Below are 71901 nucleotides of genomic sequence, written 5' to 3'. Positions count from 1 at the left end.
GAGGGAATGCCAATGGAGCTGGGATTGGTGCCGACAGACAGTTGAGGAATTTTTAGAGGAACAATCCTCCATTGTTTAAGGGCACACATGATCCTGAAGGTGCTCAGAAGTGGCTGAAGGAGATCAAAAGGATTTTCAGAGTTATTGATTGTGCTGAGAACCTGAAAGTGAGGTATGGTACTCACATGTTGTCTGAAGAAGCTGATGATTGGTGGGTTGCTACGAGGACTGAGTTGGATACTGATGGCATAGCAATCACGTGGGCTGTGTTCAAGAGGGAATTTCTGAGGAGATACTTTCCTGAAGATATTCGGGGAAAGAAAGAAATAGAATTTTTAGAGCTGAAGCAAGGTAACATGATGGTGCCAGAATATGCTTCCAAATTTGTTGAGTTAGCTAAGTACTACTTACACTACAACAATGACGAGACTGGTGAATTCTCAAAGTGTATCAAATTTGAAAATGGTCTTCGTGACGAGATCAAGCAAGGCATCAGGTATCAGAGGATTCACCGGTTTGCTGATTTAGTAGACTATAGCAGAATCTTTGAGGAGGATAACCTTAAACTGAAGTCATCTCACTCTCGCGAGCTAGTTGATAAGAAGGGTAAGAAGCCTATGGATAGAGGTAAGCCATATGGTAAAGGAAACCGAAAAGCTGGTGATTGGAAAAGGCCTAGTGGTGGAGATTCTGGTGCTCCCGTTAGGTGCTACAACTGTGGTGAGCCTGGGCATAGAAGGAATAAGTGCAACGGTGGGGAGAAGAAGTGCTTCAAGTGCGGTAAGGCATGTCATATTGCCTCTGACTGTATAATGAAGGCTGTGACTTGCTACAATTGTGGCGAGGAAGGCCATATCAGTCCATAGTGCACAAAGCCAAAGAAGAACCAGTCTGGAGGAAATTTTTTTGCTTTGTCAAGATCAGAGACTACTCCAGAGGATAGACTGATTAAAGGTACATGTTTCATACATGACACACCTTTAATTGCGATTATTGATACTAGAGTGACCCACTCATTTATCTCATTGGATTGTGCTAAGAGATTAAATTTAGAGATATCTAGTATAAATGGAAGTATGGTTATTAACACTCCTGCGTCGGGTTCGGTGACCACTTCATCTGCATGTTTGAACTATCCTATTGATATATTTGGTAGAAAAATTGGAATGGACTTAGTGTGCCTTCCGCTTGAACAACTTGATATTATTTTGGGGATGAACTGGTTGCAATTCAATCGAGTTCATATCAGTTGTTTTACGAAGACGGTTATCTTTCTTGAAGAGGCTAGTGTCGAGGACTTAGCGATGACTGCGAGACAGATGGGTGAGGCGGTTAAAGACGGGGCAGTCGTGTTTATGTTATTTGCATCAATGGAGATGAAAGGAAAAGTAGTAAGTAGTGAATTTCCAGTGGTGTGTGATTTTCCGGAGGTTTTTCCAGAGGATGTTAGAGAGTTGCCACCTGAGAGGGAACTGGAGTTTGCTATTGATTTGATTCCTGGAACGAGCCATGTGTCGATGGGGCCTTATCGAATGTCAGCATCTGAATTAGCCAAATTGAAGAGTCAATTAGAAGAATTGCTTGAGAAGGAATTTATTCGTCCGAGTGTGTCACCGTGGGATGCGCCGGTGTTGTTAGTGAAGAAGAAAGAAGGGTCTATGAGGTTGTGTGTGGACTACAGACAACTGAATAAAGTTACTATCAAGAATCGGTATCCATTTCTGAGGACGGATGATTTGATGGATCAACTGGTTGGAGCAAGTGTGTTTTGTAAGATTGATTTGAGGTCTAGATATCATCAGATTCGAGTGAAGACATACGATATTCAGAAGACTGCATTCAGAACATGGTATGGTCATTACGAATATACTGTGATGCAATTTGGAGTTACTAATGCACCTGGTATTTTTATGGAATATATGAATAGGATTTTTCATCCTTATCTTGATAAGTTCGTTGTAATGTTTATTGATGATATTCTGATATATTCCAAAATCGAAGAAGAACATGAGGAACATCTCAAAATTATGTTGGAGTTATTAAAAGAGAAGAAGCTTTATGCCAAATTATCGAAGTGTGAATTCTGGTTAAGCGAAGTAAGTTCTCTTGGCCATGTGATTTCCAAGAGTGGTATTGCCATAGATCCAGCGAATGTAGAAGCCGTGTCTCAGTGGGAAGCTCTGAAGTCTGCTTCCAAAATTCGTAGTTTTCTGGGTCTTGCAGGTTACTATCGGAAGTTTATATAAGGATTTTCGAAGTTAGCATTACCGTTGACTAAGTTGACTATAAAAGGGCAAGCGTTTATTTGGGATTCGAAGTGTGAAGAAGGATTTCAAGAGTTGAAGAAGAGGTTGATTAGTGCTCCTATTCTGATTTTGCTGAATCTGACGGAATCTTTTGTGGTGTATTGTGATGCTTCATTAATGGGATTAGATGGTGTATTGATGCAGAATCAAAAGGTAGTGGCTTATGCATCGAGACAACTCAAAGTGCATGAGAGGAATTACCCGACTCATGATTTAGAGTTAGCAGCGGTGGTTTTTGTATTGAAATTATGGAGGCATTATTTGTATGGTTCAAGGTTTAAAGTGCTTAATGATCATAAGAGTCAGAAATATCTCTTTGATCAGAAAGAACTTAATATGAGGCAGAGAAGATGGTTAGAGTTCCTTAAAGATTATGATTTTGGGCTGAATTACCATCCGGGTAAAGCGAATATCGTTGCTGATGCGTTGAGTAGGAAGTCCTTACATATGTCCATGTTAATGGTGCGAGAACTGGATTTGATTGAACAATTCCGAGACCTAATTTTGGTATGTGAATATACTTCTAATAGCATTAAATTGGGTATGCTAAAGCTGACAAGTGGAATTCTTGATGAAATTAGAGAAGGTCAGAAGACTGATGTTGAGTTGGTTGATAGATTGACTTCGATTAACCAAGGCAAAGGAGGTGATTTCAGAATTGACGAGAATGGTATAAAGAGGTTTGGTAATCATGTTTGTGTTCCTGATATTGCTGAACTTCGAAATAATATTCTTGAAGAAGGACACCAGAGTAGATTGAGTATTCATCCTGGTGCTACTGATCCGCTGTCGCGCGCGGATCAAAAACGAGTAGTTTTGAAAAAAACCGTAGAAAGCGACAAGTGACTCGCGTATCGTATCACAAGGATTTTCGTTGATTATTAACCAAAGGTAAATCGATTTAGGGGGGGTTTGGTTTGGTCGAAAAAAATGATTATCAAAAGTGATTCTGAAAATAAGCTGTTTTGAAATAAGTGATTATAACAGGTTAATCTACCGGTTCTACTTCCAACTTATCATTGATTATTACAATTTCAATTCCCTAAGCGGAACCAATTCCTATTCGATTGCAATATTGATGAAACAAGCGTCGACAATACTACACGAGTTATGTTCCTAATCACCGAATTAAGCAAACGGTTCACCGAATTAAGCAAACGGTTATCGATAGCGCGAATTAACGAATAAGCTAAGTTTAAACGCGATTAAAGTAAGGAACATGCATCAATCGAATTAAATCCAATATATTCTATAAGAACGAATTAAGCAAACGAAATCATATAACAAATTGGAAAGGAACTGAATTAAATTGAAAGTAATAATAACCTCAAAGTTTTGTGGAATTCGAATTCGGCAGATTAGCCCTTAGGATTAGTTCTCCATTACAGGATCGTCAAAAGCTTGGAAAATTTCGTGAATGGAAGATGGATGATACAGCCCGCGGCTGCCTAACCTAAGGGGAAGAAGAATGACCCGTTTTACAATCCAACTGGGTCAAACATACGACCCAGGCCCAAAACCAATTGACCCGAAACTTAACTAAAACTAGTGCTGCAACTTCAACGAATTTTCTGGCTCTTCTACAGTCCGATTCTGACTTCGACTCCAACATAAGAATTGTAGCTCTTTCTCTTAGCTTTCCGTCGATTATTAGAACGCCTCAATCGGACTCCTGGAACTCCAGATATGATCGTTTCCGTGCAGACTGTTATTGCTGAAAAATTAATACGAAAAACAAATAAGTGCAAAAATAAAATAAAATATAAAAACATATTAAAACATAAAAATAAATAAAACAAACCGAAGAAATGCTTGAGTACAAACATGGAAGAACGTGCATAAAAATGCACTGATCAAATTCCCCCACACTTGAACTTTTGCACTCCGAGCAAAATGAAAAGAAAGCAGAAAAACATCAACAGTTACTCATCCTAGGCTACAGATCTTCTTCGGGTGAGTTTGCATCGACAGCTACTAATCTTGCACACTAAGGACATCGTAAGAACACTAACCACAAATATGCAGACATAAGGCTCCTAAATACACAAACCAATTCAAATCATATTATTATACCATAGCCTAACTTACTCATCCTTTTTGCTCTTTTTCATTCAGGCGCAATCACATTAAGCCCGTTATCTCCGCACACTTATAGCAGGATGACCGGTTAGTGACTCTGATCCTTTTGCACGGGTTTCCGGTACTTACGTGGCATAACCCTTTGCTTACTCAGATGTAGTTGTGAGGGATCGGACCGTAATCCTCCCTACCAAGTTCAGCACCAGAAACCGCTGAACCAACTAACAAAGAGTTTTGAAAACTTTTTTTTTGAAGATTACACAACCGTTGGGTTAAGTGACCGGGTGAGGGTCACCAAACTTAGAAGGTGTATTACCTTTTCCTTATTTTTTTTTTCTTTTTTTTTTTTTTGGAACATTCACTTATATTCATCGGCTTCCCTGCGTAAAGTGTGTGAGAGATGGTGCCGACTACTGAAATAAACTAATCAAGAGCTGTCAAATAATGCAAAATTAAGGCTAAAACATAATAAAAAATTCAAATCAATTTCCATATACAGGAGATTTACGGTGTTAGAACCATACCGATCTTGTGATTTTTTTCAAGTCTCCGCAAACTCGACTCAAATCAGTCTATAACCTAAAACTTTCAAAACGATGCATATTTATTTATTTATTTATTTTAAACTGAAAACAAAACAAGAAAACAAAAGAAAATAAAACAAAGAACAAAAGCAACGAAAATAAATGATTCCCTCCCCCACACTTAAAACAAGTATTGTCCTCAATGAAAAGAACTCAAATATAAAGTAAGAGTGAGAGAAAGGAAAGAACACACCTGAATATTCAAGGAGGATATGTGATCGCATAAACAGCCTTTGCTAGTGAAGCCTCTTTTACAATCTCTCCTTCCAAAGTAGGGCGCTCATGGAATAGCCTAATACGGTGTACATTGACCTTGAAATTTATTTTAGTGCCTTTTCCTTTTATTCAGGATCAAAGAACAATCTCCGAAAAGTAAAAGTGTCGAATCCGCACGTGAAAGTGATGTCATTTATCACAACATCAAAGATCAATGGATGAAAGGGCTTCCTCACTAATTTTTCTTCATCTGAAAGTGAGATCTTATGCTCATTACATGATGGAATAATATCAAGAATGTCAATCAAAGTCCATCCAATTCCATTTCTATGTTTCTTCAATGGTTTCTCTTCATTCTCAAATTCAGTCTTTGATGAATAATTTAAATCTTCAGGAAGTAGTTCAGACTCTAAAGAGGGTGGTTGTTCAACGGATGATTTGTTCCGGGCAGCCGGGGTGTCAAGAGCTTCATCTACATGAACAACTTCATTTGCAACCTCATCTATAGTAAGAATATCAACTTGCAAGGCAACCTCAATTTCAGCACAAACAGAGCAAATTTTAGTGTCAGTACAAACATCACAAGAGTAAACATCATCAAAACCAGACAATGATGGAAAATCATCTGCAAACAAATCAGTAAAAGTATTATCAACAGTTTCAGAAGGCAACTTTATTTGAAAAATAGAATGCTCTTCCAAGGATTGTTGGTTTGATCCTTGAGCTTGCTGCATGACATTCACCAAAGTGGCAAGCTGTCCAATTTGTGTTTGTAAAGTCTGAAGAGTAGAATCTATTTGTTGTTGATACTGAAGATTATTTGCAGCCATTTGTTTGACAATATCCTCTAGTGAAGGTTCGGAAGGTGCAGAGCACATAACCTGAAATTCCTTCAGATGCTTATTCGGATCCTCACCTGCAAAACCATTAAACCTAAGCAACAAATGTGTTAAACCATATTCCAATTCAAAAGGTGCATCACCCGTAGGATAGTCAATACATAAACCATTATAGTTCACACTAGGGACAGCCAACTGCGTTAGTGTTCTTTGTTCAGCCATGGGTTCAACAAACACCGAAATACCGATTATGTCCCATACATGCAGAAACGGATAGAAAGAATAAAAACGATTAAAATAAATTCAGAAAAATATAAAAACACAAAAATTAATCTAATTAAGACAAATAAGAATTTTGAGAATTTTTTTGGATTTTTTTGACTCTATGAAAACAGTAAAAAATTAATTAAAAATAGAAAAAAGAGGAATTTGCGATTTTTAGGGTCGAAATCTTTTAGAATTCTATTCTAAATGAGTACTGTTCCTCGATTTTTTTCTGATTTTCTGGAAAAAAATCGGAGCAAATCGAAACAGTAGGTTTCAAAACTTACCCAATAGGCTGGAAAACCTATCACTGTACTGCAACCGGTATTGCAACCCTGAAAATCAACAAACAAAAAAAAACAAGCAAAAACACTAAACCTATGACTCTAATATCAGTTAATAACAACAAGAATCCCCGGCAACGGCGCCAATTTGATCCGCTGTCGCGCGCGGATCAAAAACGAGTAGTTTTGAAAAAAACCGTAGAAAGCGACAAGTGACTCGCGTATCGTATCACAAGGATTCTCGTTGATTATTAACCAAAGGTAAATCGATTTAGGGGGGGTTTGGTTTGGTCGAAAAAAATGATTATCAAAAGTGATTCTGAAAATAAGCTGTTTTGAAATAAGTGATTATAACAGGTTAATCTACCGGTTCTACTTCCAACTTATCATTGATTATTACAATTTCAATTCCCTAAGCGGAACCAATTCCTATTCGATTGCAATATTGATGAAACAAGCGTCGACAATACTACACGAGTTATGTTCCTAATCACCGAATTAAGCAAACGGTTCACCGAATTAAGCAAACGGTTATCGATAGCGCGAATTAACGAATAAGCTAAGTTTAAACGCGATTAAAGTAAGGAACATGCATCAATCGAATTAAATCCAATATATTCTATAAGAACGAATTAAGCAAACGAAATCATATAACAAATTGGAAAGGAACTGAATTAAATTGAAAGTAATAATAACCTCAAAGTTTTGTGGAATTCGAATTCGGCAGATTAGCCCTTAGGATTAGTTCTCCATTACAGGATCGTCAAAAGCTTGGAAAATTTCGTGAATGGAAGATGGATGATACAGCCCGCGGCTGCCTAACCTAAGGGGAAGAAGAATGACCCGTTTTACAATCCAACTGGGTCAAACATACGACCCAGGCCCAAAACCAATTGACCCGAAACTTAACTAAAACTAGTGCTGCAACTTCAACGAATTTTCTGGCTCTTCTACAGTCCGATTCTGACTTCGACTCCAACATAAGAATTGTAGCTCTTTCTCTTAGCTTTCCGTCGATTATTAGAACGCCTCAATCGGACTCCTGGAACTCCAGATATGATCGTTTCCGTGCAGACTGTTATTGCTGAAAAATTAATACGAAAAACAAATAAGTGCAAAAATAAAATAAAATATAAAAACATATTAAAACATAAAAATAAATAAAACAAACCGAAGAAATGCTTGAGTACAAACATGGAAGAACGTGCATAAAAATGCACTGATCAGCTACCAAGATGTATCATGATTTGAAGAAGTTATTTTGGTGGCTCGGAATGAAGAAAGAAATTGCTGAATTTGTTTATTCTTGTTTGACTTGCCAGAAGTCGAAGATTGAACATCAGAAGCCGTATGGATTTATGCAACCAATTTTTATTCCATAATGGAAGTGGGACAACATATCTATGGATTTTGTTTCTGGTTTTTCGAGGACAGTTAAGAACTGTGAAGCTATTTGGGCTATCGTGGACAAATTGACGAAGTCTACTCACTTCATACCAATGAGAATGGATTATCCTATGGAGAAGTTAGGTCAATTGTATATTGAGAAGATCATGAGTCTGCATGGTATTCCTTCAAGTATCGTGTCAGATAGGGACCCAAGATTTACATCGAGATTCTGGGAAGGTTTGCAGAAAGCGTTGGGTACTAAGTTAAGATTGAGTTATGCTTATCATCCGCATACTGATGGTCAAACAGAGAAGACGATTCAATCATTAGAAGATTTGTTACGTGCTTGTGTGCTAGAAAAAGGTGGTGCGTGGGATAGTTATTTACCGTTGATCGAATTTACCTACAACAATAGTTTTCATTCGAGTATTGGTATGACTCTGTTTGAAGCTTTGTATGGTAGGAGATGTAGGACGCCATTATGCTGGTATGAATCTGGTGAGAGTGTGGTAATTGGACCAAAGATTGTTCAAGAGACAATAGAAAAGATTAAAATGATTAAGGAGAAGATGAAAGTTTCTCAGAGTCGTCAGAAGAGCTATCATGATAAGAGGCAGAGAACACTTGAATTTCAAGAGGGAGATCATGTGTTTCTGAGGGTGACTCCTACGACGGGTGTTGGTCGAGCGTGGAAGTCAAGGAAGTTGACGCCGCGTTTTATTGGCCCGTTTTAGATTACAGAAAGAGTAGGAGAGGTGGCCTATCGTATTACTTTACCACCGACACTTGCGAACTTGCACGACGTATTCCATGTGTCTCAGTTGAGGAAATATATTGCGGATCCGTCTCATGTAATCCAAGTGGACAATGTGCAGGTGAAGGATAATTTGACAGTTGAAGCGTTTCCTATGAGGATCGAAGATCGGAAGTTGAAGCAATTGCGTGGTAAGGAAATAGCTTTGGTCTGAGTGGCTGGGGGAGGAGCAACAGTGGGAATGTTACTTGGGAGCTGGAAAGTCAAATGAAGGACTCCTATCCTGAACTCTTGGCTTGAAGTATGTTTTCGAGGACGAAAATTCTTTTAGTGGGGGAGAGTTGTAACACCCCATATTTTTCCATTATAATTTAATTGAAATATAAATTAATTATTTGGAATTAATTAATTATTCGGTGAATTATTAGAGAATTGGAAATAATAAAATTGGGCTTGTGTTGTGATTAGTAGAAAAGGGGGTGCTAAGTGTGTAGGCCTCACTAATCATATTTATATTTTTCATAAAATAGAGAAATTTGTGAAAAAAGAGAATTAGAAGCAAGAGAGCCAAAGTGGGAAAACAGAGAAGATACGTGAAAGAGGAGCATAAGAGGAAGAGAACCTTCAAGAGATTCAAGCTATAAGGTAAGGGGGAACTCTTCGGGTTAGTGATTATTATACAATCAAGGGTAGTAAAATTGATTAGGATTGCTATTTGATTCGATTGCATGTTTAGGCTTTGGGAGATTTAGGTTGTTATGTTGATTTGATGCAATTGATGAATTGATGAATGGTTTTGGTGTTAGATGACCTCTAAAATGTGTTATAATTGTAGTATGTTATGTTACTTGATGATATTTTTGTGTGGGAATTATTGTGGTGTGATTGGATTGAAATTGAGAGAGGAAGGATGTCAAAATCGCAGCAAAATTCTGCATAAAACGCAACATGCGTCGAACTGAAGGTTCCTTTCGTCGACTCATGCAGGAAAATTACTCAATATGAGTCGACCTATAGGGTTGACCTGAGCAAACCCGAGAGGGACAAGAATTCTATGCGTCGACCTGAAAGAGTTATGCGTCGGCTCACAGAATTCAATTTTTGACAAATTTTTCCGAAGGTCAAAACTTTCAAACCGTACATCCGATTTGTGTGCCGTTTTGGGCGTTGCGAAGCTGATTAAGAGCTTTAAATGATGAATTGGTGACATGGATAGTGGCCGATTTTATTTTTAAATCTCAATTTAATCTAAAACGATGAATTGTAGCATTGTGCATATATATATGTGTGAATGTAGTAATGTGTTGTACGGTGATGAAACCGTTTTGATTCCCATTGTGAATTGGATGATGTTTGACATGATTATGTGTGATATAATTGAATGATTGCTAAGACATGTGCATTCTTATTGGTGATGAAATGGTGAGTTGTAATGAGACGATGCGAAGCATCAAATCGGTGATGTTATAAGTATGTCATATGTGTGCATTCATTCATACGCATTTTGGTGATGAATCCCGGTGATGTTGAGGAGCAAATGGTGGGCATAATTCCCATTGTGTGGAATTTGTACCGGTTGGGCTGTATCTTGGTGATGAATAGATCAGTCGGATGAGTTTAGCTCATGTATGGTACCACATGCATAGAGTCAGTTCATTCATGTGCATAATGATATAGTATGACTGAATGAATTGCGTATTATGTTCAGTGATGTGTTTGTTGGCGTGATTATTTGATTAACTGTTGTGAATCCGAAATACATGTTATAATTGGGTGAATAATAATTATATGATGTTTTATTGCTTATGAATGCATAATACTTATTAACTTCGAATGAGACTCACCCTTACATGTTGACATTTTCAGATTGAGAAGTAGCGGCTTATTGCTCGGTGAGGATAACTTGTAGAGTTCATCCGGTAGTTAGTGTTGTGTCAGTTATGCTCTGATAGTGTAACACTGGGGAACGATATAGTTTAGAGTTTAACTATGTACTCTATTTCATGGTTTTTATTACCTTGATTTTGGTAATGCGTATTTTTCGCTGTGATAAACATGATGTTGTTATCTGACAAATCGTTTCTAATAATGCATGACAGTTGACACACTTTTGGTTTAAATTAATTGTGGCACCTTTGGTTGCATGTTTTTACTCTGATTATTTTAATAATTGTCGCGGGGTTTAGAAGGGTGTTACAGTTCCAATCTCGACACAAGTCACCCTTGCTATTAGCCAACTAATTTTTCAAACTTGCATGTGTCGTCTCAACTCTGTTTGTGGTTGTATTTCCAAGGTGTCGGACATTATTAGTCCATGCACACACAAACTTCTCCTTCACCTTATCAAGAATGGTGCTTTCAACATATTTCAATAAACTGAGATACCCCTTCACCAAGGTTAGCTTCATTCCTACAAATTCATGTGAGCATGCTGTCACGATCATCAAACTCTTGCTTATTATTAAAGTCACCGCCGACATCGACCGCCTTTACGACTACCCCGTAAACCTTTGGCGCAACATCGACTGAAGGAACTAATTCTCTTGAGATATTATCGGGGTGCACCATACCTATTTGTAAACAATAACAAAGATAACACAAAATCACAAGACTGTTGGAAAAAACAGCACAAACACGTTCCGTAGATGCACATGCGAAACATGTTCATCTTTAACATGTTCCGTAGATGTACCTACAGAAGCAACGTTACTTTTTTTTGACAGAAAATTGATGCATAATGTGAGGAATGCAATGGACAAAGATGATTACTTACCTTAAATTCAGTCTTCTCTTGCTCCCTTTGATTTGTTGCACCAAAAAGTTGGAGTTTTGGAGTGAAAAATAATATTGATGATGTAGGGTTTTTAGATTGCGGAAAGGTAAGTGTTGGAGAAAAATTGTAACAAATGGGGGAGAAATCATGCTGGTTCAAAATATACCAGATATTTTTATAGGTGCATCTACAAAACATTCTGGCACTAAGCCATATGTACTTACGAAATACTCCCTGAACTGAATTAATTTTCCATTTTCTCCCACATTCACTAGTTTAAAATAATTTCGCAAATGCACCTATGGAAAAATTTAATTTTTGAAAAAAAAATTACTTTCAAATGTATGGAAGTAATTTTTTTTTCCTCTTCTTTAAATAGCTTATTTACAAATTGTTGGGTAGGGTAAAGTATAAATATGTTGTTTATTGAAAGCGAGTCTAGCATTAGTAGCATACAATATATTTTCAATTTCAGTTTCGAATTTGAAATTTCCATTTCGTCAGTTGAATCATACAAGAACAACGAAAATGAGCGGCGCAAGACTGTGCACATTGCTCGGAGAATTGGGTTACGAAGGAGCAAATTCAGGATCAGATTCATTGGATCCCGATAGCTTCGAATGGCCATTCCAATACGAAGATACTCGCCCTATTCTTCACTGGATCTGCTCCACTCTTCGTCCTTCCAATATCCTCTCCCATTCCGAACTCTCTCAGTTTGTTACTCAATCCTTCTTCTTGTTGTTCATTCTTACTCTCTCTCTAACTTCATTGTAACTGTTGTTAGGGTTTGTTTGTTTCGTTATTTTTTTCAGGTATGAGCAATTCAAGCATCAAGGTAAATTATTGGAAGGAGATGATTTGGATTTCGCTTTTGATAGCATTTCAGCTTTCTCCGATACCACGGATAATCAGGAAGCTCTTTTTGGTCCTCATGAACCGCTCAGTTTGAAGGATATCAAGTTAGTTTGTTATTCCTTCAATTTCAATTTCATTATTGTTCAGTTTCATTATTGTTCAATTTCATTATTGTTCAATTTTCTCGTAAAAAATTAAAACTAACGCGAATTTTAAGAAATCGAAATCGAAAATGTTTTCACAAAGTAAATAGGCCGAATGTTAAATCAGAAAAATAGAGTGATTGCATAATGTGTTCTTTTAAAGTTATGTTTCATCTTAGTTACGGAATAGAATTTAATGAAATGTGTTGTGTTCAGGGAAGAAACCTTGGCTTATAAAGCTGAAGCTGCTGATTTGCAAAGACAGTTAAGTCAACTTCAATCTCAATTTGACATGCTTTCTAGCCAGGCGTCAACTTTGACGCAAGGGAGAAGAGCGCGTGTTGGCGCGACTTCTGTTGTTAGCGGACATCTCGCAACAATTGAGGAGAGCCTTTCCGGAAGAAATTTGCAGGTGCTTCACCGATCTCTTAATGATCACATGTTGATAATGAAGGAGTGTATTTTATCATGTGTTTCTTGTTGTGGTGATGGATTATTGCTTTTACTTGGTAAATAATTCGGATGCTGCATTTTTTACTTGCATTCGTGATGTTGTATGGTTGAGTTTTTCAATATAGAAATGTGATGTTGTATGGTTGAGTTTTTCAATATTGAAATGGTGCATTTTGTAGTAAAGTGATCAATCCAATAATATTTGTATTTCATGGTGGATCATTTTCAGACTTGAGTTACAAAATGATCTGGATATCGTTATTGCTAGAGATATAAAACCAATTTTTGAGTTTGAGCCCGCACTTAATACCATTATTTAATACCATCTTTCTATTTAATTTCCAAAATGGTCGCTTAGATGTCTTGTGGCAGTTTGTTTATATTAAATTCCTTTTGTTGATTAGATGAATGCAGTTCTTGGAAGGATTGCTTCCACAGCAGAGGAGTTGGCTCATTACCATTCAGGAGATGGTAATATTCCCTTTTCTTACTCTTCTATGTTGTATCTTTCTTATGCACTGTGACATCTGAAAGAAAAGATTTCTAACCATGAATCATGATGTATGCTTGCACACATCTGATTGTTACTTTTTAACATTTTAACTTGCAGTTGCTGCTGCTTGCTCAACTAGTTGTTTCGTTCCTCTATCTTATTCTTCTTTTTATTTATATTTATTTTTTAAAATTTGCTTTGCCATTGATTATTGACTGATTTCATCTTTCTTCTGAATTCTGATGAATTTTGCCACTTTGAAATGCAGAAGATGGTATATATTTGGCATACTCAGACTTCAGCCAATTTTTGTCCGGAGACTCAGCTTGTTTTGATGAGTTAAATCAATGGTTTTCCAAGCAACTCGACACAGTACGTCGATAAAACACACTTTCCTTTTCACTTTTTTTCTTAGGATTAATTGTTTGCATGCAACAACAAAGAAATTATTATTGACTGCCAAATTAACATAGAGTTATGTTCTAAGGACGAGTAGGTCAGCCGACTGACTAAAGTTGCTGCCTAGTGACATGATAGTCATGGAAACAGGCTCTCCACCCGTGGTGGAAAGGTTGCGCAGATATAACCTTCACCCCATAATGGTGGTAACCATGACACTTGCGCTCCTTTTCTTTTTATAGATTCTCTTCATCCAGTTTCTGTGAATTATTGTAAAGCAATTTCTGATTGTTGCTTGAGTAAAACATATGTTATTTGGCACCCCTCTTTGATCTTTTGGGTATCCACAAATAATTCTAATAAAATAAACAATAGATCGTAGACTGGGAAAGAGTCTGATATTGACCTGTTGTAGGACACAACTCTCATCTAAGTTCTCCCTCTTTGCCACATGGTAATTACTCAATCTTAGATAGAATGGAGACTACTGACTAAGTGCAGCAGAGCTAGGGCAATCTACTTGCAAAAGTACTTAAGTTTTAATTTGCAAAAGGTTACTTTCAGCTGACTGTATTAGTTGTTAAGATGCGGGCATCAACGCCTTATCCTATATTTACAAGACTTTGCATAGGGAGCAATCCATTAAGGATTCAGTTTCACCATCATCAAGAATTCTATTCGTTTCTCTCATTGATGTAGAAATGCCTACGGTGACGGGATACACGTCTTTCGAATAAACTGTGGTATCATCAAGGTGGGGCTGGGTTGGATATTTTGGTCACTGCGGTCCACGGTAGTTTTTAGGTAGGTCTGTGAGCTATGTTGATAAGATCTGAGATCCCAGTAAAAAATAGTTGCAACTTGTATGGAATGCCTGTCTAGTTTTCCAATCCAAAAATCTCCCTAAGTTGTGCTCTATCTGTTTCCTCCCTACGATTTGTATTGAAAATTTTGTCTATTTTCTTATTGAAATACCAACGGAGAGTTCCTACTTAAATATGGTTGTATTAGGTTCAGTCGACGTGGCACTGGCACTCATTGTGAGACAGAGGGAGTGTTGGTGATTTTAGTATCATCAATGCAATTTTGGTAGTAATGTGATTTACTGAAGGCCGATGCAATTATGCGTTAAGCTTGAAACGAGTTAGGGTAGTGCGGAGTGCACGCTCGTAGAGCCAAACGTACAATTGAATATGAATAATAGAAACGGGGTTCCAAGGGGCGGAGCCCCTGGCGGGGTCCAAGGGGCAGCGCCCCTGGCGGGGTGCGGGGCAGCGCCCCGTCGGGGTCCAAGGGGCGGAGCCCCTGGCGGGGTCCAAGGGGCAGCGCCCTTGGCTGGGGTCCCGCTGCCAGGTCAGCGGGCGGGGTGCGGGGCAGCGCCCCGAGCAAAAATTTCGTTTGAATAAGTTGCACCCTTTCCCAACGGACTTAACTGTTTTACCGAACAGATGCTTCGTTTCCAACCAACATAACTGTTTTTTACCGAACAGGTGTGTCTGTTCGTTGCTATTATTGGTCTCCTATATAAGGAGTCTTTCGGTCTCGATTTGACATACGAAATTACAGACTTCCTCTCTACATTCTGATCTGTTCTCTATTGTCAGAAACAGATTGTTCTTCGAGAATTATCCCCGCAAAGATTTCGTGAACCCAGACAAGAATAGGGTCGAAATACTTTGTTCGGAAAGTGAACGAACACGATTCTTGAAGATATCCAGGATTATCATACCGTATTTCTAACAGGGAGTACATCTTAGATTCAGTCGATGTGGCATGCTCCTAGTCCTGAACATTTCTGCTAAAAAAACAATATTAGGTTTCTTGTTGCAAATTGTTACATACACTCTACGTTAAAAATATCTGTAAGCTTTACTCAGTACTCTATATGCTCTTTTAATTTTCAGGTCTATTCATACCATATATATGGTCTTTGTGTAATATTTCAAAATATTAAGAGCATGATTGTGATTGTGTGATGAACTTTTCAGATTAGTCCTTTTCCTTTATTTAGCTAAATAATAAATTAAGTCTTGAAAACCATCTTTCCTGTCTGTCCTTGTTTTAGTCAGTGTTGTCGATGGCGGAGAGCCAAAATCCCACCATACCACAATAGTGGCTGATATTTACCATTGCGAGGAACCCAAAAACCGCCATGTATATCCGTCATAGCGGCCATGGCGGGGCAATTTGATAACAATAGTTTTAGTAATAGATTATTCCATGCAGCCAGCCCTGCTTTGAGGGATAAGGTTAATGTTCCTGTCATAACTATCTGGGCGTTACCCATTAGCCATTCTGTTTTCTAGATTTTTTAGAGTGGTATTTTTATCTTTTTATCAATTTTCTATCTGTTTAGGTCCTGATGCCCTTTCATTATTTTGTTTCTTAATTTCAATATCAGGGTCCATTTCGACTTGTTGCCGAGGAGGGGAAATCTAAATGCTCTTGGGTAAATCTTGATGACGTCTCAAGTAATTATGTTAGAGGTATACATATCACTCTTTACAATTTCCTTTTACTTTTTATCATCCTCAATATACTAGTATTATCTTTATCTATTTTGACTCGCAAATCTAATTTGGATCTTTGAGCTTCGTTACTGACAGTCAACATGAAAGTTTAGATTTATTCTTATCAACATAAATATTTGTTACTCCCTCCGTCCCACAATGAATGACCCAGCCCACCATTTCACACAGATTAAGGAAAGTGTAAAAAAGTAGGAGAGATAATATTGTTTTTACTATAGTACCCTTATCATCTATTAGGAATGGTGAACTTTATAATAATTAGAGGGTAAAATTTTAAAAAGTGTATTGGAAATTGAAATGGGTCATTCATTTTGGAACATCATTTTATTCCAAATGGGTCACTCATTGTGGGACGGAGGGAGTATTGTATAGCATTTGTGCTGATGCAAAAAATAGGTAACATGAGGTTGCATTTGTGTTTTAGTTTCTTATTTGTTGCTCTAATGAAATGGTTTGGGCTAAAGATATATTACACATCATAAAGCTGCATTTGAATTAAGTTTCCCCTAAAGTGTCTTTAGTCTGGACAAAACTGAGGTTCATAACAATTATTACATCTATTACTCTGTTTAAATAAAAGATATGCAATCATGTTGTGGCTTATGCAAATGAATTCTTATACACAAACACACATCTGTATGAACTAGCATAATGTTAACTTGACTTTTTGCGTGTGGTTAAACAGATTTAGAAAAATCTCATCATCAACGTGTATCTGAGTTGCAACGGCTTCGTTCAATGTATGTGCTTCTTTCCGGTATTATTGCTGATTGTCTGCTTCAGTAATTTGTGGATTGATCTATAAGAACAAACCTTCTATTAGTCTGCTTCAGTTCAGTAATTTGTGGATTGATCTATAAGAACAAACCTTCTATCCTTCCTCGGTCCTCCAAATATTAGGGTGTCGCCTCATTAGCTTCAGTCTCTAAAGATTTTTATCACCATCTTGGTCCTTAAAAAAATTCAACTGTTACCATTATAGTTCTCTAATTTTTCCCATCAAGCTAGTCACTCAAAAGATACAAAGTTGTCCCCCAATTTGTCCTTGTCTCACTACTTTAGTCCTTTAGATGGATGAATTTGGTGACAGTTGTGTATATTTGAAGGACTAATTTGGTGGAAAATATTTTTAGAGACTCAATTGGTTGTACCAAACACTGTAAGATTGGAAACTGATTATACTGGATAAACTAAAATTCTTGTATTCCAATAATGTGTGTATTATTATTACCTAGACCGAACCTTGATTCTAGCCAGATTCCAATCCAAACTTGGTTTATAATTTCCTTTGTTTTTGAAATAGTTGAAGGGATGTCTTGACATGGCATTCTGTGTATCATGTGATTAGTCCTATTTTTGCCAGCGTACCATCTTAGATTATCTCATGGCGTTCCTTTTAAAGACACACACATGTTGTACAAATTGATGTATTAGATTTAATTAGACTGGATGCTAGACTAGATCCTGTGGGTGCTAGAACCATGGTGACTGCCTAGCTTTGTAACTTAAAGGGACAAAGTTTGAATTCCCATTGAGCAATGTATGACCTAGTGATTTCCCCATCCCCCTAAATTAATAATGATATTCCCCTCCCATATTTTAGAAAAATTGTTGAGATTCCAATATTTTAGTTCATATGGTCTTTTAATCATGTTAGATTTGGAATAAGTGAAAGACAATGGGTGGAAGCACAAGTTGAGAATGCGAAGCAGCAGGCCATTTTAATGACGCTTAAATCACAAGTATCATCAGATGAAGCTCACATGCATTTTGATCACCATTTTCTTAGGTAATTTGCTTCTAATTTTAGCTTTGATGTTAGTTACAGGGCTAGGCTACTGTACATTGTTCTACCGTAATGCTTCAGCTAGCTTACTTGATCTATAATATATGATCTACTCCTTTAATAGATGTCAGTATGTTCTTTCTAGTCTATAATGCCTTTATGCTTACTGGGTTAGATTTGTAACTTCTGTCCTCCTTTATGATAATTATTCAAGACACTTGGCATAACCTTCTTCACTGTGTTTTAGAAACCATTATAGCTCCATTTGTGATGTGAACCCCTTATGTACAAGAACAAAAATGCATATGAATGACCAGTTTACAAAAGCAATATTCTGTCAAAGAATTCTTTTATTTTTTGAACTTTTATTTTTTGTTGTGAAATCATATCAACATGATAGGTTCAGGATATTTTGAATTAAAATGTGAACCTTCAAATTTTTTTGACCGTAAATGCTTTTTATTTTTTAAATTACAATGACAGTTAGTTATATGTAATCATGTGATTTGGTGCAATGTTCAGGAGAAAGCATTCTGAGTTGAAAGGAGAACTTTCAAATCTTTATAATCATGAAGAAAAACTTCTATCAGAGGTTTGTTACTACATGACTTCTGTTCAATGCTTGTGTACCTTCTCACTTCTAGCATTGTTTTTTCTAATAAAAATGATTGGATTTTTATATTCAAACATAATTGACAAATTAGCAATTTTGTATTTAGCAGTTTGAGTTGTATACTATGTGTAATCAAAGGCATTGCAGTCTCCTTTTTTCAAAATTTTAAAGCTTAAGTTTTGAATTTAATAGTATGTTATTTAGAAAGTCAGTGCTTTTTCTAGCCATATTGTTATGATTGACATAAATACTAGTCTAGTGTGAAGTTTATTCTGTTGATTCCCATTCTCCTATTCAGATCCAAAACAGCGGTTGTTAAGAACCCAATGAAGGGTAGTGAGAATATGATAGAAACAATTGAATGAAAGAAACTATCCTATAGAGTGGTGGGAATAGGAGAAAGAGTTCTCTATCAAGGGTTTTTCCCTTTTAAAACCAAACTGCACTATTTTCCCACACAAATCACAACAATCCCTCTACCCTGCATCTCCGTTTTTAGTGTTTATTATGTAACTGACCCCGCCAGTCTAACCAGCAAACTGCTCTGACTGTTTCTAATTAATTTTTGCTTCTCTTCTAGCTTGACAACTCCACCACTAGATGGGGGCATTACACTTACACCTTAGAACTACTCCTTAGTATGTTAGCTTGACAACAAATGGCCTACCTTCTGTTTCATCAAAATATGATGAAAGGGGCAACAAATACCCTGAATATGAGAAATGATAAAGTTATTCAAGAAATTAATGTTTCGCCTCATCAATGCACCAAAGGACCTAAAAGTTTGAGCCGTTAAGCAAGGAATAAAAAATGTGGCCTACCACATTGACTTAAATTAATTATGTAAGTCACGGCGTTTTTCATTGAAATCCAATTATGATCTTTACATATGGAGGTAATGGAATAATTGGAAATACATAATCAGATGGAGCAGAACTTGTTGTTCTTTGAAGATTAAGAAGATAGGACTGACAAATTATATCTTAGGGCCTATCGGTGTTAAAATATCCTACCATTTTATGATTATCATTATTAAAATATTCTCTTTCATCTGAATACATTTCTCCCTTATTCAGACTATTCCAGAATTGTGCTGGGAACTAGCTCAACTCCAAGATACTTATATTTTACAAGGTATTTTCATGGCTGTAATATTTGGAAAAATTAATTTTTTTTCTTTTTTGTATTTTAGACGTTCTTTCTACATGTTTAGAACTTCTCATATATTTTATCTTCTAGGTGATTATGATTTGAAGGTCATGCGCCAAGAGTACTACATTAACCGGCAGAAAGCGGTATGTTTAGCTACTTATCTTGATTGTGTTTGTTTGTAAATGTCCTTGAACCTTGGGGTAAGTTAATTAGATTCATGTATGCATGCTGCAACTTGAGATATTTCCTTGCCAAAACTTAAGAGTTACTTGATAGTTAGCTACATTATTTTGATGCACGAATTCTGTTGAATACACAGTTTTATAGGGAAAATGCATGAATTCTGATTGCACACAGTTCACATAGACCAGGCAGTACATTTCTTGCTCACATCCCCTATTTCTGCATTTCAGAAAATCTGCTTCTCTAAAAGTCTGTTAGTGACCAGGATTTATTGTTTGAATTTTGAATTAGTTTAGACTAGATTATTTTGAAATTAATCTAGATTAAATTAGCATTTTAATGAAATACAGCTATTATCTATGTTGTATTTTATCTTTTATCCTTTATAAATTTGTAGTTGAATTTCAAATTATAACTGGTTGGTCAGTGTCTTCCTAACCAACACTGTCTGCCTATATATTTGATCCATGTAGAAGTGTAACCTTGAAAAATAAGGAATGCAATTATTATTTCTTTAAAATTTCGGGGTTCTTAAATGGAACAAATCCAAAACTAGAGGTACAAAAAGTGCAATTAAGCCAATCACTTAGTTATGGATATTTAGGAGATTTATTTTTCCAATTACCGTGAGCTATTTTCTGTTGCCAAACTAACACCATCGTTTTAAATGATCTATAACCTTTAAATTTTGTGATTAACCTTCGGTAATGAACACTCCTTTCTTGTGGCAGTTCATAAACCATCTCATCAATCTGCTTGCCAGGCATCAATTATTAAAGATAGCCTGTCAATTGGAAAAGAAGCACATGCTTGGAGCATATTACTTGCTTAAGCTTATCGAGTCTGAGCTGCAAGCATACTTGTCTGCAACAGAGGGTCGAGTGGTATAGTTTCTTACTATTTTCCATTGCACTTTTTTCTTTAGTTCTATTGTTATTATTTTCTTTATTGCTTCAGTTCAGTGTCACATTCTAGTTCAATTTCTCCACTCACCCCTTCCGTAAAATAGTTGGAAGGTGGCTTATAATGCTATGATAAGTATAGTTTAGTAAATAACTTTACCTTTTGTCTTTTGTCACCAATGCCCTTGAATATACCTTATAAAGATATCTTCTATTTTGGCATTCCTTATATTTCTTTTTTGTCCCTAGTTTCAAAATCTTAAAGTTTACTTCTTTACTGCTTTTATCTTTTAAACTTTATTTGATGGTTTGCAGGATCGTTGTCTGGCCCTTATCCAAGCTGCAACTGATGGTCAAGAACAAGGGGGAGTACATGACAGTGATCATTTTTTGCATGCTATTAGAGACTTGCTGAAAATTTATTCAAGTAGGGATTCATTTATCAAAGTATTATGATTTGTTCAAGTTATAATGATCTCACAGATTTCTTATAAGCTGTCTTGTGCATTTTCTTTGTTACTTTACCTTTTTCCCAGATACTCAAGCTGCACTGTCGACATACGTATCAGCACCAGGCATTGTCCAACAGATATCAGCCCTTCATTCAGATTTAATGACACTTCAATCGGACCTTGAAAATTCTCTTCCAGAAGAACGAAATAGGTGTATTAATGAACTGTAAGTTTTTTGGTAAATATTTGTGAGTCGTTTGTTATGATATCGTTTTTGGGCTACTTATTCATAAGCTTAATGGCCTCATGTAATCAAAGTGCTCTTTTATATGCCAAAAGTTATTATTTCTATTGTAGTTAGATGGTTATGGTTGTTGACATGGGTGTAAATAGAAGTCACCTTACATTTATTTGCACTGCATGAGATATTTTATTTTTCTTGATCAACTGCATTATTATTAAATTCGAAGCCCATGTCCTAATCGTTTCGTATATACAATCATATTTGATGTTGTTGCATGTTTTAAATGACATAGCTTTCGCTCTTATTTTCCATAACGGTCAAGGTTTGAGTGACATTTTCATTGTGGATTTTTCAATACAGGTGCGACCTTATTCAAAGTATGCAACAACTGCTCTTTGCATCTTCAACAACTGCACAGCCAATATTGACCCCTCGGGTATGAATTCTCATTTCATCTATAGCTATTACAACTGTTTTTCCTTTTTTCTTCTATGGTTTTAGCTGTTACTGTTAGTTGATTGACCCCTTAGTACTAACTACTAAGACCTCTCTTCTACAAGGTTGGGAAGTAGAGAATCAAATTTGGTAAGTTGTTCGATTCACATGCAGCATAGTGGAATGCCTGTGTAGTTGTGACAAATTAGGAGATAAGAGTGGTGATTTCAGTTTGAGATTAGTGAGATATATATGAAAATAAGGGAGAGTGGGAGTTTGGTAAGACACTGTCCAAATGTTTTAAAGGTCTCTGGGCAGAGGGAGGTTGGCAGACCCTCAGATTTGTAGATGTTGCTATCTTTAATTTTCTATTCTTCAGTGTTATCAAGAGATATTTTAGATTTCCCCTAGTGAAGAGCTATACTCTGTTGTTCCCTATTGGTAGTAAATTAGTACCTATCAAAGCTTTTTTTTTACATGTTTATTCAAGGGTAAGAATGGTATTATTCAGTACAATACCTATGTAACTTGTAAGATTCTCTTCTCTGTAGACTTTAAATATTTAGGCTCCATTTGACGAGAACATCTCGGGCTGACTTGAATTTGTATCAATGCCATCCTATATTTGCGTATGAAGGGAAATATAGTTCAATTAAAGGGGGAAAATGAAATCCAGAGAAAGCTCTATTTTGAAGCATTAGAAGTCGTGTCATTAAATGGTTTAATAAAAAATTGTTTTTCAGTAGAGTTCAGTGACATTGATTGATTCACTGAGCTGGCCCTACCTAGTGGAATAAATGGTTACTGTTATTATTGTAGGGTTATATAAGTTTTTGGCACCTTTTTCCTGTGTTGTGATTTGCCATTTTGTGTTGTTCTATATGTCTTAATTAGCCATTGATGAAAGAGCTCGATGAGATGGAAAAGATTAACGCAAAGCTTTCTGTTGCCGTGGAAGAGGTGACACTAGAGCATGTCAAGAAAAATGAGGTAACGTGACTTTAATGTTTAGGTCTATCTGATTTGTTCTGCACAATTGCACATCACAAAGCCTTTTTGAAGACATCAAGGTTTTTCATTATAAATGGTGTATGGCGGAAAGAATAACAATATGGCAGATGGCCTTGTGGATTATAGTGAAAGCATGCCAGCTATAATGCGAAACAGATTATAAAATATAATAAGAAAATAATGACATAATTTTGCCATGCGTCGCTATTTCACATGTCTCTGTCGTGTCTGCTTTCTATTAACACTGCTTCCCTTATTTGTGGGTTTGATAATCTGAGCCTTTCATCGGGCGTTGGTTTTCAAAGTAAAATTTGCAAGATTATAGAATGCAAAGGGATGTGGGCACATTTTTGTTATACATATTATGATTGACTCCTCCACATAATTACAATGATTCAGAACATTTTTCTTTTATGCTAATTGAAGCTTGATTTTCATTGTCATCCAGATTGTAAAACACCATTCGCAAGAAATAGGACTTCAACGGCGAGTCTTTGTAGACTTCTTTTGCAATCCAGAACGGCTCAGAAGCCAAGTTAGAGAACTGACTGCCAGGGTTAGAGCCTTGCAAATTTCCTAGTAACCATAAGTAGTTTCTTTATTTTCCATGATCACTTTCCTTCTGTAAGGTTGTTTTTTTCCCTTTATTTTCCTCTCTATACAAACTCCATCTCCAAGTGTGGAATGCACTATCCTACATGTGTTTTAACATTCACCTATGTATCCCCTGACTTGTGTATATTTTAATAGAAAAGTTATACGACAACAGCCTTCTTCACATCTTTCTCCGTGATTGATGCCAATAAGCAACTCAACTTAGAACTCTTTCGTAACATTGAAAAAGAACAAGGAACTCTTCGTTGTGGAGTTAAATGATGTGGGGTATTTAACTATTGGAATTGAGAAAGTGAGTGTAGCTTTTGAACAGAAATAGTGGCTATCACGTCATCATTACACAGTTTTCTGTTGTTTGTAGAGTGTTCATGTTTGTTTGATTTTGATTTATTAAGCCAATTTTATTTTTCTAAAGCTACTTGGTAAGATTTTGATTGTGAGTTGTTCTGACCTTGATCAATCTTTCAAAAAACGACTCTTTTTCAATTTAAATTATCTAAACTGCCATAAGTTAATATGTTGATATTTTCTTAAAACATGATTTCTAAACAAATGCAAAATTTTGGGTTTACAAAGGTTGGTATTAATTAATAGTTTTGCTGCAATATTTTCTATAAAAGCCATCAATAAATCAAGTCTGTGTTTTTTTATGTCTGCAATAAGGTGTGGTTAAAAACACTCGACATAGTGTATACATGCATACACTTGTATTTTTAACTGCTTGATGTAAACATATTTATTGCATCAATGAATCCAACGTTTGCAACTATGGATAAGCCTGTGCTCTCCTTGATGTAAACATATTTATTGCATCAATGAATCCAACGTTTACAACTATGGATAAGCCTGTGTTCTCAGGTGTCTGTAGTATACTTGCTACATTTATAAAAAATCGTTACAATTTCATTGCTATTTCTCTTGGACAGACGCCTTAGCATAAAGAGCTCACTGGTCTCAATTATTCATAGTGAGGTTGGTGGTATTGTTAGTGACATTCTTCATCCTTTTGACTTTCTTGAATGTCCTTCAAGCCACACTGTTCTCTCTCTTTACTTTTACCCCATAAGAGCATATACATGCCAGAAATGACCAAGACTGATCCTACAACACTGGTTATTGCAGATAGGAAGGTATTAGAGAAAATGCACTATAAAAGTGAAAAAAATAAAAGTGATAGCTAAAACTAACCTTCCTAGATAAATTTCCTCTTGTAATATACATAGATCAAGCACAGCTACAAACATCTGTAAAAGTGGGGTAAATGCTGCAGTGAATACTGGACCCTTTTGTTTGACACACCATGCCATTGCCACATAGCATAATCCTGATCCCACCAACCCCTAGGAAAGCAAATTTTAGAGCAAAAGTTTCTACTCATAAATTAGGCTTGCTGAATCTTATATTAATTTAAATGCAAAAACTTTCACAATGACGTGCTTTGTAATAAGGGATGATATTCTTACCGAATATATAATAGTCATTATCTGTAGCTTTCCTTTGAGAATCCATTTGGCATTGTTTCTATGGATGATCAAGTTTAATATTGCGGATTGAATGGCAGCAAAGAATGACAAAATGGCTGTGCTAGAATATTGATATGGATACTTTTTGCCAACCCTTTCTTGTATAAGAAACCATGAAGACCAGAAGAGGCAACATGCAATCAGAAATATTGAACCTATAATCCATTTCTTTAAACTGGAGGCTGATGCTGGTATTGTGACTTTGTTAGCTACAGGATGAGATTGTGGGTTGATTAAGGGCATTCCTTTGTAAAGGATCAATAACAAAGCTCCACCAATACACACAAAAGTTCCCAAGACTTTGGCTTTACCACTCTTGCTTTTCATGCTCACTTTCTCCATCCTAAGAATTCCAAGCCAAAGATTCAAAATATGGTAGGATAAGGGGTTTTTTTTGTTGTTGGAATAATATGTATTTTATACAATAAAAATAATACAATAATGTATAGCAACATTAGCTAAATAAATACATTTAAATAAATATGTATTTTTAAAATGAGTTCTTGAATTTTTAAAATTTAAAATAAATATAAATAAACACAAATAGTTAGAATATTAGTTATAAAAATAAATACAATTTTGTATAGGGTGGACTCGATATCTCAGCTGGTATGTGTTAGTTGAGTTAAATGAGTGTAATTTATTGGTCGTAAACAAGTTGATATTTATAAATCTAACAACTTTTTTGAAAAAAAAATACAAATTTATATAAATATTAATCAATAAATTATTGCCTACAAAATTTTAGTCCCTACTTTCTGATAAAAATTGATGCTTTAGTTGGTACCTTTTATAATAAGGGATACCTTTTGTCTCTAATCTAGGTATTATAGAATTAAAAACTATTAGAGTTTAATCTAACTCATTGTTATAAAATTGGTAAGGTGAGAAGTGTCCCTCTATATATACTCTTGGGACTTTAAGATCTTCCTAATACACTCCCTCACGCCCAACACTCTTTTGGACTTGGTGCGTAGATATTAACTGTGGGCGGCCATGGTCCGATCGATAGACTCTGACACCACATTAAAATTTGACCTAACTCATCCTTACAAAATCGGTTGGTAAGGTGAGGAGTGTCCCTCTATATATACTCTTTCAATGCTCTATCTCCAACCAATGTAAAACTTTAGGATCTTTCTAATAACAACCATTTTAATAAAAGATAAGGACTGACTTTTTATATAGGAACTAAAATTATGATTAACCATTTTCTTAAGCTTATTCCAAATATCATATGTAGCTTTTTGGAAACAGTATTTTTATAAATTTACTTCATTTTAGAAAACTGTTATTTAAAATAAAAAGGTGTAGAACACAAAATAATAAAGTTAAAATTTTAAATTTTAATTTTTAAATGTAATAATGTTACCATTTGTAAAAGAAAAATGTAATCATGTTACCAGATTAATTTTTTCATGATTTTTAAAATTTTAAAATTATTTCAAATAAAATAGAAAATATTTAAAATAATATAATTTTTTTAAATTTAATTTTTAAATAGTTAATTCACATTATTAAAAAATAAAATTTAAAACATTGGTATTTTTGTCACTTTCTAAGAATATAATAAAAATAAATTGTATAAAATGGATAACTTTAAAATTGTTATTATAAGTTTTACAAAGCTATCTAATTTCATCTTATCTTTATCTTATCCTATTTTATTTTGGTAATTAAATGAGCCATAATTTGTCGTCTTACCCGAAAGGGAGAGCCATAATAAATGTGAATACAGGCACTGTATTGAGAAATGCACATGAGAAGGTTGCTGATGTATATTCAAGTCCCACAAGATAGAGATATTGTGTGAGTGTTACTCTGAAATACATTCAATAAAATCATAATCACTACTTCAAATAATTAATATTAATGCTTAACTAACAGTTGATTAGAAGAGTACTTACCCTACAAGAGCACTAAAGAAAAGGAGACATATTGTATGGCCATCAATCTTGCTTTCCCTGTAAAATAGAAAATTATTAAAAATAAACAAGAAAATCATTTAAATACATAAATAATAACTAAGAACATTTAAATATGGTATAGTACCTTTCAAAGATGCAAGCAATAGGTGCTAAGAAAATGGATGCAATTGCTTGTCTATATGTTAAAATGGTTAAATGGTCCATTCCTCCATTAAGAATTTTCTTCAAAAATACATTGACAATGGATAAAGCTAAATTCACTATAATCATAACCATCACTGGCTTCCATAGTTCATGGAAATTAAACAACATTATATTTCTCTTTATTTGTGATTTGTAAATTTCTCTTTACTAGCTTGAAGACATGCTGGGATGGCTAATATGTTATTCAATATATATAGAGGAATTAACCTTGTAAAGAAAGAGGTGAATGCTCATATATTCCTTCACAAATATTTTTGAGTTTGTTATTTCTTTGGTGGGATTTACATATGTCATTCCACATTCGTCATCATCACTTTGATTGACATCATGCCACCCAAAATTAGAAATTTACAACCTATTATCGTCTTATATTATAAATAAATTTTATTTTTTAAATTTATTAAAAAGAGTTTAATGGTTATGCACTGACGGTGTAACAAAGTTTTACACCGTCATCCAATTAAAATATAACGCTCTGTAATGTCATACAATTTTTTTTAAATTTTGAGTCTGACTTATCCTGATTCATAATCGTCATTGGTTGACAATGTAAATTTATTTTATACTGTCAGTGTATATTCTTTTTTTCCTATCAAAAAATAATGCATCTGATCTATTTATAAATCATATAGATAAATTAGATACATTTTTTTTTAAAATTTGTTTATAATATAAAACAGAGTAGTATAAATTTATTTGTAAAAATTCAATTTTGATCGGTAGAGTTAGAGTTAGTGATGTAGCTTTCATGCTAATAAAAGTAAGTGATTTTTCAATTTTGGCTACTAGAATTGGTGATGTAGCCTTTACGCTAGTAGAAGTGATTTTAAAGTGTGGTGTTTTGATCTATTTGTCTTCTTTTCGTACTTTTCTTCTTCAAGTGAAAGGAGAGCATGTAAGCTAAAATAAGATGAAGTGTATAAAGATAGATGTTACGTGATAGGAGTAGGAGTGTTAAAAAAAAATTATGAATTGAACTGAACCGTTGAATTTGAATTGAACCGTTGAATTAAACTGGATTCAAGTTAAAATAACCGAATTATATGACAAATAAACCGAATCGAAACCGAAAAAAAAGAAGCTAAAATCAAGTATTGATTTTTTTAAAAAAATTTTTAACGCTTTGATTCTTTAACAAATGATTCAGTTTGAAAAAATTGCCTTCTAACATCATTTTATTTTTGTAAATAAATTCAAGATAGAAGGCAACACCTATATAATTTGAATAAGAAATGTTAGTAACACTCTCTTTTCAACACTCTCTCCAACACTCACTTTTTTATTGATTGAAACATGTGTGGGTCCTACCACTTTATGTGGGATCCATTTCCAAAGTGAGAGACTCACACAGGTTTCAACCAATAAGAAAGTGAGTGTTAGAGAGAGTGTTTAAAAGAGAGTGTTGCTAGCACTCCTCAATTTGAATACGTTATATGGCGCTCACAATTATGGAATCCCGTAAATGCCCTGGATCCTTTATATGTAGGCGAGTTAGTCTTCTGGATGATATCTGTGACAATTCTGAGTTGCATCATTCCTTTATGTTGATGTGAGCATCTCAATTATTCATTGCGCTTGGACCTCATAATCGAGTTAGATTTTTTAGACTCATACCATTACACAAACTCCTTAGATCTACAATTATTTTAATAGAAAATGAGTCTAAAAATCTTCAATGCCGAAGAAATTAAAAAAAAAAACAATGTATCTATCTTTTTTAGGCGAAATGTTACTTCAATGTGGTATCACTTAAGAGAAATTTCATAATTCAAGTGCTGTAACCATTTACCACGAGCGTGTAACCGGTTACAGATATGAAGAAAAGTGGAATAAACTAAAAATAAATGGTTTTGTTGTTGGTGTAATCGGTTATGCATTCGTAGTAACCGGTTATCACTGTTAGTGTTTTTAGAGTTTTTAGTAACTGTTCACCCACTTCGGTATAAACAATATATACTCTGGAGGCTACCAAACCAGGGATAAATCCACTATGATAGTATCAATTCAAAGTACTATGCAAATCCTCAATCCCCTCAATCACAACCGTGATGATTAATTATAAATATTAAAAAACACACTTCCAAAACATAGTCACTCAATGCTTACAAGCTTATGACTGAACACAAAACTTACAACTCGATGAAAACACCAATCTCTTATATCAATATGATATTTGAGTGGCACACAATAAACAAGACCGGACAAACCCTAACACAAACTACAATGTAAGTTCCACCAAATAATAGGTTTGATGCTTGCTATTCATAACAATCTTTTGGACTGGATTTAGGCTTCATAGGATTGCATAATATTCCAAAATATTATGCACGTGTACATCAACCGACCCAGCTGTAACATATTAGACGCGATGTCGAATAAAACTTGCATATGACATCTTTCTTGACATGTCTTCTTCAGTTGAAGTGAATGGAACATCTTGTTCAACATGTTCTCATGAGTTAGTTTCATCAAACATAATGCCAATCAAAATACAGAGAATTAACAATCTTTATTTCTTCTTTGCCTTGCATTTTTGCTCATTCCTTCACACTTTGACACGACTTTTGCTCAATATTCTTCCACATTTATTCAATTTTTCTCATGAAAATCATGTAATGACGACTGTCATCAATACTCTTTTCTTTGCCAAGCTTCATTTAATATGCACCAAGACTTCATAAAAGTTGCAAAGCAAACTTGCAAAACATATTAGGGTTTTACCATTGGTACCCAATTTTTCTTGGGTCCAAGCGCATTAGTGGTTCCAAAAGGTATAGGGTTACTACCTTTTTATATTTTTTCAATTTATTCAATAACAAAAAAGGTCTAAGTGGCTAAATTTATTGTAGTGAGAGCATTTATAAATATGTCGATTTAATTTCTTCCTATTTACTTTCTTACTATGTTCAATATCAAAATGAAATCTTTGTTCACTTTTATTTAAGGAAAGCCATTAACTTTATAATATCAAGTTAATATTTTCTTTCCCCTTAGTAAATTTACTTAGGGTTACATGCAAGTCTATTAATTCCTTTTTCATCAAAGAAAAGTTGAGATTGAGATATTCTAGAAGTGAAGACCAAGTGGCGAATTTTTTGACCAAGGGGGTCACAGTTGAAGTGTTCAAGAGATTAAAGATAAACATGGGCATGGACGGCTTGAAGCACTTGAATTAAGGTGGTGTGTTAAGAGAAATTTCATAATTCAAGTGCTGTAACTGATTGCTAAGGGCGTGTAACTGGTTACATGTATAAAGAAAAGTCAAATGAGATGAAAATAAGTGATTTTGTTGTTGGTGTAATCGGTTACGCAGTCGCAGTAACATGTTACCACTGTTAGTGTTTTTATAGTTTTTAGAAGCTGTAATCGATTATAGGTTTTATGTAATCGACTACATGAACAAAAATTTCAATTTTTCAATTATTTTATGCTGCTGCTTATGTCCTAATTTACTTGTATCTTCTTGTATAAATACCTAGGGGGTATTATTGTCAATGTTAATGAAAAATATACATTCTCACCCTCAATCATTTTCTCTCTTATTATTTCTCTCTCTCTCTCTCTCTCTCTCTCTCTCTCTCTCCATATTCAAACTCTCCATTTTTACCAACCAAGTGATTCCAAGTTCTAACAATACCTCCATCCTCATAGACGTGAAACTCAACGAAATGCGAAAGTATAAAGTTTTCTTGTACTCGAACATTGTTGTTTGCATGTCTTTGTGAGCTACACTTTTATATTTATTCCCGCTGTTTCGTCTAGATGATTTAATATTGCGGCCATTGATTTTCCAAATGCTGTTAGTATCACTAGATCAACTGAATTCATGTGATGTTATTTGATTTTAATGATTAGTATCAAAGTGCTTACTGTAGATGAACCATTTCCACTTTTTACTTAAAATCTTTCTGTTTCTCCTTTTTATAATTCATGTTTTCGCGTTATCTTTAAAACTTTCATGTCCGTTATGAGTTGATGCTTCACCTTTGATTTTAATTTTGATTTTCCATTTATTAACCGGTACAATCATTTATATTTTTCCTGCTTTTGTTTTTGTATAGTAAAAAGTAATGTTTTGAAAACCAGACCGATCATGAAGCTGGTGAGGATACTGAGTCACTAATTCATCGGTACAATCATTTATATTTTTCTTGCTTTTGTTTTTTATATATGCCATTTTTATATTATTTTTGAAAACGTGTGATTTAAATTATACAAAAAAATCATGTATCATCAAATTCAAAAGAGCATGTCTAAATCAAATGTAGAAAATTGCTATCTTGCGTGGTCACGGAGATGCATCTCCGAAATTTGTCCGGTGTTATCAAAAAATGCATTACTGGATCAATTCTTCTCAACATAAGGCATTTTGTTGGACAATGTATGTGGTGTACATTAAGTTGTTACAAAGATACATATTTGTAACAAATTTTAAACAACATTGGAGTGCTAATCAATTTGTCTGTATTTGAAAAACACATAATACGTTCGAAGATACATCTCTAAAATCTGAAGAGTATTTTTTATTTTTCGAAAGGTGCTTTTCTAATACATAGGATATGGTGGAGTTAGTAATTCCCACAAAAGAAATACAAAAGCTTGTAAAATACTAGAAGCTCAAAATGAGTATATACAAATTCCTTTCATTTGAAAGCAGTCACACTGTCACATTTTACACATTTCCATTTAGACTAAAATTGATATATTAAAAAACATTCACAAATTCTAGCAACTATTTTTCTTACTAAAAAAAGGGTCTTCACACTTATTTTTAAAATAAATAAAGATATTTTTTTCAAATATTTCTTTTTGCTAATAATAAAGTGCAAGTTTATCCTCCATATAGTAATTAAATACATAGTCGTTCAATCTCAAGCCAATATTACTTTAAACATAACTAATATTCAAGGAAACAACTTCTCTACCCATCACAAAAAGTTGGGTAATGTACCTTCCACCAATTACACTGCAACATTTAATTTTATCCTATTTAATTAATTATTAAACAATATATTTTTTTGGTTGTTTTTAAAGCATTTTACACTAAGGGTAACTCTATCCAACTTTTTGTGTTGGGTAGATAAAAATTCACCATATTCAATCAATATCATTCACCATTTGCGTACATGTACATCATCATGATTCAAGAATACCAAATTATTACATATGTTTGAGTGTTTGAGTATGAAAGACCAAATTCAATGGTCACACACAGGGCCGTTCTCGACTTTTTAGAGACCCATGACCGATCCTGACTTTTGATTCAATATTTTATAATCAAAAGCAATTTTTTACACCACTAATTATTTATTATGCATTCTCTATTATGAATTGGTTAAATATAATATTTGTCCAATATAATTTTTTTATTACAAATTTACTCATAACTAATTTAATAAGAAAAAAATATTGATTAATAAATTCAAATATCAAATAATTTTTAGTAACACACACCATTTTTATTGGGTTTAAAGTTATTGTCAGAAAAAATTTATTATTTATAAAATCAATTATGATTAAATTTACTGTCAGCAGAAAAAAATTACATTAAAAATAAATGATATTTAATTAATTCATAATATGTAATGTATAATAAATAATTAAAATATAAAAAAATATTTTGGTTATAAAAGATTAAATTATAATTTAATATATTTAATAAATCTTTTTTTTTTTGGAAGGGCAAAATTAATTAAATAACAAATAGGAAAGGCATAAGTAATGCCTATTACACCAGTCCACAAATCTCAGAAAACCAGAAAGCTATAAACACCAATACAACCCACCAAACAATAGTTAAATGCACTCCTAAACTAAAATACAAGAGATTCACACCAATCCCACCCCAAAAAGATACACAATCCAAACAGGCTTAAGTGGTCATGCCTCCAATTAAAACAGTTTTGCTCCACAATTATTCTAGCAACATAGTTAAAGTTGGTATAAGAATCCAAAATTTTGAAGCTGAAACCAAACTTCCTATGATAATAATAACAGAAAATGGAAAAAGTGGACAACATACAACAGAAGCTCACAACCGGACGAACAAAACAGCCTCTGAACCGACGTAGATGGGCACTAGACCGAAACAGAAAAACAGAATTTCGCCTGAACCGCTTGATTTCACCAAAACACCGACGTGATTCAATATCAACGAGAAGGAGTAAAAGAGATGTCGCTCTTGATGTGGTGATAATCTCCACCAGGACCTTTTTAAGTTGACATACAAATGACACAGTGATCGTTCAACATCCAATTCCCAAGCAAGCAGCCAGATTGGTTATCCAATGATTGAGGGAGTAGTTGAAGCCTTTAACTTTGCACTTCAGCCATTTCCATATTATAATCTTAATTTCTTCACTCATTTGCTCCGCTGATCTAGAACTATCTCTAAACACTTTCTCATTACGCCCATTCCACAATATCCAAATACACGCGAACCAAATTACACAGAATTTCTCCGCTTGCATTCTGCCCATTCCGCAAAGTCCTTTAAACTGGTGATAGTTTTCTATAGCATTGTTGTGCATAGCTGTATGAATGTTCAGCCACCTTAGGACCGACGCCCAAACCTGCATAGGGAAACTACATTCGAAGAAAATATGAGAAGCATTTTCAGTAACCGCGCATCTAAAAGGGCAGTCCGATTGGGTTTGATTGAGAACTCCTCTCTTAACTAAGTTATCCTTCGACGCAATCTTATTTTGGAAAAGTCGCCAAACTAGAACTGCCACTTTTAGCGGTATGAATCTATTCCAAGCTTCTATGTAATTTGTTTCTTCGTCAAAAGGAGTTCTCGTCATAATAATCTCATAGGCTTCTTTGATTGAGTATTGCCCTGAACCCCAATTCCAACTATCCCTCCTCCCTGAATCGAGTGTTATGTTCTGAGTTTTCTCGCCAATTTCGTTTACTACTGCTAGTTCTTCTTGTGATAGATCTCTACTCCATTTAAATCTTTGATGCCTTTCCTCCCGTTCCATTGGTAACATATCTCTAATCAGGATGTTTTTCTCTTCACATATATTGTATAAACCTGGATATTTATCCTTTAGCAATATGCCATCGCACCACGAATCCATCCACAAAAGGGTATCCTCACCATTCCCTATATTTCTCTAATGGTTATATTGCTGCTAAATGAAGTAGTGTTTCGGTAAAAAAATGTTAATTGAAAATTTTTAAAGACTTTAAGTCTCAAACCGACGACATCATGCAACGAATTGTTATATGTTTTTGTTGATTAATATATAATACATATTTTTTCACTATTATAATTTTTTAATTATAATTTAAAAAATTGAAGCCCCATTTTTTTAAGTCCTAGACTGTGAACCTACTTGCTCGGGCCCAAGACCGGCTCTGGTCACACATCAAACATACATGAAGACATGGATGAAAATGTAAGATCATAAATAAAGGAATTCAAAGTCTAAGTTTGTGTTAAAAGACATCTTTGAGATTTTGTGTCGATTTATAGAATCACCAGAATAAAGTATGGGCATCTTAATCATTTTATATAATATTATCAATTCACATCAGAATTAGCTTCTCTAAAATCCTAACAAACATGATTCGTATTATTTGATTCATGTCTTAAATTTTAAAATAATAAACCTCACTCTTATGAATGACTTATATATATAATAATAGGGCAAGTGGCTTGCTTTAAGCATCATTGGGTTGGGGGTGCTTGAATATCGTCAAATTCATGAGGCAAAATAAGAGAGTAAAGAAAGTAGAGACAGAAATGACATGGTCTCCATTTTTGTTAGAATAGAATCTTTTGAATTGTTACTGTAAGTAGTTATTTTAATTAATTTAGTTGTATTATTGGCAAGGACAACATGTCAAAGTCTTAGAAAAGTAGAGAGAAGATGCATGATAGAAAAAGGAAGTATATGGTCATCGTGGCTAATTCATGGAGCAATATATCGTCATTGGGGGGGTGCTTGAATAATCTTGGAATATAATTTTACAACAGTTTTCAGCACTTGGAATTAAAGTATTTTCGTAGTTTAATATAAAAACTTTGCTTAGCATAAAAAATTAGCATATATTAATGCATTGACATTCCATTTATAAAGCTAATTAATTTCGGGGAAGTCTTTTTTATTAAGCCATTTATAAGTTTATTAGTTTATGTTTGGGTTGACAACAAATTTAGCATAACCACAAATTTTAGCTTCATAGTCTCTCCCTATATTAGAGAGAGAATGTAACTTAGAGACAAGCCTATAGATATCATCGTCGAGATAGACGGAGATTTATCTCTAAGTTAAATTCTCTTTAAAATAGAAAACAATAGAGGCAATATAGAATTTACTAACCATTATCTCTAAGAATGTTTATCCTGAGAATGACGTCAAAGTTACTTCAAATCATCATCCGTCTTCAGTTTAAGCATAGTGAACCATATCTTTCTCTTCTTTTATTTTTTTAAAAATAATAAGGTGTATTTGGTGATGCATCTCCGGAACTACCCAAAAACTATACAGAACCAAACCAACTGAATATGCAAAGCAAATTTTCAAAATCCAAAATTTGTCCAAAAAATACTATCTAATTTTATAACATTATTTAGTGCGTTACATACAAAAAATATGTTACATTATTAGATTACAACTAAAATGCATCAAAATATGTGTTACTGTCTAAATCTATTGGTGGTTTATTCTTCGATCTTTCCTTATTTGCTTCTCTTTTAATGCCGCTCAATTTTGTGAACTCTTCCATCCTTTCTAAAATGTGATCCATCTAAGTTTCAGCATCTTGTATGAAATGTGTCGTCCCCTCCAATGATATATATAGTATATGACATCCCGGTTTCAAATAAATTAAACCTGAACAAAATGTTATTTTTTTATAGTCAACCTATACAAATGATGCGCTCAGATGGATTTTGAGGTGGCTTACTCCATAGTGGAAAGAATGTTTCTAAGAAACCAAATCGTGTTAAAGCAGTACACACCCTATCATAACCACTTGCTATAAGGTATCCCATTTTCGAGAAGCACATCTAGTTGTCAAACAAAGCCGAACCATTAAGACAAGGAACTAGAGCATTGAGAATTACATATTATTTTGCTTTGTTCCCGTATAGCTCTGTGTATGATTCCATACACGTCTTCATCTGTTGTATAATATGAAGACAAACAAATTGGTAGTCGCCCTCTCCCTTACCGAGCAAATCCGAAACAATTCGAAAAACCCAGTTGTCGTCACCTTCAACATTTATAATACATTCAATGTATTTGTGAACAAAAAGCAACATCTCTTCAATGTGTTTGATTTTTGGTAATGGTGTTGAGGGAGATGGTTTGCTAATGCGAGCACCATTGAAAACACTCTTTTGGAATTTTGGAGTCGGAGAATATGGAAAGTGTGAGTCAAGGTGTTCAAAGTATGAAGGATAACGTCTCGTGGAGTTGTCAATTTGTGTCGGTTTGACCTTTTAAGATGCTCCCTTTTGTTTTAACCGGTTCTAACAGTGGTTTCAAATACGTTGTTTCTGGATTGGAAATCTTCCTTAGTTGCTCTTTAATGTGAAATTTCATTATGTCATCAGCTTTCGTGAATCTCTCGAAGGACTTCCCACTCATTCATGATAGATATGTTTGACTTATTATCCTTCATCACACCATTATCACCAAAACCAATCCTTTTCCAATGAGTGTAAACTTCATCTATACGTATTGGTTTTTCAAGCTTCATCTTCTTTAAAATTAAACAAGCACATGGAAGACAAAAATTATTCCTAAGTGTATTTCCACACTTTGAGCTATCTAAACCTGTGTTATCCGCTTGCTTAGTTTTATGAAAAATAAAATTCAATGCTGCCCCATATATGTTGCCAACCAACCGTGAATAAAGGATGTTGTCTCTGAATAGGTGTTCTAACTCAATAATGCTTCGGCCAAATGATGTTTGTATCATATTATGTTAGTTTCATAGCATTTGGTTCATGGTGTCCCAATCTCGACTAAAACCACCTTTACTATTTCCCAACGAATTCTTCAGTCTAGTAGGTGTTGAGATTCCACATAGTTAGTTGTTGTATTGCCGAAGTGTCGAACCTGTTTGGTCCATGGATAAACAATCAATAAATCATGAAATCATGACTGAATATTAATATTTTCTCTAAAACATGTGAAGAATGGTACCGGTATGCGTACGGTACGCTCCAAAGCCGTACTAATTTTTTTATATTTACTTTTTAGTTGGTATATCAATTGATACACATTTAGTGCACGTATTCAACTTTTTAAATTATTTTTCAGATTGTATAGTTTAGTTTTTTTTATTGAGTAAAAATTAGGTTATTTATTCTATTTATAAATAAAAAGTGAAAGAAAAATAAATCTACTCCATTAAAGATTTCTTTCAATATCAAGTTCTTCATCTTTTGCGGAGAGAATTGAAACGCATATGAATTTATTCATTCATTGAAAAGAATTAAACTCAATCCAAAGAAGATTGAGGATTTAGTTTTTGTTCATATAAATCTTCGTCTTCTCTCGAAGAATGAGTAAAGTTTATAATAAAGGAGCAACAAAAATGTGGGATATTGATGGAGACGAATGAAATCTATTTGACGGAGCTGTTATTCTTGAAATTGTTAGTCTTTTTTTCGATGAACCTGAACTAGAAGCCATTATTTTTAATGATATTGGAGAGGAAAATATTAATATTCAATCATGATTTAATGATTTATTGATGCTTTTTAAGTGTGAATTATCTATGTTGTTGCGCAAATATCAACTTTTTTTAAGCAAATTGTTTTTTAATTTTAATATTTTGTTGTTATTTAAATAATATAACTTTTTTGTTTTTATATTTTAAAAAAATTATACTAACATATTTGTATCTTAGTTTTTTTTAAAAATATTGTACCGTATTAATATCCGATACGGGTACTGGGTACGCACTCGTACCTATGCAACGCAGAGTAGAACTAACCAAAAACACAACCAACTAAAACCAATGTTTTTCTTATTATTATTAATATTGGAGAAAAAAGTTGTGGTTAAAGATTCAAAGAGGGTGAATTTAGCTATAGTTTAGCCTTGGTGATGGATTAACAAACCCATCTCTATGTCTTCCAGCTATTCTATAAACATAAATACAATAACAACAATCATATTTTTTCCAGTAAAATAGGGCCAGCTACATAGTTTGTATCTACATATTTCTTAATTATTTGACCCATAAGTGACACATACATAATATATAACATAGGAAAGGAACTTAAAGTAAAAATAAGTTATTAGAAATTTAGAATTTAGAAACCAATTGACAAATAACCACAGTTTGTTTCGGATCATTTTAAGTTTGGTTAATTGCTATTAGATTTGGATATAAAACCATTCATAAAACACATGTTCTATTCACTTTCTAAAGTAATGGTTCATTTGAAGTTGGCATACCAATTTTTGCCTCTCAAAAGATGATACTATCAATTTGGCACCCCATCATGAAATCAAAAAATATCCATCACTCACCTAATACCATCCCTTTCCCTTTGCAATCACGTTGCCTATATTTTACCATACAACATTTCTTCACTTCCAAACCCAACAACATGCTTTACAAATTTTTCGTCCATTCAACTACCTAATATACTTCAAACAGAAACATAATTCCTCATTGAAAGAAATTTAGCTTCCAAAATTGCAAACACAAAGTAAATAAAATTGATTAGTTGGTCTTTCTTCATCCTATTCAAAACTTCTACTTGATGAATAAGATTCTTATTTATATTTATATGATCAAAATTTAATTTATCTTACAACATGCAATGATGAATAGCCTTACTTTGCTCCAAAAAAACCCTACATTCCAACCTGGATGGGACATAGAAGAAATTCATGCAACATTTTTCAAATGCATAAGTTGGCAAATGGAAGAAAATTTTGATACAATCAATTGTCCTTACCATTATGTTTGTGACAAAACCTACCCTCCAAATTACCCTCTTTTTGTTGATATCTTAGTCCTTCTCTTCACAACATGTTCTTATTTTTTCACTCTTGTGATTGTGGTTATGAATATCATCTCAAGAAAAGAAAAAAACTTTTTGACTCAATCAAAAAGGTTTCTTTTGCCTTCTGGTCCAATATCTCTTCCACTTATAATCTTAATCTTTGCAAAGGGTCATCAAATCAACACAATTTTCCCACTTTCTTGTTTCGGTCCTGCGATTCTTCTATTGGTTCTAATCTCTTCATTATCCTTTGATAATGAAGATGATTATAAGGATATTAAGTACACTTTCTTTGCAGCATCAACAATTTCTGGAATTTTGCATGCAAGTTTGTATTTGGATTCAATTGTGCTGCCTTATTATACCGGTTACGACGCGTTGATGTCTTCTACACTTTCGGGTGAGTGTGCAACATGTGTTTGCAGGAAAGAGGCTTTGGTTGTTGGAGGGAAACTAGTGAAGTACAAAGGTTGGTCAATGACAACATTTTTTGTTGTTGGTGTTCTTTGTTTGAGGATTATATGTAAAATCTATGGAGAAAGTTTTGGGAAATTTGTGTCTAGGATTAAAGTGTTGATGGAAAGGTTAAGTTGGGTTTTAATAAGTTTGGATTGTGTTTATTTGATGGTAAATTTACCACAAGAAAGAGTAATGTTGAGAGTTGTTGTTTTTGGAGGTGTATTTGTTTTGATTTTGCTTCATGTCCTCAAAGAGGCTTGTAGTAAAATTTACATGATGGTTTATGTGGTTGAAAATTTGAGATTGGTATCAATGTCAACACCAATTCAAACAGCATGACAAAAAAAACAATGGTCATGCTGAAACCCAAATGGATTTTAGGATATCAAAACCAAAATTGTAATATATATACAAATTGAATCTTTGATTTTTCTTGACATGGTTCTATTTGCTTTTGTATATAGGTTTTCAATTATATCATTTGACCTTTTTTTCTCTATAAGGATTAAAAAAAGTATAAATAGAGGTGTAAACATGGTCTGGTCTAATGGGTTGGCTCATTAGCGCGCCCATGATTTTTAAGGTTGCTGATTGCATCTTAATATTAGTCCCAAACTCTTAAATTTATGAAAATGCTCCTCGCGTGACATTCACAATTCAAAATTCGAACGCATTTATTTCACAAATATGATTTAGGGTTTTGGTCGCGTGTCAGGTGAGTTTGAGCTCTCTTGTGTATGGTTTCAAAATTCGCACATGACTATTTGTGCATTTGGTGTGTTTCAGGTGAACTTGAACTCTCTTGTAATATGTGCGTCTGGATTTTGAAATTTAGACAAGGTTATTTGTGCATTAGGTGCGTTTCGGGTGAACTTGAACTCTAATGTAACATGTGGTGCGTTCGGATTTCAAAATTCGGGAAAAGGCTATTTCTGTATTGAATGTGTTTTAGGTGAACTTAAACTCTCGTAATATGTGGTGCATCCTAATTTCAAAATTCGGGCAAGACTATTTATGCACTAGATGCATTTCAAGTGAACTTGAACTCTCTTGTAATTTGTGGTGCGTCTGGATTTTAAAATTTGGACGAAGCGAGAGGAGCATTTCCAAAAATTGTACAAGAATTTAGAGTAATAATGAGGATGCAATGAACAAACCATATTTTTATATGAGATAGACCGTCAAAAGGCAATCGAGCCTTTTTGGACCTAGTCCATTTAGTCTATATTAGATATTGGATCAAATTAACTAGCCCATAAGGCTTTGGGTGGCTGGTTTATTATTGACATCTAAATAATAGGGCATTGTTCTTCGCACCCTTGGTGGTGCTCACCCACTTTAATGAAAAACCATTAATACCCCTAAAATTCGGAACTTAAACTTCGGACGCAGCCAAAATGGAACCACAGTCAAGTCTCATACCCAAAACAAGGAAAAAAGCTTAAATAATCCAGAGGTTAATCTCTGCATTTTTAGGGAGGTCAATGTCTAGAGCAATTTGATTTATATAAACACGTTATACCTTCCCTCTTCCTTTATTTTAGAAACTTTCTCAAAACTCATAACAGAACTTGTGAGCAAACTCCATTTCTATCAATTTTCAAGATTTATCACTACTTTTACTGCATTGCTTTCAAGCCTAGGACATGAATTAACCTCTACTCCACTTCATTCAATAAAAAATTATCGACTTCTCACATTCGGTAAGTTTCACTGCCAAGAAAAAGTGAGACATGGTAGAGTGACCCGACATTCTTGTGGGTAATGATTGATGTATCCACATCTACCTGAGCAAGTCATGCGCCCGTTTGAATATCTGCAAGGTATTCTTAGAGCCCCTACCATTGTTTCTCCTCCCACTGTCCGCTATAGAGTTGTTGATGAGATATTTGCGAAGTACCATATGATCATCTGGTCCTAGAGGTTGTGCGCAATGTGGCAGATCCTTCGCCATAGAGTACTATATATGTCTTCATCCTATATTTTTTTTAGAGTGTCACATCCTTACACGACACTAAATGCAAAGAGAGAGCCATCGAGGTCAGCTCATCATGAGATATTCAAATAGGAACAAGCTAGGAAGGGACATGTCGTTGATTTGTTGTTGGTATGTCACCTTATTGTGTCTAGTGGGAGAGCGAACATATATTAAGGATAGTTTTAGGAACGCACTCCTAAGATAGCCACTTTAGAGGCTATGATAGCCGATGCATGACATGCCTTGTAGTACAAGAGGCAGAGGAGGAACTAAAAGGTTAGATATACCCAATATTTGACCTTTTCTTTGTATTTTGATAGTTTGTATTTTGTGAACAATGTGTAGTTTTTATTTTGACTTAATATATGGTATTTAGATTGAATTACATAAGTCTACGGTTTAATTGAATAGCAATTATGTATACTTTGAATAAATTACTTAAATATAATGCTTCGTAAAATATGTCAAATTTATAGAATAAATTACTGTTTGAGAGAGAAACTTATTGTCCTGAGAGTAGTATAGAACTTAACTTCTGTATTATCTACTGAGTTGTGAAATAAACACATTATCAAGAGTTTAAACAGTATTCAAGGGTTAGTCCGGAACTTAACTTACAAATTTACCCTTCCATCAATACAGAGATTGACTTTCGTACTATTTTTCGATAAAATAGGATTGACTCATTTACGTAGTGTTTTGGTGTGTATGGGGTGTTCGGACGTTAACTTTCATATTATTCTAAAGACATTTTAAAATTTTATAAGGGTGACTATTTACCACTAAGGATGCTAAGAGCAACCCTCATATAAGATTAGTTTTTTTTTTAAAAAAAATTATCCTCTAATTTAAAAAGTAATATATATATATATATATATATATATATATATATATATATATATATATATATATATATATATATATATATATATATATATATATATATATATATATATATATATATATATATATATATATATATAAAGAGCTAAAGTTAGATAAAATTTTTAAAGTTTGGAAATTATAAATTTTGTTCAATTAAATAAGTAAACTTGAGTTTAATTTATTTAAAGTTAATGTCAAAACAACGACACTTGGATAAAATAGTACCTCACTGAATAAATAAGTGAGAAAATAATATATTGAAGTGGCATAAAAAAATTAGAGAATTTCTTCACCCACCTCCCAACCTTCTTGGCCACCTCCGGTGAATTTATCACAATACCCCTTGTTTCGGAAGTTCATTTCTGAAACTGTACTTTTTTTCTTGAAAAAGGTGTTTTCGGAAATGAACTTCCGAAAACGTGTTTTTTTTAATATAAAATATTGATTTCGGAGATGCATCTCCGAAATAAAGTGACTTTTTCAGAAAATGTGGTGTTTCGGAAGTTCATCTCCGAATGCACCCCCCTGGGGTATTCGGAAATGAACTTCCGAAAATATGTCTGGACATAATAAAATGAAAAACAACAACAATTCGCTTTATTTAATCGGGTGAAGATTACAACGATAATATTACATAAAATTAAAGTTACATATTGTTCAACACGGGTAAGTGGGGATGAGAGAGTGGTGGGGAGAAAAAAAGACTTCCAACGAAAATTAAAGTTACAATTCGCTTTATTTAATCGGGTGAAGATTACAACGATAATATTATCATCTTAGTTTTTGGAAGTGGTAACCCGGGCCGGAACATATGACGGAGGAGGTGGATGTCCGGAGGAAGAAGAACCGGAGGTACGTCCACCGCGACACAAAGGAGCCAATCAATGTAAGCTATAGTTTATCATTATCATCAGGGGACGTCATTACAAAATTGGGAAAAAAATCTTATTATTTTTAATCTTGATTTTTTAGAAATGACGTCCCCAGATGATAATGATAAACTATAGCTTACATTGATTGGCTCATTTGTCTCGCGGTGGACGTACCTCCGGTTCTTCTTCCTCCGGACATCCACCTCCTCCGTCATATGTTCCAGCCCCGGTTACCACTTCCAAAAACTAAGATGATAAATCCAATACAAAAACATTATTCGATACAATCCGAAATCAGAACAAAACAAGACACGTCAAACAAGACAAAAGCATGTTATTCTGCCCGACGAGCGTTACAAAATACACATCAAACAAAATAAAAACACGTTATTCTTCCCGACGAGCGAACTCCTCCGAATGAAGATAATTATACCAATCCTCATCCCACTCAGTATCAGAACCATCAACGTTGATCACGCCTGAAGGCTGCGAAGCAGAACCAGTCAAAAGCTTCTTCTTCTCCTTCTTCTCCTTCACCTCCTTCACCTCCTTCACCTCCTTCACCTCTTTCACCTCTTTCACCTCATTCTTTGAAGAACCCTTTCTTCCCTTAGCGTCAGTCCTGCGTGCTGGTTGGTTGCCTGACATGTTCCTGTAAACAATTGAAATTGATTAATATGAGAGACAAAATAAAAAACAAAAAAATTTGAACTTCTGATACATTTCGGAAGTTCATTTCCGAAAACTGGGATGGAGGTGTTTTCGGAAATGAACTTCTGAAACACCCCTGCGATGGGATTTTCTGCAACTTCCATGGAAGACCCCTAAACCAAACTTCAAAACAAATCAAAATGCTTCTAAACAACCTAAATACTACTAACAACCTAACCATATATCATTTATACAATTAAAACCCTAAATAACATGCATTTGAATAATAGATCTAAAAATTTCAAAACTTACAAAGTGTTAGGATTGAGGGCTTTTGAATGTTGTTTAGCAGTGTGATTGGAGCCTTGATGGAGCTTTGGAATTCTGTTTGCACAAATTTTCGCCTTTGCCACTTTTTGTTTTGATTTAGGGTAAATGATTGGGGGAGGGGGAGTGTTTTGATAAATCTGCAGAAATCGCAGTATTTCGGAAGTGCACTTCCGAAATGCTATTTTCGGAAATGAACTTCCGAATTAAGGAAATTTTTTTTAAAAAAAAAGCGCTTCGGAAGTTCATTTCCGAAGCAGGGGTATTTTGGGATTTTCGCTGGAGGTGACCCCCATAGGGAGGTGGCTAAATAAATTTTCAAAAATTAAATGAATAAATAAACTAAAAATTAAAATAAAATAAAAAAACATCAAACTAGTCCATTCGCTCACATAACTCATAGTGGTAGACTAGAGACAGATTTGACAATGTGCAACCTAATAAATAACAATCGAGTTGAGATTATATGTGTATCTTTTTGGTACGACATGGTTTTTAAGGTTCTATATTAATTTCACTATCCACAAACATTCTATCAAAATATGGTAACTCTCGTACATATGCTTCTTTCTTATAGTATTTTTGTCATAGCAAAGTGGTAAGTGCTCGTTACCTTAGGACAATAAGTTTCTCCCACTAGAGATGGAGTGCGTTCCCAACAATATCCATATGAATCTGGTAGGGCCATCCGCTGAAGCCGTTAAACGGATGTAGTCCAACCGATGCTACTTCTTTTTTTTTTCTTTCCCGGTTTTCACAGTTTCAGTTCGGGTCTGGACCGTCTGTTGATGAGAAGTTCCGATTAAAAGCTTATTTTAGGTCTGATTGCAGTAGGGTTGCACTTACTACATACTGTTGGAGTTCCGATTAAAAGCTTATTTTAGGTCTGATTGCAGTAGGGTTGCACTTACTACATACTGTTGGAGTTCCGTTCAAAACCTTAGCTATATAACAATTACAGCCCACTTTATTGACAATGATTGGAACTACCAAAAAAGAATCATTAGCTTTAGTTTAGTTGCTAATCATAAAGGCGAGACCATTGGTAGGAAACTTGAGGATGTGTTGAGGGAATGAGGTCTTAGGAATGTGTCTAAAATCACTGTTGACAACGTATCGTGCAATGGCGTGGCTGTAGCATATTTGAAGAAGAGAATTCATATCAATAATGGATCAATGGGTGAAGTTGATTTTTTTCATATGCGTTGTTGCTAACATATTCTGAATTTGATTGTTAACGATGAATTGAAAGAACAAGATACATCCATCTCCAACATTCGTAATACTATGAGATTTGTGAGGTCTTCATCGCAAAGGGCATTGAAATTCAAAGAGTGTGTTGAATTTTCTAGGATTACTTGTAGGAAACATCTATGTCTTGATGTCTCCACAAGGTGGAACTCGACATACATGATGTTGGATGCTGCTGAGAAGTTCCAAACAGCATTTGAAAAATTGGAAGGAGAACATGTAGGGTATGTTGAGTGGTTTGGACATGCTATTCCTCCTTGTTATAGCGATTGGGAAAAGTCGAGAGCTTTTGTGAAATTTTTGAAAATTTTCTATGACGCTACTAAGGTCTTTTCTTCATCTTAACAAGTGTCACTGCACACTGCTTTCCATCAGTTATCTAATGTTTCTTCAAGAAGCATCTATGAACTTGAACTCGGATTTAGCCTCGGTAGGTTATGAGATGAAGCGTAAGTACGATAAACATTAGGGAGAGGAAAAAAACACCAATCAATTTCTCTATTTTGGAGATATTTTTTACCCTCATTTTAAGTTCAGATATATTGAGTGGTCATTTAATCAACTTCATGGGGAAGGGACTGAAAAATCTTTGAAAATGGCCAAAAATTTCAAGGATAATTTGTTTAAATTGTACACCTGGTACAAATCTGCCTATGACCAAAGCAATGTGACCATACAATCAACTGTTGTTGATGCTCAACCTAGAAACACTTCACATTCTCAAAGGGCTGATGTTTTTAAGTAACATTTGAAGCATAAGGATACTATTGATAAAAAAAATGAACTTGAGAGGTACTTGAATGATCCTTGTGCAAATGATAATGACAAATCATCCATTCTAACTTGGTGGAAATTAAACAGACCTCGTTACCCAATCCTAGCAGCAATGGCGAAAGAAGTTTTGGCCACCCCTGTTTCAACGGTAGCTTTAGAGAGTGCATTTAGCACAGGGGGGAGGGTTTTAGAATGTTATAGGAGATCTTTGAGTCCAAGGGTGGATGAAGGGATGATATGCACTCAAAGCTGGTTGAAACCCTCTCTTACATATTTCAAAGACGTCAATTACATGGAAGAGTTTGGGATAACTGTGGAAATCATATCAGGTACCAAAATTCATACTTCATGTTAATTTGTTTTATTTGTTGCTGTTTATTTTTTTTGTTGAGTGCTACTAATTATAATATTTTCGTGTTATTGTTTTAGAATTTCAACAATGATATATTAGTGCAAATATTGGAGCAAATACTAGTGAAGCGGGAGGTGAAGCAGGAGCAGCAGATAGAGGTGCTGCTGTAGGTTCTTCTCAATAGGGTGTGATTGGGAAAAATGATGCTTATGTTTTTGTAAGATAATGACTTTGTTCTATATAAATATTTTTAATTTTCTATACTTAGTTTGTATTATACTGATTTTGTTTTTATTTTTCTGCAGTTTGAAATCATTTTGATATTTTGGAGTCATATATGACTCATAGCTTGGCACAACAAATAAATATATTTTGACAACCTTTTTAGAGGAAATGAGTTTGCAGATGAGTTTACAGAGGTATTGTATTGATTGGTTTAATCCTTTTGCAGTTGAAATATCCCAAATTTTTACATGAATTGTGTCAATTGTTAATGAACCGTGTTTCTTGATGTAAGATAAGCAAAACTTACTGATATTATTCACATGTATCACCAAGAAAGGCCAGGACAACTTTTAGTGAAACCAAATGCAATTTTCTTGCTAATACAACACCTAATGTTGATGAAATGGTTTGATTGTGTACCTGGCATCCTGTTTATGTAAGCTTATGTAAAGGTTATTAGTTGGCTGAAACACATTAATTCATTTATAGATTTTACTTTTTCAAGTGAGCTTTAAAAATGAAAATGTTTAAAATGTTCATTCTTAAAAAATTTCTATTATATTCTGACTTTGCAGAGAGTTGCACTTGATACTATCAATGCTAGTTCAACGAGATGAAGATGTCAAACACTCCGAAGATGCGGTTACGCTGTTCCTGGTCTGAAGCTGTCAGCCATGAATTTGATTAAGGTATCATTTATAGTTTGCACTACTAATAAATTACTTGCTGAAACACATTATTTAATTGGTTGACTGAAAAACATAATTTAATTTGTTGAACCTGAATTTGATTAATGTGATATACTAATTTACTTGGAGAGCCAGATTGTTAAAGCTTATCTTTGCTGAAGCAGTGTATGGCATTTGGCAATTTCGAAATGCCACCATTTTTGATAAACCAGAAAGAATTAATACTACTCATAGGATCATTGGTAGTATTACTTATAGAGGATGGATAGATAATCACATTAGCAACCATATTTCTAGGCTTATGACTTAAGTTCTTAGTCTAGGCTGTCTTTTTGTTTTCCTTGTTTGCTGGATCCGTTTGAGATAGCTTGTGCTTCACTGTTTTTTGAATTAATAAAGATTCATTTTAGTTCAAAAAAAAAAACAACAACAAAATTCATGGAATCTTTAAATATTAAATCTCAACAACATCAACGACAAAAAAAAATCAATAGAATCGTCAAATACTAAATTTCTACAACAACGACAATATTAAATATTTTACTTGATACAATTATAACTAACATTAAATAATTTTAACAAAGTATTACTAGATAAAAGATTGCATTAAGAAGTTAACCTTAAAATATTTTCCTGCTCTTGCTTTCATTATCATTGTTTTCAACATATTAAGTTAAAATTTCAGCACTTTGCATTCAAGATGAATAATTGTGGCATTCACGTTTTGATTGGCTAGTGAGAGTTTCACGCGGATCACTAATATTTCATGTGAATTGATGAGTTGTCAATGTTTTGACCATTGTTACTTTATAAATGTATGACAAAGATTTGTTACTTAATTGTTTTCCATCAAATTGGTCATAAATAAAAAAAAAAAACAAAATATGCTATTTTACCCCTTGGGTTTTAGCAAAACCAAGGTAATAGGCCCTAAAAAAGGTAATATTGGTCATGGGTTTGATCCCCAGCAATTGCACTTTTTTATTTTCAAAACTGCGCTACTATTTACCTCGGGTTTTTTAACAAAAATCGAGAAGTAAAGTCCTGTTAAAAAATAATAAAATGTAGTTGCTGGGATTCGAAGACATGTCCTCTAAATATTTACCTCTCGGTTTTTAGTAAAATCGAGGTAATATGTCATTAAAAAATTTTAAAAATTAAATGGTGATAAAATGTAGTTGTTGGGATTCAAAGACGCATCCTCTAAATACTTTTCCCCTCGGTTTCCAGCATAACCGGGGAAATGTACGATATTTTATAAAAAAAATTAAAATGTGAAGTGTATATGGTTTACACTTCGGATTTTTGTTGGGTGAGGTGAAATGCTCTGTTATGAAATGTATTATCTGTAGCAGTGAAACTACTGATCTGCTGAATAATATTTACAGTATGGTGCAATAGTAGAATTTGCAATTCTTGGCTAAAAGACTGTTCAAAATTGAAATGTGTTACAATCTCTTAGATTTGTGATAGAGAACAAAGAAGAAATGGTGTACAAGTTGATTAAAGCTTTGTATGGATTTAAGCAAGCCCCAAGAGTTTGAAATATAGAAATTGATTCATTTTTCAAGAATCAGAGATTCAAAAAAATGTGAAATTATATGTGCAACATACCTCTGATGGCAGTGTGATTCTGGTGTGTCTTTATGTAGATGACATATTGTTAAAAAAAGCTCTAGTGCTATAAATAAGTTCAAGAAGGTCCTGATTAATGCTTTAAATATGACTGACCTTGGAAATATGATATATTTTCTAGGAATGGAGATTCTATGCTCTGAAAAGATAATCAGTGTGCATCAACTAAAGTATGAGCTTGAGTTGTTGAAGAGGTTTGATCTGATAAACAGTAAGTATGTAGTCACACCTGCAGAAACAAATCATAAACTAGACTCTGATCCAGATGGTGAAGATGTAGATGCTACAACCTTCAAACAATTGGTTGGATCTTTGAGATATGTGTGCAATACCAGACCTGACATATGTTATGCAGTTGGTATAGTGAGTAGGTTTATGAGTAAACCAAAGTGGTTACATTAGCAAGCATGGAATTATGTTTCCATCTAGAGGGTCAGATGTTTCTGAGCTGTTTTTCTATTCAGACTCTAAGGGGTGTGGAGATAGAGTTGATAGAAGAAGCAGCACATGTTACATGTTTATTTATCTAGTGTTTCTATTTCTTGGTGTTCCAAGAAGCAACTAATGATTGCACTGCCAACCTGTGAAGCAAAATATATTTTTGGAGCATTGTTTGTGTGTCAAGCTGTTTGACTGATGAATTTGATGCAGGAACTGTAGTTCAAGGTGAGCAAATCAGTCAAGCTGGTGATTGATAACAAGTCAGCAATAAACCTTGCCAAGAACCCAGTGCTACATGGGAGAAGCAAGCATATAGATACTAAGTATAATTTTATGTGAAATCAAGTTAGAAATGGAGTGCTTGAAGTTATTCACTCTATAGCACTCAGAAGCAACTTGCAGATGTGTTGACCAAGACAATCAAGACTAAATACTTCATTAATTTGAGGGATAGAATTGGCGTCGTTGATTTTTAATCTTGAGTGTGAATTAAGGGATGATGTTAAGTTGTAATTCAAATTCAAGTTGTTAGTTACATTTAATTTGCATTTATTTTTCATTTATATTCATTCAGAGTTTGCATGTGTATAAAAATTGGGACTTCTTTCAATTAGTTACAATGCTGAGAACAATTAGTAGAGAAAAGTTTGTTACAATTTAATTTCTCTCTCCCTCTCTCTCTCTCTCTCATTCTCTCTCTCTCTCTCTCTCTCTTTCATCTTTTTCAATTCTTGTGCATCAATGGAGGTGTAAACTCCAACATCCTCCTTCTTCGGGACAAGGCGACATATAATGGAATGACCGACTAGCTTGTCACTCAAGGCATGATTATGTGTACTATAAACCACATTAAATTTTCCATGTATCATTTACCTTACGGTATCTACGCAATTTAAACGGACACTCACATTTTCTTTATCCGGTGTCATCACGTTTCAACTTACGAATCGGTGAATGGTACGTGCCACTTATTTCGCATCTCTTTGTTACAAATGCTTGTCTTTTATAAGAACCATTGTCAAACTTTCCAATTACAACGTCAAATCCCAATTTTTAAGCCTCTATAAAGATCCATTGAAGCATATGTTTATGAAGAATGAACTCTTTTTTATTTGTAAATTGTTCACGAACATCTACCACGACAACAACCGGTCTAGCACTTGGTTTAACACCATCTGATTTAACAACATCATTCACTTCCTCCGGTTTAACATCCATCCTCACAATAACTTTGGGAAACATATCCGAGTGCAACATATCTAATACCATAAATAACAAAAAAAACTGATTTAAAATTCATAGTATCAGGGACATCCAAAGAAGGATCTCCGAATAAAATGAACTGAGTCCGAATGTGCATCTCCGGACTTAACGTTCATATTTTCAGCTCAAAAACCACATTAATATAGAGAATGAGGGATGGAATGAATGAAATTTACCTATAATTTCAACTTAATTATTTTAATCTCTTGATGTGAAAAAAATACAAGAATGATATTTTTGTGTTGAAAAGTTGATTGATAATGGAAGAGTTTTTTTAAAGGTTTTGAAGGTCAAAGTACCTTTGTCATGAAGGAGAAGAACATGTCCAATTTCCCGCTTGACATCTTCGGATATGCATCTTCAATAACATCACTAAGTAGTTACATAACCCAACTCGATGAATAAAAACAACATAAATGAGTACATTGGATGTTACGGAGATGCATTTCTGGAGAAATCCCAAATATTTTATGGAGATGTATCTCCGAATGTGATTTTATTCAAAATGGGATGGCCATCAAAAATTAAAAATAGTTGGTATAATTTTAGGTGCGTTCGGAGATGCATCTCCGAATACAGGAATGACGTTTTCAGATTTTTCAGAGGTGTGGGGCACACTCTATAAAGTTGAAAGAGCATCCACCCAATGTGATTGGTGGTCTTTTTTTTTAACCAAAGCTCGATACAATATAGAGTTTAAACTTTCAAATTTTAGCCCAATAATCTATTATATATATTAAAACAGACCCTCCAAATTTGTTCTTTATTTGTTTGACACGTGTACTCCATTTGTGACACATAATCTCATAATTCTATGTGTCACCTCTTAAAACTCATTTTTAATTTTCAAAAGACCAAATAATTCTACTCTATTGAAGGTCACGGTTCGAACTCCCACAAAAACGAATACAGTTTTTCCAAAATAAATTATAATATAGTCTTTTCTTTTATTATAGTGACCATGGAGATTATTGTAAAAACGACAATAATAATATTTTTTTTTTTAAAAAACTCATTTTTCAACTAATATCACAATAAAGTCAAATAAATTTTTTACAATTCTATTAATAAAACTTAAAATAATTCATGAAAAAACAAGTAAGTTAATTGAAACTAGCATTTTCAGTCCTTTATTCATGAGATGACTAAAGTTTGACAAAATAGACGTACTTTTATAAAGTTATTAATTGAAAGATTTATATGATAATAATTTTAAAAATGAATACGTACATTTAACAACTTAAAATCAAATATCTAGATAAAATTAAGTACCAAAAAGACATGAGAATAAAAAAAGAAAACCACTTTATAGTTATTTAAGTTTGTAAAACTAAATTACGAATGTAACTCTCAATTTACAAATATGTAAATTTCTTTCAAATAAAACGTAAAATTTTATATGTAATTAATTCATATAATTGTCACAATTATTATTTACAATACATTATTGTGATATAAATTTAGAATTTGTTTTTTGTCAAAATAAACTTTTAACACATTTAAAATTTAATAAAAAACGAACAAACTAATTTCCAACATAACCACGCATCGTGTTCCAATCTGTTTTTTAAAATGTGGGGTTCCGATAGTGTACTAGAGCCGATTTTAATCATATAAGAGTGAATTAAGAAACTTCAATATAGTGGATGTTTTGATAGTGTATTTTAATATGGGAATATTTTATGTTGGAGTATTTGTAAGAAATTTGAAACTTATAATTGTATAGAGTTTTGCATTTTGTATGGGAATATTTTATGTTGGAGTATTTGTAAGAAATTTTTTAGAGCAATAGTGTTTGACTTTATATTTGGAAATATGTTTGTACAAAACTTTTGAGCATTTTGTAATAATCATGACCAAAACTAGTCAAATATCTAATTTTGAATACTCAAACTCATCTGAGATGCTATAATATAACTTCAAATATACATTAGTCTTTAAAGTCTGGCTAATGCCTATAACAACAATATATATAGCATGATTAACATAAACTGATAATGCCAACATATAGATCACTAAAATATTGTCTTCTAGGTGATTAATACTAATATATCTATGGCTGATCAGGGTCCCTAGCATTGAAATAATCTTGAACATTTGGTTGACCAAGTTGAAGATAAGGACTGAGGACAGGTGCAGCAAGTTGAAGGAAACTACTAGAAGGTTGATCCTCAAAAAATGGAAACTGATCCATTACTTGTTCTTGCACTCTTTTATTTTCTTCCATCATTGCCCTATGATCCTGAAAATGTTTGCACCAACAGTTTACAACCATGGTTTTATTTATTTGTATATGAAAAAAAAAATCAAAATTCAAAAAAGGTGCTAACGTTAGTAGTAGGAGTAAACATTCTCACCCAGTTGGATAAATTCATGTTCTCATCTTCCAATATTCTTTCCTAAATTAATCAAAACAAGAAGCATAATTATGAATGATATCTATATTAATAAAAAAATTATTAATTAATTATTAATTTGCTTGTCACCTTCCTTCTCAGATTCTCCATTTGCTGCTGCACAAGTTCATTCTGCATTTAAATTCATGTCATTAATTAATTAAATATAATATATAACATAACATAATAATATATTAATCATGATTAATTAATTAACCTGACGGTTTCGAATTTTAGTAAGAGAGATCTCCAATTCTCCCTCAAGTTTAGTTAAATCATCATACTTTAAACAGTTTACATCAGCTCCAAGATATCGTTGAATTCCATATTCAATCCGAAGACTTTCTTGCCTCAGCATTGCCATCTCATGCAACATTTCTTCCTATTAATTAACCAATAAATAAATAAATTAAGTACTAATTAATTTAATTATATACCAAAAAATTAGCATATAAAGTGTGGCTAATACATACCCTATGGTGAAACTGAATCTGATGATCATGCTCCTCCATAATTCGTTTACCAGTAGATCTTTTGTACTTTTCAATGATCTGATCCATCCTAAACAAGAAAAAATTACATAATTATTATTACATATGAATAAAAGTAGTTAAATAATTAATTTTATGATTTAGCTTAAGATAAAAATCTCTATAATTATTTGATTCATACATGAAAGTTTTTTTATATGAAAGTGAAATGTAATAATTAATCACCATCACATGGTTTTCTGCAAAAATGAAATTATAGCATGAAATCATCAATTCTGCATCACTCAGAATAATAAAAACCAAGTGTCCTAATCTCAAACTAGGGTTCATCAAAAAATAAGAGAATAAGTTTAAAAATAAATTATAACTATAAAAAAAAATTATATGTATATTGATAATACAAACTAACTTCAAGAAACACATTGTGAAAAAAGAAATTAATTAATTCAAAATACCTATAGGGTTGAGAGCAATACTGGAAAAGTTTTCCGGTGCTTGAGAAAATTATGAGACCGATTTCGGCATCACAAAGGACAGAAAGTTCGTTTGTCTTCTTGAGTAATCCTGTTCTTCGTTTTGAAAATGTTACTTGTCTGGTTGTTGTGTTCTCGATCCTCTTAATCTCAATTTTTCCACGACCCATCTTTCAAATTCCAAACCCTAGCTAGCTAAACTTTTTTTTTCTTTGATGAAAAAACTGATTTTGAGAAGAAACTCAGATGAAAATGCAGTGAAAGAATAAAAGAGTACTACTACTATATAAGCTATTTTTGAAGGCTAGTTAGGAAAATACAAAACTGCCATGAATTGTTTTTCTGTATATTAGAGATGAATAAAGGGTAGAAAAGACTTTTGGAGTCGATAATACAGTCAATGTTTCATGTGCAGGTACGAGGAAGATTTATATTTGTGGGGTCATGAAAAAATGAAAGCAAAGGGACCACTGTAGGTGAGATGAGGGTAAATATGTAAAATGATATAAGATTATGAATCAGAATTCTGAACTTTGCTATAAGGAGAAAAAGGTTGTAAGGTTGAAATTGCTACAAAAGGAATTTAGAATACTCATTTTGAAACGACAGTGAATAAGAATCACTGTGTACAACATTCATTGCCATGTGCTAACAATACATCAATAATTATGCATTTATTTTGATTAAGTGATCAAGAAGATAGTTTTCAAACAACATATATGCCATCTGTATGGCTTATTTTTATGTGCATGTTTTGGTTTTATGTGTGCCATACATATTGTTCATGTAAACAATATTTTGGTTTATTAATATTCATGTGACATCAACATATGCACACAAGAGAAATATATTATCATTTCAAACTAAATAGTGTCATCAAGGATACAAATGTTTCACTCTTATTAAGTTTGTTTTATTTTATAGATGGCTGGTCTAAAATATTTTTACATTCTACATTATTTTTTTATAAAGAAAGATTATAATTTAATGAGTGCAACGTACTAAAGTCCAAAACAATTATAAATAATGATCCTTAGTAATCATCTCTTCTCTCTATATTCAAAAATAAAATAAAGGGATTATTATTAATTAAGTAACATAATCGTTGATAATTACATTACTCATCCCTATTAATTAAAATAAATTATAAATTAAACTAATTTGTCTGAATAGATATATTTACAAGTGATAAATACAAACTAATTTAAAAAATCCCAAATTGCCAAAAAAATGAAAAATTGCAAAAAAATTAAATAATTATTATGATGGTTTCACTTTCTTTGTGTAAATTGATCAAAATCCAATCAAAATGTAAGTATGTGTTTTAATACTTACTTACAAAGAGGACCATGCCAACCTACTCAACACAATTTTTTCCTAAGAAGAATTGCAACTTCAAGAACTAAATAATCGTTTTAACGAGACAAATAGTCAATTGCTCGATCATTTGTATGGCTTGTTTGTGTCAAAGTAACTTGTTCTCTACTTTTGACAAGGTAAAATTGACGGAGTTTGCAAAGTTTTATCCAAGTGAATTTTGTCTAACTAGTTAGGTGGTGCTTGATAATCAACTTGAGACTTACATCAATATTGATATGCGTACGAGTGTTGAATTTGCATCTTTGAAAGGAATAAGTGATCTTTCAAAAAAGTTGGTTGAAACTAAAAGACGTATTGTTTATCCATTACTCTATAAGCTTTTGAAGTTAGCAATGATTTTGCCTGTCCTTTTGAGCGGTCCTTTTCTACTATGAAGATTTTGAAGACTAGATTGCATAATCAAATAGGCGATGAATGGATGAGCAATTGTCTTGTGACTTATATTGAAAAAGATGTGTTCTTCAAAATTGATAATGAGTTGATTACTCAACGGTTTCATAACATGAGACTGCATGGAGGACAATTGTAGAAAATATGTAATTTGTTAAGTGCGATGTAAATTTTTGAATATATAATATTATAATTATTAATTAAATTTTAAATGTTTGCACCCCCTGGACCAGGGTTCTGGCTCCGCGACTAGAGACAGAGGTGCCCCATCATTTTGAGACGGAGGCTCCAGATGATACAAAGGTTACTCCTCAGCCTAATATAGAGGCTCCCACGACGACTGATATGGAGGTTACTCTTCTGTTGGATACAAAGGTTACTACTACGATTTCGATAGAGTCGTCTACACACGGATGACGGGTTTCCTATAGGACCCAGTGGCCATTTCGTGCTCACTAGATATGGCGATCATGTGACATTCAGATTATGGAAAATAGAGGTATATATATATATATATGTTATGTTGGAATTGTTTTTATTTATTATTGATACATTAAAAATAACTGATTCTTTTTTACTTTGTTTGTTATATGATTGACTACTGTTGAAGGTGCCCACCCACAGGGCAAAGATGAAGAAGATCTAAAATGCCCCGATGCTTGAGGAGTTCAAGACAAATGTTGATGATTGTAGTCTCCTTACATTGGTGGATTGTTCCTTGACCATGCTTAACGTTTCACTATTGGCAGCCTTTATAGAGCGACGGTATAAGGAGACATCTTCCTTTCATCTTCCGTTTGGTGAGATGAAGATTATTTTGGATGATGTCTTCCCTCTATTCCATCTTCCCCTACTAGGTAGTTTCTTCACCGCTCTTCTTATTAGCTAGTAGCTAGCATGTATTAGTGGTATACAAGACTCAGGGGTTACTGAGGCATATGTGTTAGAGGAGTTTAGGTTTAACAGGGGATGTCATTTTCGCCTATCTTATCTCCGGGGTGGGTGTGCGGAGCTGGTGCAGCAGTTTATGTATGAGGCAACCGCTAGGATATATATGCTACATCTTTTAGGATGTAATATCTTAGAGGATAATTCTCATGTATATATTGATGTGAAGTACATGTGGTTGTTTAGTAACCTTGACCATGTCAATTGGGCATGAGGGTGTGATTCAATGACTGTCTTAAAGACTTGGCCACTTGTCGGTTATATGAGTTTATTCCAGGTATACAAATTCACTTTTTCCTATTAATTTAAATCTTATTTATTACATTTCTTGATTTTCCTATGTCCCAGTGTAATGTGGGATATACTAGCATATTTTCCCTCAATTTGTGAGAGGCGTGTTATTCTTACCATTGTTGGCTTCACCGGGCCAAGAGATAGAAGGTCAGACATGCACTCTCAAGCGGTCTTCTGGAGTACATGAAGAGGATTGATGCACTGACTATAGATGATGTCATTAGGACACCCTACAATGACCATAAAGTGCATCGAGAGTTTGATGACATTTCTCTTTTTTCTGATTATATGTGATGGGAGACCTTAGTGACTAGACACTTACCTAAGAGGTGTCTGTGACAGTTTTGTTATGTCCATGACATCCGACGACCAATCTTTGTTATTCTATCTGAGGGCATTTATAGATGGTTTGTTGGTAACAGTATCAACTTTGTTCATGCAACTAGAGATCATGCACTGCAGGTTCAGTTCCATGTGCAGTGTATGGATGAGTACTTGGAGTGGTACCTTATTGTATGATACTGTCACATCATCCCGCCTGTTGAGCATGGGGATGATGTTGGACCTTTTGATGTTAAGGGACATTCTCATTACGTGCCACTGCCTCCACATGATTTGGATGACCAACAACGTTAGTAGATGATAATAGTCCTTATTGATAATAGTTCGTGGGAGGACCTATATAGATATTATTATTTTTTGTATTATTTATTTATTATGTGTATTATTACTCAGACGTTTGCACCGTATAGTTTATTAGATAACGTTTCATCGCTTTCATTGTTGCAAGATGAACATAACTTAACACATTACAATTAACTTAACTTAACACAAGCAATTACATAACTTAACGATAATAAATAACAAAAACCTAGACACAACCAAATAATTCTAGACGTTTCAACATCTTGATTATGTCGTCGATAGATCTAAAAATTGTCGCATCAAACTCCATCGATCCCTTTGTTAGTCTATGATGATATGTTCATATAACCTTCAAATCTTCATTAGCCTTCAGCTCAATATGGTTGTGTTTCACCCTTCTATTATTATCAATCCATGGTGCACAAAACTCGAGCTTACTCACCTTTCTATTCCCATTGTCGGCCAACATACTATTCAATTTGGATCTTAAAATAGCGAGACATATGGTGTCCTCCGGAAGCCCAAAATCAACTGAAGATTTTTCCCCGTTGAAGTACACACATGTCATAAACGCCATAAACGGGGCATTTTAAGATGTTCTTTTTAACAACACATGGTTTGAATTTATTTTGAACCATGCACAAGTCTCGGTGCAATCACAGACGTACAAAACTATGGAAAAAACTCTACCGTTAAAAAATAAACTACTAGATTTTTTGCAACTCCTCTAAAAATCTGATAAATACAAGAGATTTTTTTAATAAACCAATGAGTTTACAATACCGGATTTTTTAAGGTTTTGCAACAAAAAAAACATCCGATACAATATGGTGTTTTATAAAAAAATCAATAACTTTTTTCACACAATTTTTTTTTTTAAATTGGTATAAATATCATCAAAATTTTTAATTTACATAGAAAATTGTATTTGTTTATCGAATTTTTTGTGCATCTCTTTTTTTGCTAAAATTTTGTCAAAAGTAATATGGATAATATCGAAAATTGAGAGGGTGCCATGTTAAGATATAGGGTGGCATCAGTACAAATCCATCATTTTCATGCAGAATTTCAAAATTTCATCCTTCCCTCCATTTCTCGAGTCGCACAGCTACGCTACACATTAGAGTATCATTCTAATGACAATTTTAGTAACCTAATTCAAATCATTATGTTAGGAATTAAATCTTTCCAAACTTTCTAGCTACGAGCCAATGTTATCTCAAGCTCTAATGCTTCATCTATGGAACTAGTAAAAGATAGAGCCAATGTTATCTCAAACTCTAATGCTTCACCTATGGAACTAGTAAAAGGTCCATGCGTTCGCACGGGTCCATTAATTTTAATTTATTTATATGTCCTAATATGAATCGTTTGATTTTGTAATGCAATTGATTATATTAAATAAATACTATATTAAAACTTTTATATAATTGATCATTTTTAAACAGGCAATAAATCATATTTTAAAAAAATTCAATTTAAATGATGTTGAATTATTTTTAACCCTCATAAAATCTTCATCTTAAATATAAAAGCATAATAATTTTATATATATTTTATAAATATATATAACTATTAAATTATTTTAATGATAGCAGAAAAATACTAAAATGGATATACAAAAATTAAAAGGGTAATAAGTCATTATTATTAATTTTTTCTATCACTTTCAATTGTTAGTGTAAGCGTGTCATTATCAATATTGCTATATGATATACAACTAATTAAAAGCTTATACATCTCATACATGTGAGGCCAATCTGCATAATGAGTCTGACAAGATAGTATTTGAAATCTTCATTGTAGTGTCAATGCCAAACGATAAAAACGTTGCATCTAGGTGGAACACTGCAATTCTCTCTCTGCAGCCTTCAAAATAGCTCTGAATATACTCCAAGATCACTGAGTTGGTGAAGACTGAGAACGTGATCTTGTTCTTTTTTATCATTTTCCTTCTGGAATTGCACAGGACGAGTGCACCTAGAGAGAATAAACAGCCGGCGTGTGTGAGCTTGTTTAAGGATCCCCATTGGTATTTCTTGGCGATTATCGTCTAGTTTTTGAACAATAGTTTCACATTTGATCCAAAACTCAGCAGCTGCCATTGTTGAACATTGTCGAGCAACAACCAATAAATCTTCCAGCCCCTCTTTCCATTCACAAGGAGACCCAGATATTTTTTCAAGATTACCCACCAAATCACCAGCAAAACCACCCAAATCATAATCAACTTCTTCCTTTAGTTTTTAAAACTTAGTTCTAGTCTCCACCATGACTTCCTGCAACATTTCATTTCAATGTAAAACCAAAAAAGCGGGTTTAACAAATTTATGGTCTGTTAGAGTTTACTTGTTTGAGCATATCTCCTCGCATAAACACTTATGAGACAGTTTGGTAGAGTTTATAAGATGTTTTCAGCTAATTTTTGTAAACTCTCCAAGATAACTTGGGAAAACAGTTTATAATTTTATAAGGAAACACTGCTATAAGCATTTAATAGAATAGTCAATCCAAATAGGGCTTATGGTTTTAAAAATGGGTACCTTAGCATGAAAGCGGCTGCGACAAAATTGTATGGAAAGTGCCGATATGATAATACCGTTATTCACAGCTTTCATGATAAAGAATAAATTGTGGTTAATTTACACTCTGAAGACCGTAATCGGTGTCGCAACGCCTGTACCACGTGACACTGCAACCGTTATTTAAAACCTAAAATGAAACTAAAAGAAATTTAAAACAAAAAGAGTACCTCGACGTGCCAAGAGGCATGATGTTTCCAGGTTGGATAAGGGCCTAACTCCTTTGGAGTTGAGTTCATGGGAAAAGCTTTTAATATCATCAGGGTTTCTCTTATGCCCGAATTGTAAGTCTAAGGATTTCCTGAAAACATGGGGATTGTATTTCCGCGAAAGCTGCATGATTGCCCTGTACAAAAAAACACGCCATGAACCGGATCTACCTACATTTATCCAACTATTAAAAACACTAACACACAAAATTCCATAAAATTATATATAAAAAAAATAATATATCACCTCCGGCACAGGGAGCTTTCAAAATATGATCCTAAGTTATAAATCTGGAGCAAACGGGATTGGCTCTGCAGCATAGTATAGTTTGTTGAACTTGTTTCAGATATACTTCATTCAGATGATTGGCTCTGGTACAAGCGGGAAGAAACAATCTGATATGAGATTTCAATGGTTTAGAATGGTATGAAAAGAATCAGGACAACATCCTTGTCCTAAAGTCCCTGAAGGAGTAGCTCAGTTAACAATCAATGATTGTCAGAAAATTAAATGTGTTATGTACCATCTGCGATAGTAAACTTTTCCGCATTTCAACTCCACTGCATTATCCAAGCTATAACCAACAAGGTTATGTATTTTATACTATTAAATTTCCACATCAACCAACAAATCATCATCTGGCATGTCCCCGGCCTTCTTCATTTTTGTATGTAAGTCAAGAAGTAAATACCCTAGATCCTCAGATTGAGAATGTGATTTATCACCGACTACAAATACTTGCACTGTATTTCCAACTTCAATCCAACTACAACCTGGCTGCTTCTTTAACCCTTTGTCTTTCATTTTCATTCTAACATTGGCAGCTTCTTTCCACTTCCCTACAGAAGCATACATATTTGAGAGTAATGAGTAGGTGCCTGCATTTTCTGGTTCGATTTTCAAAACTTTATCAGCTACGAGTTTCCCTATATCAGTGTTCCCATGCATGTTACATCCAGCGAGGAGTGCACCCCAAACAGATAATGATGCCTCTTTCCCAAGCCCCTCGATGATATTGAAAGCTTCTTTCAGCCTTCCCGCACGACCACAAAGATCAATCAGACAAGTATAGTGATCTTCTCTTACTTGTATATCTCGGTTTTTCAAAAGCTCATCAAAGTATTTAAGTCCCTCGTCAACTAAACCAGCATGACTACAAGCTGTGAGAAGTCCAACAAAGGTGACATCATTGGCTTGAAAACCTAATTCTTGCATTTTATTAAATAGGTTTATTGCTTCATTTCCATATCCATGGTGTGCGTAGGCGGCAATCATACCATTCCAAGATATCAAATCCATGTGCCTCGATAATCCATCGTCAAACATCTTCCTAGCAACGTGCAACTCCCCACATTTTGAGTACATATTTATCAGCGCTGATACCACTTGTGTGCTCTCCTGAAAAACTGTTTTACTAATCATTTGATGGATTTGTTGTCCTTCGGTAAGACCGGCCAAGTCACTACAAGCACCTAAAACAGTCACAAAAGTTCCGGTGGCTGGTTTTAATCCATCATGAGCTTGCATTTTGTTAAATATTTTCAGCGCTTCTTCACTTAGACCATGTTGGACATACCCAGTCATCATAGCAGTCCAAGTAATGATATTCTTTTGCGGCATTGCATCAAATAACTTCACTGCCTTATTCAAATTCCCATTTTGAATGAAACCCGTAACCATTGTATTCCACGAGGGCATATCCCTCTGAGGCATTCTCTCAAACAATGATAAAGCCTCATCCAACTTCCCATTTTGTGCATAACCCGCAATCATTGCATTCCAAGAAACCACATTACGAATCGGCATCCTATCAAAAAGTTCCCGAGCATCATCAATTCTCCCATTTTTCGACAAACCCGCAACCATAGTAGTCCACGAAACCACATCCCTTTCCGGCATCTTATCAAAAAGCCTTAGCGCATCCTCAATCCTCCCCGAATGCGCCAAGGCCGTCATTATCGTATTCCAAGAAACCACATTCCTCTCGGGCATTCTTGTAAACAAATCCAAAGCCTGTTGAGTTCGACCATTCCGCGCATACCCATCAATCATGGTATTCCAAGACACAACATTCCTAATAGGCATCTCATAAAACAACCTCTCAGCTTCCAGAATTTGATTCATCTTGACGTACCCACTAACCATAGCAGTCCAAACAATGACATTCTTTTCCGCATCGGATCTATCAAACAGCTTCCTAGCTTCCTTAATCATGCCACCCTTAATATACCCAGTTATCATTGTAGTCCACAAACAAACATCCCTTTCAGACATTTGATCAAACACCTTGCGTGCTTGGTCGATCTTTCCTTCCTTACATAGGTTTGAGATGAGGAAGTTGGAGCGCTTCATTTGTAAGCTGACAGTGAAAGTGGATGTTAACCTGATCCTGATGTTACTGAGAAGTGGGAGGCCATGTATGATATAGTTAGGGTGTTTGATGAGGTTGGGAACATTCATGAAAATGAAAGATAAATGATGATATAGCAGCCTCTTCATATTTAAAATGTAGATGATGATTGATGCATATTATAGTTTTTATGTAATGGGTTTGTAAGTTTGCAGCAGTTTCGTTAGCACTTATGGCTCTGGCGACATACGCTCAAGAACAACATGTATTGTAGTGTGGTAAAACAAAAAAGAAGCTGTGGTATTGAGATGGTATTTAAATATGAATAGCTATAACAAAGTTGGGGGTAGATTGGAGCCGAGCGTGAGTGACCTAATTACGCGGAGTGTTGTTGAGGAAGAAAAACTTGAGAGTTTAGGAGTTTGTAGAGTTATCTAGGAATTGCAGGACAATTGATCGTAAGTAGATTTGAAGACAGATGTTGATGACAACATTAAAAAGGTGGAGAATTACTGACTTTAGGATGTAACAGTAACATTGTGCCGTATAGAATATCTTGTTTGTTGTAACAGTAACATTGTAATATTTTCTACAACAATAAAGAGTGGGTCATAACTAGGGCTGTTTTTGGACCTCTTGATCCGATAATCGGACCTGTGGAACCGAACCAATGGACCGACCGGAATGTTACTCGGTCTGGAAATGGATAATTTTTTTAACCGATACCAAAAATGGATACTATATTGGATATTTATTGGATACTTTTGTCGGATATCTGAAGTAACGGTCTGGTTTCGGTAAAAAAAATGTTCATCACTGTTTAGGTCCGGTCCGAATTTACCCAATTACTATTTCGGTCCGAATTTCGAGATAGCAAATATCCGGACGGAACCGGACCGAACTGATAACAGCCCTAGCCATAACCTTTGCATTCTAGTACAATTAAAAATCTTAATAAGATGGAATATATAGTGTTACATAATAGTAATATAAAATTTTCATTATAATTATTTGAAACAATCAAAGAATAGATGGAATTAATAGAGTTAAAAATATAAGAAAATTATATTCTTAAGATTACAAATTAAAGTGTGGTTGAACTAGCTAGCTAGTTAATTGGTGTTGAGTTATTATGACTAAACCTCACAATTGGTAAGAATGTTAAGAAGCAAAACTCTTGTATGGATCAAACGTCTAAACATGCATTCCAACTCAACCTCAAGATCTTCAATTGCTATCTGCACCCCTGCTAACCTTTTCTTTGCACTTTGAAGCATCATTGCATCAAATATATCATCATCACAATTTCCCAAACCCCCCCTTATAAACTTTGATGCAAAAGACCTTTTACCACTATGTTTAGATTCCAACCATGGTGTTGAAATCAGTGACAACAACGATTCCACAATGGAAATACTTGTCATCCTTACTTCTCTTAAAACATCAACAACTAATGTTAGTTTTTGTTCCTTCATTAGGGGGTGCAAAGTTAGTGTTTTACTTTTCACACCCTTTAACCATTTCAAACACTTCATAGTCTCTTTCTTTAATTTTTTTCTATAACAATTATGACAAGTGATTTTCTCCTCAATCCCTGGTTCACCAATGCTTGCTCTTCGCAAAGTAAATTGAAGTTCTTGAAGATGTTCTTTTACAAACAAAAGAACATCTTTCGACATACCACACACTTCTAATATCCTTAACGACGACTCAGAAACATCGTTAACCCATTTTTCTTCTCTTTGGTTGACAAGCTCTTGTTGTACAATCGGTGAATGAAGAAGATCATTTGCCGAATTTTGCATGTCTTTAAGTGCATCAAAATCAAGTGGACCCATTTTGAATTTGAAGAAGATGTTTGCACTTTGTTAGAAAAATTTAGAGGGCTAGAACTTGTTGTTTGATAATTATGGTATTAGCTTGAAGAGTGGTCCAATAGGTTTATATAGTGATAAATACTAATTAAAAATTATTTATATTAAGTAGATCTAAGATTTAGATTAGGAAGCAAAAATGAAGGTACGGAATTGGCAATTTGGCATAATTGTAACAGCTATAAGGTACAAAGTTTTGTCTAAAGGAAAGTTCCTATTGGATATGTTAGTGGTTATAGGATATTGTTGTTGAATATGAGAGCAATATAATTAACAATATGCATGCATGCACGAGTGCATGACAACCTGTGATATAATAAAATGAGAAGCGACAACATGTTGTTCAAAACAAAATGTTTAAGGAATGTTAAAATATAAGATGTGTTAGATTATTAATATTAATTAAAAGATTATGATGTATAATATAAGCATGGATGAGTGACAAAGTGTTTTTGTTTTGTAAGTGCACGACAAATGATCTGGATTTTATATTATCCACCGTTACATTAGATGCTTCCTAGAAATTTCTCTTGCTTTTAGAAAGGACAAAACTTGTCGATTTCATATTGACCTTATAGCTCATGTCAATCTGAAAAGCAAATTTGATTATTTGAAATGAGTATGTATTTTGAAGATTTAATATCACATAGGTACATAAGTCATTAGTAGAACTTAACTGATAGTTATAAAAATGTATGTAAATGTTTAAATTCAAACTTCAGATAATGATTGAAGTTGGATGTTTGAATTGTATGGATTTTAGCAACAAATGAATTAGTTGGATGTGAATGTGTTACAACTTTTAACTACACTACTGTCTTTAGGAACGAAGACCATGTAGATCCTGGTGAGATATTATTGAGATTGATATTATTAATAATATTAAATATAATCCAAGTTGTGTAAGTCTAAATCCAATACGGGTTGTACATTATTTGTACAATTCAATTCATTAATATAATCCTTATTTCATTTATTCTCTCTATTCTCTCCTCACTAAAAGTGTCTCACGCACTAACAAATTGGTATCTAGAACTTTCAGTTATTGTTCTTGAGAACTTCACGTCAGAGATCGTGTTTCCAGGGAACATGAATCAATCGCTGCAAAGATGAATGGTACTAATGGCATTCCGAATTCGCTTCCAATGCTAGATGGAAAAAATTGGATCCGATGGAGAAAACAAATGCAGTCCTTATTTGGTTTTCATGAAACCCTAGAAGTGGTTACCGACGGCGTTCCTGCGTTGGCTGCACATGCATCCAATGCACAAAAAAAAGCCCACAACGAATCCAAAAAGATGGATTGCAAGGCTGCCTATTGCATTCACACGGCAGTCGATTCTGCAAATTTCGACAGAATATCTCATGCTGAATCGGCGAAAGAGACATGGGATATTCTTTTCAAATATTATGAAGGAGGTGAGAAAGTCAAGGTTGTCAACTTGCAGACCTTGCGTCGGCAATATGAACTGTTGTCGATGGGAGCAGATGAAAAGGTTGCAGAGTATGTGTCGAATGTGCAGAAACTCATCCATCTCATGAAGGGTTGTGGTGAAACCCTAACTGATAAGATGATAGTTGAGAATGTAATGCGTACGTTGACCTTTCACTTTGATCACGTTATCGTAGCTATTCAAGAATCCAATCAACTTGAAACCCTAATATTGGAAGATTTGGTTGGTTTGGTTCGTTGGAAGCGCATGAGATTAAGATTGTCGAAAGGAAAGAAGTTCAAGATTCGATACAAGTTTTGCAGGCTCAGTCATGGAAAAAGAATGGTGGTTCCAACAAACTCAAAGGCAAATTCGACAAGAATCAACGCAAGAAGCCTTGGTCGAACCCGCACAAGCAACATGTCGAAGATAGGACGTCTGAATCCTCGAAAGGGGGAGGAGGAAACTATCGAAAGGACAAAGAAGATAAAAAAGGTAAAGGTGTGCAGGGCTATCATTGTGAGAAGTGGGGTCACTTGTCTACAAATTATTGGTACAGAAAAGACAATGGATCGACAAAAGGCAAAGACGAATGAGCAAACTTTGCACGCCAAGATTCAGATGATTCTAAAGGTATGGTGGTTATGGCTGCAATCTAAGATAACCATGTCGAATCCAAGATCTGGTTTGGTATAACTGATGAAGTCGAAGTTGTTGAAATCTTTGAAGAACCAGTCAAAGTCGAAGCAGTTGTTAATATTCCTGACACATTCGAAGTCAAAATGGATGTAATCGTCGAAGTCGAACCAATTGTCGACATTCCTGACACAGTAGAAGTCGAAGAGGGTGTGGATGCTACATGTAACACCCTTCTAAACCCCACGGAAATTTATAAAATAATTTTCAGAGTAAAACATGAAAACAAGGGTGCCACAATTCAATTTAAAACAAATTATCATAAATTCATTGTCATGCTTTCACTAAGGAACAATCTGTCATAATACATAAACATCTCATGTTTACACAGCGGAAAATTCATCATACGGATAAGCATAACATTATCTATGCAATATCCCACATAATTTAATACAATAACAACACGATAGAGTATCATCATAAACTCTAATCTAACGTTCCCCCAGTGTTACAATATTAGAGCATGACACCTGACGCTACACTAATACACTGACTTATGAGCTAATCCTCACCAAGTCGAAAGCAGCTATCCTCAATCTGAAAATGTCAACAGTAAGGGTGAGTCTCATCACAGTTAACAAATGTTATTGCATCTTAAATAACAACACATCATAGTTATATCATTCACCCAATTTCATCATATTCAGATTATCAGGAACATCTATCGTTTACACAAACATCAACAGAACACATATTTCAAACAGACAATCATACTCAACATTAATTCAACAAAACACACAACCAACACATCATCAATATTTATAACACTGGAATACATCCAATCATGTTATAAAAGTATGCATATGTATGAACTGACACTATGCATGTGGTACCAACCTCGTCAAATGGGAATAACCCATGACCGATCCAACATCATCAAGATACGACCCTGCCAGCACAGATTCCACACAATGGGAATCATGCCCTTCACTGATCCAACACATCCTTATGGATACAGTATCATCAATGAACATGAATGAATGCAACATATACAACATACTATACCATCGTCAAGTCTAATGAGTAACATCATCAAATACCCATTTCATCATCATCATCAAAGTATGTTTATATACATTAGCAGCATTCAAATATAATCAATCATCATCATCATCATTAAAGAACATACAAGTGTCCACATCAATCATCATCATCAAAAATAAGGACACACATGTATTCACATCATTTCAAAGCAAATCAGTCATCATCATACGACTCTAAACAAATCATCACATCATAATGTTTTTCAAAACAACATCTCATATTGTCACATTTCATCATATATGTCAACAATACATCATCCAATTAAACAAATTGTCACATGATTAATATTTCAACATATCATGTATTTAACACATCTCATCACATATATGTACAATACATCATACACCAAGAAATAAAATCATATTTAAAAATAATTGGATTCACACCTCATTTCATCATTTAAAACATAGGCTATCTCATAAGATTCATCGTGCTCGAAACGGCACTAAAAACGGACCTACGGTTCGAAAGTTACACATCATTTAACTTTTCAAGAAAACAACTAATGCTACAGCACGCGGCGCAACCAAGACTTCGCGGCGCGACCTGAAGCACACAAACACGTTCGCGGCGCCAACCTATGCACGCGGCGCGATGCAAGGAAAAAGTACGCCTTCGCGGCGCCAACACTAGGACGCGGCGCGAACTGGCGATTTCACAGATTTTCGGGTCTGCGTCAGATCCTGCGATCTGACCCAATTTGAGTCCAAAACTGACTCTAAACATCATATACATGCAGTTAATCATCAATTGCATCATTATTCATCATCACACATCAAAACATCACATAATCAATCAATAATCCATGCAATTTTCATCAATTCATAACATCCCTAAACCCGACATATAATCCAATTGACTCAACAACATCCCTAATCAATATTATTATCCAAGAATACGATAATAGATGATAACCGGAGAGTCCCCCCTTACCTTAGCCAAAGATTCTTGATTGGTCTCTCCCTCCATTGCTCCTCTTCACGTACCAGCTTCCCAATCCCTCATCTCCTCTGCTCTGCTTTTCACGTTCCTTTTCTTATTCTCAATTCCTTATTATTTTATAAAATAACCTTTTAATTGGAATAAAACTTTTACTAACATAACACCCCCTCATTCCTTAACATCACACTTGGCCCAACACCATAAACCATCCTTTTCCAATTAATTCCCACAACCACCTATAATTCTAATTATTAATTAAATTTCCATTTAAATTAAAAATTAAAATATACGGGTGTTACAACTCTCCCCCACTAAAAGAGTTTTCGTCCTCGAAAACATACCTCAAGTAACCAGCTCGTACAAGAGTCCTCCACCTGACTCTCCAGCTCTCAATTAACATTACTATCAGTCAACCTCAAAAATCCATCTGACATAACCAACAGGAAACATGTTTCATACATTCAAATCCCAGTTCTTACGTCGCATTTTACTGTCTAAAAGTATACCACTCGCTTTATCTCCAAAAGGTTAACAACAACAGAACATTGAGGTACAACCTATACAATACGCTCAACAAACGAGTAATACAATTACACAATTTATAGTATGATAACACTTGATCAACAATACAGTAATGCATTCCATCTACCAACATACCAACCTTAGACACACTCTTCCATCTGAGCGATAAGGTAATACTTACACTTTTCACCAACCGCCTCCTTCAAGAAACTCAATAACAACATTCCTATACTATTGAATTCCAACTATCCGACTCCTCTCAAGTCACACCATCAATTATCCAGCACGTTACATTCCGCTTTTCCGCACTACTCTGATTACTCATCACAATCATCTGTACCAATTAGATTTCTGAGTTTTACCCGATTCCGACTCTCTTTACTCATTCGTTTCAAGAATCATTCTTCTTCATTTATGGTACCAATTTACCACTCAGTAATACTTACTCGCACTCAAAAACAAATTCCTGAGTTTTTACATCTATTAAACATTCCGGCCATCGGAACGAGTGCACACAAGTAATTATAATCACGCTCATCAGCCTCAATACGCCATTTCTTACAAAATAACTCAAATTGAGTTTCGCTCTTTTCTAAGAATTAAATCAATTCCTCCCTTCATAGAGTATAATTCCTCATTATATCTAGAATCTACAATAACCCCTTAACAACAACACAAAATTACAACGTCATATAGCATCAACCCTTCGTTTTAATTTCGCCGAATACATACTCGTTAACTACGTACAACCGTAATAACATTTCATCATCTCGGTAATTATTCAAAAGAGTTATAATTCTCCGACACGACATCCTTACATCCACTGGATTCTAAATCCAACATATAGATCAATACATATTCTCTATGTAGGCTTCCGACATATTAATTCCTTACTTCCCGCGAGTAGTACTCATAACACTACTCCACATCACACTTTCGCTGCGTGACTCTGATTACCTGTCTGAAGTCATCATCCAACATGTTGCACTCTTTCATATTCACTTCTTCATAAGTTCACACAACATAGTGAGTGATTATTCTCACGGCTTAGTATTCATCACATCTTAAACCATTAAGGTAACAAAACAAGCTTATCTCTTCTATATGATCCCATCTACTACCAACAAGAGATTTAGGGTGATCAAGTCCTAAATTTGTCAATATTAGTTGAAAATCATATTTAAGCATAAACCGTCGTTACTACATAATAGTGTCCCTTTCCGAGTTTGCACCCAAACTCATTAACATCGTCATAGTCCAATAATTCACTATGGTGTCCTTCTTCTAGAATATTCTTCCGAAGCTCAAAACATCAGGAACACAAATCCAATCACTCAACCTCATTATACTATTCTCGTTGATTCTGAATCCACCGCCTTTACCTTGGTAATTCAAAGTCAACCTATCGATCAACTCAACGTCATCTTCCTGACCTTTTCTAATCTCGTCAAGAATACCACTAGTCATCTTTAGTATACCCCAGCTAACACTATTAGGAGTGCCTTCACATACTAACTCAAGTCTCTAAATTGTCCAATTAAATCCAACTCATTCATCATTAGCACCGACATTTTTAAGACTTCTTACGCAACACAATAGCACAACATTTTCCTCATTAGGATGGTAATTCAAACCAAAATCCTAATCCTAAAAAATATACTCTAATCATCTCTACTGCCTCATATTAAGCCCTTTCTGATCAAAGAGGTACTTCAACTCTTATGATCACTAAACACTTCGAATCTTGAACCACACAATTAACCTGTAAGACCAAGACAACATTCATAACTCGTGGTCTTAATCCAAATCCTATGACATCCTTCGTGCCCAAATATCATCCCACTCGACATCTGAACAAAGTCTTCCTCACATTCAATAGGTGTCAGAAATCCTCTAAAATTCCTCCTTCATACTTATCGTCACTTTGCCATCACAAATACAATTCCAAGAGTTCTAAAGTTTATTCCATCTTTGCTACTAATTCAATCTTTACTAAAATCCATCGGCACTCAAATCATCTTTATTATCGAGCA

The 71901-nt window shown here is 34.2% G+C and overlaps 7 protein-coding genes across 12 annotated transcripts; 2 read left to right on the top strand and 5 right to left on the bottom strand.

Annotated features, from left to right (window-relative positions):
• Positions 1-11913: 11913 nt before the first annotated feature.
• LOC131595727 (AUGMIN subunit 3) lies at positions 11914-24019 on the top strand. The gene is made up of 17 exons (XM_058868181.1): positions 11914-12204; positions 12304-12450; positions 12706-12901; positions 13347-13413; positions 13704-13807; positions 16236-16320; positions 17051-17105; positions 18023-18154; positions 18674-18743; positions 19841-19898; positions 20004-20059; positions 20831-20983; positions 21317-21428; positions 21538-21679; positions 22058-22133; positions 23027-23122; positions 23592-24019. Exons 1-17 carry the CDS (start codon positions 12017-12019, stop codon positions 23721-23723), a joined length of 1869 nt encoding a protein of 622 aa, XP_058724164.1. The 5' UTR covers positions 11914-12016; the 3' UTR covers positions 23724-24019.
• Positions 24020-24398: 379 nt separating this feature from the next.
• On the bottom strand, positions 24399-27618 carry LOC131595728 (WAT1-related protein At3g30340-like). Of its 2 annotated transcripts, XM_058868182.1 has the most exons (6): positions 27334-27611; positions 27189-27245; positions 26986-27102; positions 25222-25624; positions 24947-25098; positions 24399-24867 (listed from the first exon to the last, which is right to left on the bottom strand). In XM_058868182.1, exons 1-6 carry the CDS (start codon positions 27519-27521, stop codon positions 24744-24746), a joined length of 1041 nt encoding a protein of 346 aa, XP_058724165.1. In that variant the 5' UTR covers positions 27522-27611; the 3' UTR covers positions 24399-24743. The 2 variants fall into 2 exon arrangements, with proteins under 2 accessions (XP_058724165.1, XP_058724166.1); XM_058868183.1 differs by lacking the exon at positions 24399-24867 and having other exon boundaries at positions 24947-25082; positions 27334-27618.
• Positions 27619-33658: 6040 nt separating this feature from the next.
• LOC131598205 (uncharacterized) lies at positions 33659-34396 on the bottom strand. Its single transcript, XM_058870831.1, has one exon. It carries the CDS (start codon positions 34394-34396, stop codon positions 33659-33661), a length of 738 nt encoding a protein of 245 aa, XP_058726814.1.
• Positions 34397-39001: 4605 nt separating this feature from the next.
• On the top strand, positions 39002-40421 carry LOC131600126 (uncharacterized). Its single transcript, XM_058872348.1, has one exon. It carries the CDS (start codon positions 39211-39213, stop codon positions 40192-40194), a length of 984 nt encoding a protein of 327 aa, XP_058728331.1. The 5' UTR covers positions 39002-39210; the 3' UTR covers positions 40195-40421.
• A 12729-nt stretch (positions 40422-53150) lies between these two features.
• Positions 53151-54794, bottom strand: LOC131600125 (MADS-box protein FBP24). Of its 2 annotated transcripts, none has more exons than XM_058872344.1 (6): positions 54541-54794; positions 54068-54155; positions 53812-53976; positions 53685-53726; positions 53529-53597; positions 53151-53440 (listed from the first exon to the last, which is right to left on the bottom strand). In XM_058872344.1, exons 1-6 carry the CDS (start codon positions 54726-54728, stop codon positions 53252-53254), a joined length of 741 nt encoding a protein of 246 aa, XP_058728327.1. In that variant the 5' UTR covers positions 54729-54794; the 3' UTR covers positions 53151-53251. The 2 variants fall into 2 exon arrangements, with proteins under 2 accessions (XP_058728327.1, XP_058728330.1); XM_058872347.1 differs by having other exon boundaries at positions 53556-53597.
• A 5060-nt stretch (positions 54795-59854) lies between these two features.
• Positions 59855-63879, bottom strand: LOC131595725 (pentatricopeptide repeat-containing protein At2g35030, mitochondrial). Of its 4 annotated transcripts, XM_058868180.1 has the most exons (5): positions 61531-63879; positions 61254-61378; positions 60968-61143; positions 60759-60892; positions 59855-60494 (listed from the first exon to the last, which is right to left on the bottom strand). In XM_058868180.1, exon 1 carries the CDS (start codon positions 63504-63506, stop codon positions 61614-61616), a length of 1893 nt encoding a protein of 630 aa, XP_058724163.1. In that variant the 5' UTR covers positions 63507-63879; the 3' UTR covers positions 59855-60494; positions 60759-60892; positions 60968-61143; positions 61254-61378; positions 61531-61613. The 4 variants fall into 4 exon arrangements, with proteins under 4 accessions (XP_058724163.1, XP_058724161.1, XP_058724160.1 ...); XM_058868178.1 differs by having other exon boundaries at positions 60968-61177; positions 61254-63879; XM_058868177.1 differs by having other exon boundaries at positions 61254-63879.
• Positions 63880-64493: 614 nt separating this feature from the next.
• Positions 64494-65195, bottom strand: LOC131598204 (uncharacterized). Its single transcript, XM_058870830.1, has one exon. The coding sequence runs from the start codon at positions 65193-65195 to the stop codon at positions 64494-64496; it is 702 nt and encodes a 233-aa protein (XP_058726813.1).
• Positions 65196-71901: the final 6706 nt, after the last annotated feature.

The sequence above is a fragment of the Vicia villosa genome, linkage group LG4 (assembly GCF_029867415.1).
Source record: "Vicia villosa cultivar HV-30 ecotype Madison, WI linkage group LG4, Vvil1.0, whole genome shotgun sequence".
Lineage (NCBI taxonomy): Eukaryota > Viridiplantae > Streptophyta > Magnoliopsida > Fabales > Fabaceae > Vicia > Vicia villosa.
Note: the sequence above shows the minus strand (reverse complement) of the source record. Positions and strands in the feature narration are given on the sequence as shown.

Bases quoted from the DNA above. Each gene is read 5' to 3' on its own strand.
- LOC131595727 (XM_058868181.1), top strand. From the start codon at position 12,017: ATGAGCGGCGCAAGACTGTGCACATTGCTCGGAGAATTGGGTTACGAA. The intron at 19,899-20,003 runs GTATTTTCATGG...TTTATCTTCTAG, and splicing joins AGATACTTATATTTTACAAG to GTGATTATGATTTGAAGGTC. The intron at 23,123-23,591 runs GTAACGTGACTT...ATTGTCATCCAG, and splicing joins AGCATGTCAAGAAAAATGAG to ATTGTAAAACACCATTCGCA.
- LOC131595728 (XM_058868182.1), bottom strand. From the start codon at position 27,521: ATGTTGTTTAATTTCCATGAACTATGGAAGCCAGTGATGGTTATGATT. The intron at 27,246-27,333 runs GTACTATACCAT...TCTATTTTACAG, and splicing joins ATTGCTTGCATCTTTGAAAG to GGAAAGCAAGATTGATGGCC. The intron at 27,103-27,188 runs GTAAGTACTCTT...AATGTATTTCAG, and splicing joins TTCTTTAGTGCTCTTGTAGG to AGTAACACTCACACAATATC.
- LOC131598205 (XM_058870831.1), bottom strand. From the start codon at position 34,396: ATGGAACGGGAGGAAAGGCATCAAAGATTTAAATGGAGTAGAGATCTA.
- LOC131600126 (XM_058872348.1), top strand. From the start codon at position 39,211: ATGATGAATAGCCTTACTTTGCTCCAAAAAAACCCTACATTCCAACCT.
- LOC131600125 (XM_058872344.1), bottom strand. From the start codon at position 54,728: ATGGGTCGTGGAAAAATTGAGATTAAGAGGATCGAGAACACAACAACC. The intron at 54,156-54,540 runs GTATTTTGAATT...TTTCTTGTTTAG, and splicing joins TATTGCTCTCAACCCTATAG to GATGGATCAGATCATTGAAA. The intron at 53,727-53,811 runs GTTAATTAATTA...ATTTAAATGCAG, and splicing joins CTAAAATTCGAAACCGTCAG to AATGAACTTGTGCAGCAGCA.
- LOC131595725 (XM_058868178.1), bottom strand. From the start codon at position 63,506: ATGAAGAGGCTGCTATATCATCATTTATCTTTCATTTTCATGAATGTT.
- LOC131598204 (XM_058870830.1), bottom strand. From the start codon at position 65,195: ATGGGTCCACTTGATTTTGATGCACTTAAAGACATGCAAAATTCGGCA.